Genomic DNA, 61,328 nt, shown 5'->3' on the forward strand with positions numbered 1-61,328 from the left:
GTTACGTAGTGAATATGAAAGCAATATTTCAAAGCGTTAGGTATTTATCATCCTCAAAACAAAACTAACAAATCAGATTAATTTAATATGGCATACGTAGATCACAGGTCAAGTGAACGCGAACAGTTCCTGTGTTAGACACTTGTTTATGATATATAACAGTTGAAGAACCGGCTTCCTTTAATACAAACACCCAGGTTACCCTTAATTTCCACGTTATTATTATTATTGTTTTTTTTGTTTTTTTTTTACTCTGACCCCATGACCCGCTTTCTCGAGTCAGTGACGACGTTGCACTCCCTCAAGCAGGGAGAGTTAGTTATCTTCTTGCCGAATTATCGAGTTCACTTGCAACGTACCAATCACAGAGTACATTTTTTTTGCCAACAACTTAATTCAAATTATGTTATGATTTTGGAACAGAGGGACCGGATTGTGCCAGTATGTCAATGCGACTGCGCAACAGTATACTAATGCTCATGCGCTGTATTGATTTGTATCCGCGAAGAACTGCATAGATCTTAAACCGGTGCATCGTGAATGTACACAGAGGACGGGTAAGTAATGGAAGAGCTGGAAAATGTATAACATTAAATTAAAAACACTAAGTTTGTAGTGGAATCGTTGTAAGCGATTGCTTCATTTGTATATTGTAAAACGCATGTTTTTACGTTTTATATGCGAGTAGTTCATTTCTAGCATTATCCAAGTACAGTGTTTATGACATTTACATACAGGCCCAAAAGACATCCCGTCTGCATAAACTGGGAAACAAAACACCATTGCCGTGGTGAGCTGGCTTAGCATCCCCCAGGACACCCATAAAGCCTTACTTTCGAAGATTTATAGACAAACTTCGTTTATAAAAGGTTTTAGGCAGAAATGTGTATATTGTAACGAAAACGTATAGTTCTGCGAAACTAATACTTGTATTGCACTATATAACTTTGTATTGCTGAGCTGAGTACCTTGTACCATAAGCACAGACGACAAGCGTAAGCTGTCAAAAGTAGTGTTTTTGTGATGGTTTTAAATATCTTGTCCTGTGGATGTAATTTAATCAGATATTTAAAATGTAGCACACGTTAGTGTTTGCCGTCCATCGTGGCTTGTGTATATTATTTGTATCATTGCATGTCTTATTTTTTATGTTGAAAATTAAAATGTGAGACGTTTTTTTCCGTTAACCCCTGCATTACTGAGCATGCTGTGCTTTTTGTACATTTCAGAAGGTTTTAGCACAACTTGAAACGTTATTTAGAAGAACCGGGGCCTGTCCATTATGGCTCAGTTTGGGGGACAGAAGAATCCACCGTGGGCTGCTCAGTTTGCAGCCTCTGCGGTCTCCCAGCAGGGTCAGTCTCTTGACATGAACAGCCTGCACTGTGAGTATACTGCTCTTTTTTTTTTTTTTTTTTTTTTTAAACAACATATAAAAGACAATGAAAAGCTTTGAACCAGAAATATTTATTTTACATTTTTAAGGTGGTTGTTGCCCTATTCGTCATGTTGATAACCAACTTTCTGTTGGTGCTCACTGTAAAATGTAATCTTACATTAATTTTGCTTGTGCAGTAACACTGGGTTGAAGGTGTTACTTCAATTACTACAGTAACTTGATTCTGCCTGTAACTGAAGTAGTGAGTCAGTTTTGCTTTTAAAAGTAAGTAAACTGGTAAATATGTTTTATTAGGAGTGTAACAATTCACCATGTATCGATTTAATAGTAATGCTTTCATTACATGACATATCGTATCATAATAGAGGTATGTGTAGTTTGTATCATGATCAATGACCAAACGCACAACATAGCTCACTGTAGTTCAACAGGTGATTATTGAATGAACAGTGAGTGTTTTATATATTGATACATAATCATACTAACTTGTTTAATGTTTGTCTTTTAATAAAATAGTACACCATTAAATGATTATTTGATGTTTTTCTGCAGCACACAAGTAGCTCGTCAGGACCATTGCATGTATCGTGATGTGCATCATATTGTGACATGTGTATCATTGCACCCCAAATAAATACCACGAAAAACTGTTAAATGCATTTCGGTAATGAATGTTTCATCTCCCAGTTTTAGTTTCGGTAATGATGAGCAAGAGAGCTGACAGTTTTTGTAGAGGGCAGATAGCAGGTGCTTGACTGAAGATATGCTGTGTTGAAAGCTGCATAAATACTGATGCTTCCCAAAGGAAAATGTCAAAAGCGGGGACTCTGTTTACCATTGCGTGACAGCAGATAGACTTTCCTTGAGGAATGTCCCTCCAGAACAAGTAATACTGTAGGCAGGCTCTCCACTTTGTGTCATTGCAGCCTGTGGTGGCTAATATGGGAGGTGTTTCTGTTTGTCAAACCCGTGTAGTGTATGTGTCTGCCTTTGATCTATTTACACTAGTAGATAATCATCTTTGTATAGATTTTGTAACTGGTGTTGTTTCCTGGTAGCATTAGGGGTTCAGCAGCCCTCTCTTCTTGGAGCTTCCCCGGCAATGTACTCCCAGCAGTCTGCCATGGCAGCAGCCAACCTCAATTCCCAGTCTGCTGCAGCAAACTACCAGCTGTCCCAACAAACTGCCGCCCTGCAACAACAAGCCGCCGCTGCAGCTGCTGCAGCCCTGCAACAGGTGAGTCATTCCAAGCAAAAAAATTATCTTCATATCTTTAGTCATATTTATTGGCTAATTAGAAATTTAGAAATGAAACAATGTTACCATGAACACAAAAAACAAAGCCTCAAATCTTTAGGTGTGCGTGGAGTATTGATGCAGTGGCTGCTGTTAAGTCTGTATAAACTTGAGATTTGTAGAGAATATATTGAAGTTTCAAGTTTTGACCAAAAATCTAATGGAACAGGCTGTTACTATGGACTGTTATAGGGAAAATTCAATAACTTTCTAATGTAACAATTAAAACAAGACAGAGTTGATCAAATTCTTGGCTGAGTACTGCAATAAAAGTAAAAAAATGTGGTTATCTCTATAGTGATAACCAGCCTTCCCTCTAAGGCTGAAATGCGTGATTTTTTTTGCAGTAACTGGCAACAAACTTCACACTCAGTTTACTAACTTTCGCAAGATATTATCATAAGTATCAACATCAATCGAGACTCCAGCCTATCGAGGTAAACCTATTGTTTTGAGTCGGTTCTTACGAAGCATTAACATAAGGATATTTCTGTCTGTCTTGCAGCAGATTCTCTGATTTCCCTCTAAAAATGCACGTCACATTAGTGCAGCGCTCGCTCGGGCACCAGCGAACCTACTGGAACAGGGTGGCAAAGCAGGCGTATGCCGATTTTGCCTCTATAGAGTGCTGCTCATGAACTTTACAGTTTTGAACTCGTTATAATGGAATACTGAAATCAGTGAAGCACAATATTTCTGCATTATTTAGAAGTATAAATACTCTGGTAAACATTATCTATATGAGGATGGTGCGATAGTATCATTTTCGTTATCATGTACGAGTCAATACATTAGATGTCATAATGCCATTCAAAAACACGTAGAGAATAAGAAAGCAAATATGACATCAACAATGGCAAAGCACTGCATTGTATGCTGAAAAACTAAGATCTAAGGTACTGCGCTCAGGCGCTTTCCCAAAGTAACTAAGCTAAATTAATTGCGTATTTCATTATTGTTTAGTTTATTTCTTTCCACTTTACCTGCCTCTAATGAAGCTATAATTAGCAACTTTAAACCATGGCCATTTCTTAATTGAATTATATTTTCTGACGACAAAGAAATTAGCTAAAAACTGTTTTTCTAGCTATGCAATCCTTGCAACATAATCTGTATGACCCCCTTCAATCTGGATTTAGATCACTGCACAGTACAGAAACAGCTCTTGTAAAGGTGGTAAATGATTTGTCCATTGCAACAGATTCTGGAGCCTTATCTGTCTTGGTACTCCTTGACCTTAGTGCCGCATTTGACATAGTCAACCATGATATTCTTATTATGCACCTAGAGCCCTCTGTTGGTATCTCTGGTACTGTACTGTGCTGGTTTAAGTCTTATCTGTCAGACAGGAAGCAGTCTGTCTTGATGGGAGCATACTCGTCCTTTTCCAGTCCGGTTTCCACAGGTGTCCCACAGGGCTCTATACTAGGGCCTCTGTTATTTAATATCTATATGCTGCCACTTGGCCAGATAATACGACGCCCTGGAGTTAGTTTTCATTCTGACACTCAGATTTATCTTCAAACTAAACCTAATACCTCAATAGCTGTTTCTGTACTCTCACACTGTTTGATGGAAATTAAATTATGGATGCGAGTTAAATTGCAATAAGACAGAGGTTATGCTGCTGGTTTCTCCGTCAGTTGAGTAATGTGGAGAACTTCAGCTTGGCTATTGATGAGCTTGAAATTAGAGCGAGTTCTGAAATGAGAAATCTCAGTGTTATTTTTGACCCTTGCCTAACTTTCAAAGCGCATGCTCGAAATGTTACAAAGGTGTCTTTTTTTCAATTTGCGTAACATAGCCCGCTTAAGACCTGTTCTCTCTCTACCTGATGCAGAGAGACTCGTGCATGCCTTCGTCTCCTCTCGACTATTGTAATCCATTGTTTGCTGGAGCCTCAACATGTTAGTAATAGGCTGCAATATGTTCAGAACTCGGCTGCTCGAGTGCTAACAAGGTATAAATCTTTTGTACGTATTACACCTGTTCTGGCATCTCTGCACTGGCTTCCTGTTAAGTTCAGGATTGAGTTTAAATTACTACTGTTAACATATAAGGCCTTGAATGGTTTGGCTCCTAGCTATATCTGATTTGTTAACTGTATATTCTCCTGTGCGAAACCTGAGATCTGCAGATGCTGGGCTCTTAACGGTGCCACAATCTAGGCTTCGGTCTATGCGAGATAGGACCTTCAGTTGCTATGCACCCAAGCTCTGGAATGCTGTCCCACAGAAAATGAAAGATTTGAATACTGTTGATATTTTTAAAAAGCAACTAAAAGCAGTTTTTTTTTTTAAAATGGCATTTGAGTCTGTGTAGGGCTGGCTGTTTATGTGTTGTACAGTACTGGTGCTGTGTGTTCTCTGTTTCTGGGCAAAACTTGTGTGTCCTTGTTTTAATGTGTAACCTGCTTCGTGTCAGTTTTTAATATCATTGTGTATTGTTTTAAACTGTAAAGTGCTTTGAGATGTGCTGTATGAATTGTGCTATAAAAATAAAGATTATTATTATTATTAAAGGAAATTGATCACTACACACCCTTGGTTTCATAAAGACATTCCGTCTGGAGACACACCTTTTTAAATCTTGCAAACAACACTGCAGAACTAGGAAAGAAACAATTCAGAGGATTAACTATGAGTTTACATTAAAAGGGGCGCTATTTAAATTACAATTGGGTAATAGGCTACTTCTCAGTGAACCTGTTTTAGAGCAACAAGTCTGTCAACACGGCTTATCCACGTTTCATATTTTGTCCTGGTTATTATTATAATGCCAGTCAAACGTTAAACTTCATTTGTGGAGAACTGTATATAGAATTACTCTCGCATGACACTGCTGGACTATTACTAAACTGTTTCATATTTTATTGTTATTGTAAATGCCAGCAATAAGCTAAACAGGTCTTTTCACAACGCCTTTGTTGACTGAACTATTGTGTTAGTGGAAAATTGTAAATATTATTCTCACAACTGTGCTGGACATTTGTTTTTTTGAACTGTTGTAATATAATTCTTATGTTTTCCTGCTTATTTTAATGCCAGCAATGACCCAAGTGATGTCTGTAAACATTATGACAGGTTTGAAGTGTCTTCAGGTGCTTTACTTACTATTACAGCAACAAGAGTATGATTAAAAAAAAAAAAAAAAAAAATAAATAATTATGGTAATATTTATTACATTTACTTATTTTAACTTATATTCATGTTCAATTGCCATATTTAATTATTAATACTTTGATAAAAAGTGGTAATAAATGGAATTGGCCATTTTTGAAAAACGGAATTTGGTATTCCCAAGAATGGAACAGTTAGTAGCCCTAAAGATGGTTAAGATTGAAGGCAGTGCAGATGCCACTGTTTTATGTAATATAAAGCAATTTTATAGAGGCCACCAGTTAAGCATGCAGTCTATATCTATGATAACAATCGACAGCACTGCATAGGATCAGAGGATGATTAAAAATCAAGGCAGAGTCACAATAAATGTCTTGTTTAAATTTAAAGTAAATTGTAAAATTGTTGAGATACTTGTGTTGGAATATTGTTTCAAAATTGTATGATGCAACAAAAATATATTAAAAGGGTTACTGCATGGCCGAAGGTTTCTCACTGATAATTTACACTTTCTCAGTCAAAAGGGCAAGTTTCTCGGTGTCTAAAAAGCATAGAGGGAACACTGGTGATAACTGCAAATACTTGACTGATAACAGCTTCTGGAGTAGAGCAACCACCATGACACTGACAACGGTCAAACCCCATGTCTCCTGGAGTTGTGTCAGCAGCTCATACTGATATCATTGTTCTTCTAGTATTTGCAAACCAAATGGGGAATGGTTGAGGAAAAATGTCAAGAGAACTATATGTATTGAGTTTGGTGAAGAAGTTTGCACCAGTTCTCCAGTTTATCACAGTATTACCACCTCATTCAATGTGGGCAAAGTAAAATCCATGCATTAGGTTTACCTGTTAATTTATCATCTATATACTGTTATGTTTTTGTTGGTTGTATACTTCCCAGCTCAAGTTTAAGTATTCATCAGTATCTTAGTGCTCTGATGAACACAGGATTTTCATGTTCAGATATTCGTTCTTTTTCAAAAGGTAATAAAAGCCATTATATTGCTCAGAACGCAGGCAGAGACAGTGTAGCAGCAAAGGCAGGATGGCGTCCCCCCTGTGTGTGCGCCTTTATTTTACAGCAAGACGTTACACTATGTAACACATTAAAGTGAAAAAAATAACCCTGGAGTAAAGAATGTTTTGTAGGCCTTGCTTTACCGCAGTGAATTAACTACAAAACAAAGGATGCCAAATAGCAGTTCAAGTTAAACATTGTTTTGTTTATTCCTGAAATAAATAGATCATAAAGTTGACAATGCATTTTATTTATTTTTTAAAATTTTTTTTCATTCCTTGCCATTTCTCCACATTAAACAGTGGCCATCGAAATGTTTTCATAGAGTAATAACATGGTTTACTTGTGTTTTTTGTAGCTGAACAAGCAAACGAAAAATGAAATTTTACTTTAAGCACTTCAAATAAAACAAAACGTGGAAATGGTGTTGTAAGGGGGGAAAAAATAATTGTTTTGGTTCTCATTTATTACGTTCCACATAGCAAAGTCGCAACAAAAATATATAATATATACAATCTTTACAAAAAAATCACTTCACAACATTTTCAGCAAGTTGGGCACTGTTTAAGCGATTCATTTCAGAATGATGTGCTTGTCTTTTCTGTCCCATGCACAATTCTTTTTTGACTATCCTTATGCGTGCGCACGCATAATCTGGTTTGTTCACTTTTTGCTGTCTAAAACTTAAACAGAGGCTCAAGCTGCTGTGTTGATCCTGTGGTGTTTGGAGCTGCTGTGTTGATCCTGTGGTGTTTCGAGCTGCTATGTTGATCCTGTGGTGTTTTTTTTTTTTTTTTTTTTTTTTTTTTAAATATACTGTATGTTAAAACTCACATCACATGGAGATCTTTTTCATTTACTATTTAAACTTGCATCACTTTTGGTGAGGCAGTAAATAAGTTCAAGGTATTTTAGTAATTTCTAGCGAATATGAACCTCTGATTTTTGGATCCGAATACATGTCAAAATGTATTTGTTTGGATATTTGTCTCAATACTACAATATATAGATTTTTGCCTAAACTATGCAGACAAACGGATATAATTTTTCATAACTCTGTTCTTGTTAATACAATTATACATGTACTGAATTTGAGAACATTTTGTTTGGAATAAGTGCTACAAATTATATTACAATATGATTATTAATGAATAAATATGCAGAACTGCAATTGTATTTTCCACTACAGTCAGAGCTGCTTTATCAGGATGCTGTGGGAGAAGGAAAAATATCCTGAATAAGCGGCTGTTCCAGTTAAACGAGAGGCAGCTGAGACGACCTTAGTCACACTTTTTGGATTCTTAGTGTAAAGAAAAAGAATGAAATCACACTGCATTATGACTGTGTTATATACATCATTTAAAATGAGTCAGTGTTGTTTTTTTTATTCTTAAACAAAATGAATCACTTATTTTAGATTTCTGCCAGAGAAACCACAGGAGACTCCTCCTTCAAGAGTTCAATGTGGTTTATGCAAGTCACAGCGTAATCACTTACTTGCTGCACTGTGCTACGCAACCTATTTTGCTCCTAAAAGCATTCTCCATTCATCATTTGAAAATACTGTATCCCAGTTAAAGTGACAATCAAATTAAACTGTCTCCCAGAGTTGTATCCCATTTAAGCAGAAATCCCGATTTCAGTATCCTGATGCGGCAACTGTACCTGGAAAATTTACCTACTGTAAAAATATATTGGGCAAAGTTAACAGATGCTAACATTACACTGATGCTTGCTGTTTTCACAGCTGAGTACATGTATCATTTTGTTTCTTGCAGCAGTATCAACAACAGCATCAGCAACAACAACAGCATCAGCAGCAACAACAACAACAACAACAACAACAACAACAACAACAACAACAACAACATCAACAGCAACAACAGCAACAGCAGCAGCCACAGCAGACCATGTACAGCGTCCAGCAGCAGGTATGTCTAACACCTTAAGGCCTGGTTTGTATAATGTTGCCTTGATGTGAATTGTAAATTATTTTATGCCTTTAAAAAACATATAATTCTTGACAAGTGTCAACCGTGATTACAGCTGCAACATCCTGTCCCCCAAATGTACCATGCCTCATTATACACCCTCCGCTTGCAGTTCTTTTTTTTTTTTACTGAGCAGCAATATGAAATACCCTGTGTTTTATGGAGTACTGCAGTGTTTAAGTCCATGTGTAAGAAAAAAAAAAAACCCTGTTTAGGGTAGCTTCAAATTATTTAAAATGTATTGTATATAAAATTGAAATGTTGTGATCACACGTTATTTTGTTGTATGGACTTGAAGTGAAATAACCCTTATACTCTATGCATGTACTGTGAACATGGCCTAACTGTGAAATAACTAAACATACTGTATAGCATTGACTTAAGTGTTTTTTAACGATTTGTATTTTTAATTTAGTTACAGCCGCCCCATCAAGCCTTGCTTTCTCAGGTAATGTTTTACTCTCAAGTTGTGTTTTTAATACATTATTGGTGTGATGATTTTTATTATGTTAGTATTAATGAAATGACCAAGTCCCAGGACTATTAGGAATCAGTCACGTGCTTTTGTATTAGGAGTTGTTCATCCCCGCTATAGAGGAGAAACCATCTATTAACAGGAGCCTGATTGCTCAAACTTCTGGCCCCTGATCATACAAAAATATACTTACTTGACTGTAATTTTAGGTTCAGGACTAGTAGGGATTTCTAGCCCTGAGTCAACATTTACAAGGTTGATATGATCAGAACATGTGTACTGTATGCTTCCATATTTCATCAATTAAATAAGACAGGATTTTCTTCTGTTCTGAAGTCATTCTTAATAAATTATGAATATCTTAATACATTAATTGCCCAGAAACACACTGAAAGTTATATTACATGAAACATTATCTGTGGTATTGTCTAAAGAAATGGTATAGTACTGTACATAAGCTACAATGTATAACAAATGTTTGTTTTGTTTTGAATAGCATAATTGAAATATTAAACCAAGAGCATACTTCTTGATTTAAGACCAGTGTTATGAAACATGTTGTTCTTGGATTGCTCTTTTTTCAATGCACCTACTGTGTATTCAGAAATGTCTAACTGGCTAGTTGAAAATTTTGCAGTCATCTGTCGCCTTGCCTACCAGCCTCAGCCTGACTAACCCCCAGCAAACGGCACAGATCACTGTCTCCTACCCAACACCAAGGTCAAGTCAGCAGCAAGCCCAGCCACAAAAACAGCGAGTGTTTACTGGGGTGGTTACTAAGCTGCACGACACATTTGGATTTGTAGATGAAGATGTCTTCTTCCAGATAAGGTTTGTTTAACCCATTTTGACCCAATGTGAAGACAAAAGGGTAATCGAAATTCACCATGGCTTTGCCCCAGAATGTAAAATTAGTAAATGTAATGTATTGTGTCTCAATGAATCCGAGAGCGTAACATTTTGGTACCTTTTAAAAACATTTGTTTTTCTTTAACTGGATGCAGAAGTATGATTTCTAGCTTATTTGCAAAAGACATTTTTAGGAAAAGGTTGTGCTTTGGGATAAAACTAATTGTTTACTTGTTGCATTCACATCAAAAATTTCAATTTATATAACTGATTCCCTTATTTTTTTCTAGTGCCGTTAAAGGCAAGACACCACAAGTAGGAGACCGGGTGCTGGTAGAAGCTGCATATAACCCAAATATGCCATTCAAATGGAATGCACAGAGGATACAGACCCTGCCTCATATGTCTCCACAAATGGCAAGTTTAATTTGTGGTGTCATCAACTATTTTCTTGTCTTTCGTAGTGTTGTAGATCAGGGGTCGGCAACGTCAGCGTAACCTGGAGCCGCTGTAGCGGCCCACAAAACTGCTTCTGGGCCGCCACCAACAAAACTGAACAATTTTTAACTCAACTGTCAGGTTGTAATACTTGCACAATACCAATGTACTTACAGAAGCACACTTGGGCAAAGCATAGAGTACAATTGTACTGTATTTATTTTTAAAAAATGGAAATCTTTGAACTAAGACATTACCGCTGTACCGCTGCTATCGTCTTTTCAGTCAACAATCTTAAACCACACAGAATTCACAATGTAAAACTACACGGAATTCAAAACGGTGCTTGTCTGTTCAACAGCAAAGATAAATAACTATTTAAATGGGTTTCATTTAGATTTACTAGCTGCCATTTACTTCTGTGTTTCTCAAAGAAAAAAACTCCAACAATAAATAAGTACGCAAATAGTATTTTGAAGATACGTGGATTCCCACCAAAAGCAGCCATAACACACAAATGCAGGTTTAATCTATTCCCATTTTACATTACATGTAGTTACTACATTCTACATTTTGCCCCCATCAAGGGAAAAAAAAACAACATATCTCTTAAGTGAAAACAAACAATTTATTTAATTTGGCCAACTTCATCTCTGTCGTTCCACTGGCTCAGCACTTTGCATACAGTTACTGCGTAAGCATCGATTACTTACTTCCACGGGGTGTTGGTTGCGTGCCTTGGAACTGTTGCCTAACAACCACTGACAGACTGCGTGCGGTGTGAGAAAATCACTCCAGCAACAACAACACAGAAGCTGGCTGCGCATGTGCCAAGGTGGCGGATCTAATTAATGTTTTTTTTTTTTTTTTTTTTTAAATGTAATACATTGATAAAGAAACTGAGGGGCCGCCACCAAACCTCAAATGGACCTCCATTGGCCCGCGGGCCGCCACTTGCCGACCCCTGTTGTAGATAATTGCTGTTTTTTGTTATTTTTCCGGTCATTGGAGTATATTCTTCTGTTTACAGAACCAGCCACAAGGGCCACCTCTGCTTAAGGCCAACCCTGCTATGATGCAGTCCCTTCCTCCACCTTCCTTCAGCCTCCAGGCCCAGGCTCCGCCCCCCTGTCTATTACAGGCTCAGTTATCGGCTGCATCCCTGGCCCCTCTGCTGCAGAACCCACCACAGCCCCTTCTGCCCCAGCCACCTCAGAAAGGTAAGGATCTCTTTACTTGATCTTGACCCAACATTGTTTCATTGTCACATTGTTTTAACCATCGGTTAAGTCTAGTGGTAAACCGAAATGTATCGATTTTCAAAAAATTACAAAAGACTAAGGGCAGAGTATTTATTTTCCGTTTAACCTTCCCAGTCAAAGCTCTTGTTCATTAAATACCTTAGTATTTCTGGAATACACTTTCCAGTTTGTTATTTATAAGCTGATAGTTATTGAGGACAACTGAAAAGTGTGATGCAACATTAGCAAACTTGCCAGTCACACTTTCAGAAACTTAGTTTTGTGTTCAACTGAAGAACAAACCTCCTACCCAGCCGTTCTGCATTGGTAGTAAATGTATAAAATAAGTACCACTGCACTTGAGAGAAGTCTTGCACATCAGTCTTCTGGCTATTTTTTTTTTAAGCGGTGATGATTATGTACTCCACAATAACTGCATTTTTGGTAAGCAAATGGGTTAGCAAATGTCCCATCCCCAGTATCCCAAAGTAGATGGGCCAGATATAAATACATACATGTGTTAGGATTGGAACAATAATCGATTGTATTGATAATGTTTTTGCATCAATAATTTTATTGTGTTGAAAAATTATCGATAATCATATTGTCCATCACCCAATATGACACACTTTTGTGTAACAGTAGCTATGTATTGAAGCAGTAAGCAGGACTGAACTGAGTGCGTGAGACTTAACGTAATCTTTGCGTGCTGCCTAGTGGAAAGTTGTAATGTGCAGTAAGGGTGACTGAGCTGGCGATGGCAGCTGCAGAAAACCCTGAACCAGCTGAAAAGATTTTAGAAGGTTTTTGTTTGTTTTGGAGGAAATACCATGCAAAGGGAAACACCACTAATCTCTTTACCTGTCTAAAGATCACCATCCAGATTCGTATTCACGTGTTTATGTGAGACCAAAATATAACACAGGCAGAGTAAAATCTAAATCTGAGCCGAGAAGTTCAAACATGACATTAACTGAATTTCTGGAACGTAAATCAAATTATAGCAAAGATCACCCGAAACAGTGAGTTTACAGCAGCCATTGCTTGTTTTGTTTGCAAGGATATGCAGCCATAAGTTCATACATGTAACTTCTATCTAGTTATTGATTTTAAACAGTATGCTTGCTTTAACTGTACATCGTGGTTTCCTTTGTATCCTAAATTTTGCACTGGCAAAGCAGGACTGGCTTTCTAACATAAAAACACAATTATTGGTACTTGTAAAATAAAAATAGTAGCTCAATGTAGAAAAGTGGACCTTTTGTCTATTTATCAGTTTGACTGTTTAATGTACATTAAATGTAATTGCTATTCTCAATGCAAAAAAACCCACAACCTTATGGCAAACATTTATTAGCCTAAACTTCCTTTCTGTTTATTTTAAACTAATTACTGTAGCGCTTTTTAAAAAAATATATAAATTACATTGCAACGTGGTTTAAACTTGTTTTTGTCTTCTAGTCGTGTATCTCAATTAGATAATTAACAAGGTAGGTCACTATTCGTGGAAAGCAAATGTCTGTCATTTTTCTTTACTTTTTTTATTTATTTTCTTTATTTTTTTTTTAAGAGTTCTCTTAAGAGTATACTAGTGTCTGTTGCTCTTGCAGAAGCATAACATATTTAACATGTGTGTAACTCCAGTGTGTTTTTTGTAGATTGTGTCTTTTCAGGGGGTCTGCTTCAGCCTCCTGTGCGAATGATGCCACAGCCCCAGCCAGCACGGAGGTTAGACCCAGTACCCAGGTTTCCAATACGAAATGACAGAGTCGATCTAATGGTCAACCGGAAGGATGACAGAAGGTGTGTTTTTCGCAATATAGTGTTCAGATGAAAACATTGTTGATGCTTATAAAATGGCACAAAGCCTGTCATATTCTTCTACTACTAATATCAAGGAAACCATTTTTGCAGACCAGACCTATCAGAATCTCTCCTAGTCATCATCCTCTATGTTGGAGGTCCTCATTATTACTTGACCACTCCCAGACAATGACTCCCGCTTCTTTGAAAATGTCTGCCTGTTTGTCATTTATGATTGAAAAGAAGGCAATAAAGTTTTGGTTCTTTTTTTTTTTTTTTTTTTTCCTGGGTAGTCAGTCAAGTTCCAGTTTGTTGTACAAGGGCAGTCACGTCTTTTGTTGGCAATTTTAATAATTTTAATACATGCATTACTATACTTGAATTTAAGATGCAGGCCAGTTAGAAATAAAAAGTTAGGTTCAAATGTCTCTCTTCCTATAACATGTCACACTCTTCATTGGCTTGATAACGCAAGTACAGAATTCAATACTAATGTCTACAGTTGTCTAGTAGGTAAGTATTTGTTTAAACTAGATGCAACCTTATTACTTAGACGTGTTTAGAATGTAACACAAGTCACATGGAATGACCCAGCAATCTATTGTGTAAGCAATCTTCATGCAGTGTTAGAATCAGTTGTTATTTTTTTCTCTGCTGTTAGCCGTGAGCGGGAGCGGGAGAGAAGGCGGTCCCGGGAGCGCTCTCCCCAGCGGAAACGCTCTCGAGACATGTCTCCCCGCAGAGAGAGGTCTCCCAGGAGAGCTCGCAGAGTTGTCCCTCGATACACCGTACAGTTCTCAAAATTCTCCCTGGACTGGTGAGCAGTGTTCGAATACTTCTTTTTTTAACATGTTTTTTATTTGGGGAGGGGGGGTGCAAATAGATATTATTATTAATAAGCCTGTTAATATGTCATGGGTGGGTATGTGTTAACAAAATCAACGTAGTATTTATTTGGTTACCTGTAAGTCATGTGGTTTAGCAGTGGTACTAATTGTGAACAGAGAATACAAACTCCCTGTCCCTTTTTTCACAATTATGAACATCTCTTGTACAGTGGACCATATTAGTCTTATTTTAACCATATATATACACACATATATACATACATATGTATGTATAAATTTCAAGGATGTTTCATCTACTTTTATTCTACAGCTTTAATTGTGACATGATGGAGCTAAGAAGGCGTTACCAGAATCTCTACATCCCTAGTGATTTCTTTGACGCTGAGTTCACTTGGGTAGATGCTTTCCCGGCATCTCGACCCTTTCAGTTTGGGAACTATTGCAATTTCCACATAATGCACAGAGAGGTAGATTCGTTGGTGAAGAACACCTCTATTCTGGACCCTCCGGATGCAAACCACTCGTATAGTGCAAAGGTAGGTAATCATGTGACTTGTGTAAATTCAACAAACGTATAGTTGACATCTTGTCCATGTTCTTATTAAATTTAAATTTTAAATGAACTATTTTAAAGATTAAAAGATTATTTCAATCTTTGTTCATATTTCATTGATAAAGTAGTGACTTAGAGGTCTATTCCTCATATCTGGGGTACAGCTCTGTCCCTTTGAGTAACTTCCAATTTAAACATATTAATTTATAAAAATAAACAAAATTCTGACACTGAAAAACTGAAGTGCACTGCGGCAACAAGAAATAGGAAAAACTGATAACTGTATGTTTAAATTTTACTGCAAGTCAGAATATGCGAGTGTTTGTCAGGGGAAGACAATTTCTCTTCTGAGGATCGCAGTGCATCTGGATCATGCAGCAGCACTGTTGCCGGTGGGAACATGATCTGGACATACAGCACTGCAGAGGGTTCTGTAACACTAATTAATCAACAAGCAAATTACTTGGAAGAGTGCTTTTATTGTTTGATACTTTTGAAACATTCACAGGTCCTGATTATCACTAATCTTGGAAGGTTGTACACAATTGGTCCTAGTCGGGGTCTGTGAAACCAGAAGATTAACTGTTTGAGTTTCATTTCTTTAAAACAATATTGCAGCCTGGTGAATCTGGCTCCTTGTGTTTTATGACTTCGGCCTGCCCTGTTGTATGGAGATAGCCTTCTGACTACAGTAGCATCTGTCTCCCATGTTGTCTCCCAGGTGATGCTTCTAGCAAACCCCAGTTTGGAAGAGCTCTGCCACAAGTCGTGTGCTCTTGCTGATGATCCTCAGGAGCTTCGCGAGGCATTCCAGCATCCTGCTAGACTAATCAAGGTACAGTACTTCAGTTATATAATGCTGAGAAACTAGCATTTTAGCTCTCTATGAAATGATCAAGACTTTAACCCTTAGCGGTCCATTTATTCAGCGCTTGTCAGGCGCGTCGGGTCCAATTTATTTTCACACACGCTGTTTATTTTACTTGCGCTGTTTAATTTTTTTTTTTTTTTTTTTTTTTTACAGTAAAACAGGTTTAAAAGGTAATGCGTATCAAAAGGACACTTGGTACTGCATCTCAAGCCAAGCCCCACCCCTTGTTCATTGTATTTTTCATATACCTCTTCATAGTCGTGCATACTGATAAATCTTCTCCTGATCACTCGCTTTATCACCAAACTCCTCAATAATGCGATCCAAATCATTGTTTTATTACTATAACAAAAAGTTCTGCAAATGCGCTTGATATTCTTTGAGCACTGTATGCGGAAGCAGCTATCTTCATTATTTATGTCAGTGTTATCTCTGTGGTGCAGGGGCTATGTGTTAGATCTTCCCCCTTTTTTTTTCCTGCTCCTATCAGTCTCATTCAGCCATTGAAAGGTTTTCTTGGCTTTTTCCTGAGAAAAAATGACTAGAAACATGTGTTTGACGTATTTTTGATGATGTTGGACAAGGTCCGACATCGGCCTGGAAAGGGAAAATTGTAATTGCTGGGACTGCTCTGGGGTGCACCGATAATCTGAAGCCTATCGGCAAGGCACTGATGTAAGGGAAAAAAGCACAATTGACTATCAGTAGTTTTTGTTATTTTAGCCGATAATGTACACCGATATTCATGCTTGAATTTCTTCCAGCACAGAATTTCATGTTTGGTTAGGTGCACTTACTAAAAATGCTGAATTGTATTATTCAGCATTTTGAAGATGGAATTTGTTACTGTGTCATCTTGTTTAGTAACAAATTGAAGTTTGACTGATTTTTGTAACCGGGTTAAAAGCAGTGTATGCTTACAATAAGAATTTAACTAATGTTGTTGTAGTTGACATTGCGTAAGCAAATTTTTTTTTTTTTTTTACTGTACCGTATAGGTCGAAGTTATAATACGCAGTGTTTGACAGCAAGTGGCTATAAAAGTTAATGTCATATTATATTTTTTCTACATTATTTTTTCTGTGTTTTTACTAGTACAAATGCTGTGTTATTTTTGTGGGACATATTGTAAAACAAATGTAGAAATTGCCGAGAAGCACACAATATAATACTACATTACTTTTTGCATTCATTTTCTGAACTAAATGCAACAAGTAAACAATACCTTGTTTTTGTCATAAATACACAAGTAAATGATATGTTCATTTAACAATTATAATTATAAAACAGTTTAAATATGGGCCCTATGTCTTGTTCTAGTAGTTTACCTGCACTGTCAATTTATTGTCGGTATCCTATCAGTATTGGCCGATATGGGTAGATCACCATCGGCTATCAGTACTGGCCAGAAAATCTTTATCGGTGCACCCCTAGTAATGACCACAATCATCCTATGCCTAAGCTTTTTATACTCTAAGAATGTTCACCTACAATCCAGCATTTCTAGACTTTTCTAGAATTAGGTTCTGCATTGTCATATTCAAATTTCAAGCACCTTGTAGACAATACAATCATAGCATCAGAGGGTCTGAATAAAAAGATTGCTGAAATAATTGTAGACATCTGTTTCTTGTAACTTTTTTCCCCTCATCCACAAAAGCAAAACTTTTGCAACAAAAGATTTTTCCTAAAATTCTTTTATTTTAATTTTTTTTTTTTGTATAGTTTCTAGAAAATAAAAATTTCATTTGGTGTATGTAAACTTTTGACTAAAACTGTGTGTATATAAAAATTATTGCTTTTTACACTATGGCATCTATCAAGTACATGAGCTATAATCAGGCATATGGAAGGATAACTGTGGATCTGAATCCTATTTGTTATGGCAAATAAGGACTTATGTTTTCCTGATAAATATTTCTAAATATGTAGTGGTGAAGAATTTCCTTTGTAGAGATATACATAATCTGTAATGCAAAACATTCAAATTTCTTTCCTTTAGTTCTTAGTGGGCATGAAAGGAAAGGATGAGGCCATGGCTATTGGTGGACACTGGTCCCCATCTCTTGATGGAGCCAACCCAGAGAAAGACCCTTCTGTGCTGATCAAGACTGCTATCCGTTCTTGTAAGGCTCTCACAGGCATTGATCTGAGTTTATGCACACAGTGGTAAGTACTTGCCATGAATGGCGTGTAAAATCCACTAGAATAAATGTGAAGTGTTTCATGAAAGATATTGCATGTTTTATATTTGTATTTGTATTTTCTGATTGTGTCTAAAATCTATTTGCTGGATACACTAAGCAGTAAAAAATTTGACTCTAATTTGAATATGGTGAATGCATTGTGTTGCTTGAAGAACTGTGCTGAAGAAGAAATCGTCCATGGCATCATCGTTGTTTCTTTTTATTTTGTTTGTATAACATTCATTTGCTACGTCTTTGATTCACACTGTCCTTTTTGAGAAATTTTTGCTTATGGATCTGTAAATCTTATCTTACTGAAGGGACTTTTAACACAAGGTTTTTGTTGTTAGCTTGGTTGTTTAATGTTGATGGTGAACTTGTTAGTATTTTGGTCTGGAAGCAATTCTTTTGGGATTTTTGTTTTTGGAGAGGTAGAAGTTGTCAAATGTTTAGAAGAAAAGGCTTAGTTATCTGTGAATATGTGGTAGGCTCTGTAAGATGTCTGATAGAATTTTTCTTTCCAATGCGCTTCTTCCCTTGCGACAGGTACCGTTTTGCAGAGATTCGCTATCACCGCCCCGAGGAGACCCACAAGGGGCGTACAGTTCCAGCTCATGTGGAGACAGTGGTTTTATTTCTCCCGGATGTTTGGCATTGTCTTCCTACCCGCTCAGAGTGGGAGGCCCTCTCCCGTGGATACAAGCAGCAGCTGTCCGAGAAGCTCCAGGCTGAACGAAAGGAGGCTGATGGAGAACAGGCACTGAACGCTAATCCCTTTTTCTTATTTCCGCTTCTCACAGGCACAGGAAACACAGGCACAAAAATGCATACCCACTCACTACACAGCAAAACTATATACATTGGGAGGAACACAGTTAACGTACTAAACTACAGCGACTGGTTAAACAGCTTCCAGCCTTCTGGTGCCAAAGCTTTTAATGCTGTTGCGTTTTTTTTTTTTTTCTTCTAAACATAAAAATGGCTTCTATACCTTTTCAGTTTAGGGCATTTAATCAAGGGTGGGGGGGGGATGTTGAATACTTTTAGCTGTTTTAAGAGACAATATGAGCCCAAAACTGCTGAAATCTGGGAACCAGTTGTTGAGTTTAGACAATCCTGTTTAGCCATTTACTATACAAACACCTGCCATCTTCCAGAATTCCTAAATTCTGTCTCTTGTCTGTCACTTTCACCCTAGTTATGGTACTCCTGAATACTGTATAGAACATTTTAAAGGATTTGATTTCCAGGCCAGTTGGTTGAGCGACAGTGTTGTGTTTTATTTATTTTATTTTGCGAATAGAGGCAAATAGCTTTTGGCACAGTGCATCTAGGAAAGGGGGAACACAGTTTTTTGGCTGATGGAGGCCAACAGTGCGTGTACCTGTCGTGCATCTCCTGGCGTTATTATCATTGATCACTCTCTTGTGTTCCACAGATATGACTTTGATTGGCTGATGAGTGGCATTTGATCAGTTTTTTTTTTTTTTTTTTTTTTTTTAAATGGATTAGAATTTCTATTTTACATAGCAGTGGATTGTCCCTAATCAATCTGAGACACAGTTGTGACCTTGCTACTTGCACGGATCCACTTTGTTTCTGATTACATAAATGATCTGACAGTCTGACATCTTTTGGTGTACGACTTAATGATTTTTGTTACTTTCTTTTATTTAGGAGGAGGAAGAAAAAGATGAAGGGGAATCGAAAGAGATCTCCACTCCTACACACTGGTCAAAACTTGATCCGAAGTCCATGAAGGTACATTTTCATCTTTCCTTACACACTGAATTTTGAAATAAACTTTATTTGACAAATGTATTATAAATAATATATTATATATTATATATATATATATATATATATATATATATATATATATATATATATATATATATATATATGTGTGTGTGTGTGTGTGTATATATATATATAAAGAAATTTATTTATACAAGTGTACAAAACAAAGGTTTACAGAATAACTAGGAAATTGAATCCTGTTCTTTTAATGCTGGTGATCAAGTGCATGTTGCCCCAGTTGTGTCTTCTCTATTTTGGCAGACTCTTTGCAAATGTTGTGTCTTTTTCTAGCTTGGGTGTTTTTATTTGCATCTCAAATCACAGTAGTGGCTTGTTGCATGCTTGATTGTATTTAGGAGATGTATACGTCCTTTGAAGATAAAATAAATGATGCAAGTAGGACTGGTAGTACCATCACAAAGATGAAAAATTGTGTCCTTTTATTAGGTAAATGACCTTCGTAAGGAACTGGAAAGTCGTAGCCTTAGTTCCAAGGGTTTGAAGTCACAACTGATAGCCAGGCTGACAAAGCAGCTGAAAGTGGAGGAACAAACGGATGAAATTAAAGAGCCTGAGAAACCAGTGAAGGTGGAGGAGGAAGAAGAGGAGCAGCTGAAGGTCGAAGAAGACAAAGAGGTAGGTTGTGTTCTACTAGAAACACATTGGTCACTGCATGGGCTTGCTAGAATAATACAAGTTTCTTCTTAACCCAGATGTGTTGAATTCTTAGGGATTACGTTGTGTGTTATTAAAAGATAAATTGAGGGTGGGGGGGCTTGGAGTGCATTACAGCAAAAAAAAAAAAAATAACACAATGTTGCACCAATATATGGAAAAAATGTCACAAATTCAAACATGTTTTGCAGGAGATTTATTTTAGCTGAAAAAATATCCTTACTCTTTTTCCAGTTTATTGATTTAATTCACGTAATATACTGAGCCTATGCCTGTGGATTTTTTAAACTAAAAGTTGAGTGCTGACTTTCTTGATTTTGCAGCAGCTTTCAGTTGATGTGTATATCAATATTTTCTCTTTTTCAGGAAGAGGAGAGGAAGCGGCAGGAGGAAGCAGAGCGTCAGCGCCGAGAGAGACGCTATATTCTTCCTGATGAACCCACCATCATCGTACACCCCAACTGGACAGCCAAGAATGGCAAGTTTGACTGTAGCATCATGTCATTAAGCGTCTTGCTGGACTACAGACTCGAAGACAACAAAGAACACTCTTTTGAAGTAAGCTTTAGCCATAACCGTTCATTCTTTTTTTACATGTCTTACCTAATGGTGATGAATCCTAATTACTTCTGTCCCATATTTACATACTACAACAATATTTTAAAGTTGTTGCAGTTAAATTGGTGGCCAATATCAAAGGTTTTCAAAAAGGGGATCAGTGTTGAGGTTACCTGCACTGAGAAGTAGTAAATGTTTTTAATGTTGTATATTGTCACTTGGTGAAACTTGCTTAAGCAGGTGCATTTCAGGTTATATTGGTAGTCTATATAATAATGCATTGTTCTTTGCAGGTCTCCCTGTTTGCAGAGTTGTTCAATGAAATGCTTCAAAGAGACTTTGGCTACAGGATATACAAAGCACTGGCTGCTATTCCTGTGAAGGATGAAAAGAAGGAGAAGAAGGAAAAGGCAAAAAAGGAAGCCGAGAAGAAAGATTGTGATAAGAAGGAAGCTACTAAGAAAGAGGAAGCCATAAAAGAAGGCAAGGAAGAAAAAGAGGAAGACAATGAAGAGCCAGCTGCAAAAAAAATAAAGATCCCCGATGAGAAGGAAGAAAAAAAGGTAGTGTGTGTGTATACAGGGCAATTCTTAGTTCACATAACATCTGTTTTCAATTTTACATTATTGAACAACACTCTGCTGGCCAAAAGGTGCTAAACAGTGTGTTTGTCACATTCCCTTTGCATATCATCCTCCACTACCCTCCAGATTTTTCAATGCTGTGACAATATTTTGCAAATTATGAATCACTCTGTCTTTTATGTATTTGCTAGAATGTGCTAGTGCATAATTTCCCCCCCTTCATTACCTTAGTATTTAGAATTTAAAGTCCTACTTATGATTAATTCAAATTTTAAAAGGGGGGAAGAAACTGATGTAGACTCTGCTGGAACTGTCCAGTACATTGGTTTACTTAATATATGTAACCCTGTTTCTGCCTGCCCAGAATTGGTTTGGTTTATTTACCTTCTCACTTCTGTCATGGTGATCAATTTTTTGTATTTTATTATTGGAATGGGTCAGACTGAACTGCAGGTTACAGTTGCGTTTGTTTTTTTTTTTAATAGAAGTGTATCAACTACATTTTGTGAAATTCTTCCAGAGAACCACCAGAGGGGGGGGGGGGGGGCACATTTTTCTTTAGAACTTATAAATAAATAGATAAATACCCTGAGTTGACACTGTACATTCATGGCAGGTAGTGACAGTTACCGTTTATTTATTTATTTAAAACCCTAATTCTAGTTTTACAGGCGACACAAGGAAGGTTTTGCAAATGGAGAAAACCGTCGCATGTAGAATAGCCTAGCTTGTTTTAAAAATAAAATGCTTTCATTGCCTTTAGGGTTCAGCTTTGACTCTGAGTAACAAGGTCTTTCACCAAATCTTCTTTCCAGGAGAAGGAAAAGGAGGAGAAAAGGGAGGAATCTAAAGAGGATGAGGAAAATGAAGAGGGGAGTAGTAATACTAATCCTGATGAGTATGACCCTATGGAGGCTGAGGAGGCAGAGGACGATGATGATGAAGACGGTATGGCATGTGTGTGAGGTTGTGATGAGTTGCACAGTTGTTTCAATTGAAAAGTTAAATTCTCTCTTTCGTCCGTCGAACTTATGCAAAAAAAGTTGCAAAGCTACATGTACTGGATTCAAGGCCCAGCTGATTGTACTTCCCTAACTAATATCAGCATCTTATTACAAACAGGATTTGGCCCATGCCTCACCCTGAACTGCAGGCGTTGGTTCTTTTAGTAGGTGAGCCACGGAAACCCCTCACTGAGCCAGTTTAGGTAGCCCAAGTATCAGAATATGCAGATATGTCTGGCTGTATGTATGTCACGCTTACAAATTTATTACAATTCAAATTAATTACATGCATTTTAAGGATGGTAGGAAGTGTCACCACAAATATGTTGGAGAATCTGGAATCTGCTTTCCTGTTCATTCTTCATTGACACAACTGTTTTTTTTTTTTTTAATAATTAATAAATGTTTTTGTATTTTTGCATGATTTATTTAAAATGGCTTTATTTAAACTTTTCATATTTAATTTATTTGTGCATGCTTCCATCTCAACCACTGTATGATAAAACTACATTTTTATTCCATGCGCACTGGGGGGGGATACTTTTGCAGGTGCAGGTTTTTCTGTTCCTGTGACAATCAGTCAGTTATTATGTTGGAACATTCAGCAGTAGAAGCCTAGTTGATATGAGTAAACTAAAAAAACATAACAGTTCCTCTTTCTTTTTGGCTTGAATTATTTGTTTACATTTTTGTATTTAGAAAAAGAAGAAGAAATGAGCGACAAGGATAAAAAGGATGAGAAAAAAGAAGAAAGGAAATCCAAAGAAAGGTCTTCGAAAGACAAGGTATGAAGTGTACTTCCATTTTAAAATAATGTAATCACTACATGATATGTGTTAACCAACCATGCTGCATTGTAATCAAACCTGGATTTGTGTAATTTTCAATGTTTGTGTAAAAGAGCATTGTTGTGTGTTGCAAGACATTTTGTTATAATGCTCCTCCCCCTCACTTGTAGTCTGGATCTTTGATACTATATCTTAAGTCAGGTTTTTCTGTTAATTAGGTTGTGCCTGTTTTGAAATTGCTTTTGTATATTTAAATTGTGCAATACCTTGAATTGGTTTCTACAAAGTTGATGTTTCTAATTTCGAATTAAAAATCAGTAAGCTTAATTGCATGTATGAAGTACAAACACATTTTATCTTTCTTTTTTCTATACAGGAGAAAGAAAAGAAGCAGATGACTACTTACAATAAAGAACTTCTGATGGCATTTGTTTATTTTGATCAAAGTCACTGTGGATATCTCCTTGAAAAAGACCTGGAAGAAATAATGTATACTCTTGGGCTGCATCTGTCCCGTGCCCAGGTAGAACATGGATTAGGAATGTGTTATGCATTTATGTCTGCTATACTGTGTTTAAATAAACTTGGTCTGTTTGAATGCTTAGAGATAATAGCAGGTAATTGGATGAGCTACAATAGAGGACACAAATGCAATCTGTTAGTTCAGAGTAGAAGATTGTCAGCAGTTAAATAAGTTAAAGTCCAGGGCTTGTAACCAGAAGGTTACTGGTTCAAATCCCACTGCTGCCACTGACTGACTCACTATGAGACCCTGAGCAAGTCACTTAACCTCCTTGTGCTCCATCCTGCAAATGAGATGTTAAATGTCCTATTGTAAGTGACTTTGCATGTAATGTACAGTTCACAGTCTACCTCTGTAAAGCGCTCTGTAACGGTGGTCCACTATGAAAGGCGCTATATAAAAATAAAGATGTTGTTATTATTATTATTATTATTATTATTATTATTATTATTATTATTATTATTATTATTATAACAATGGGATCAATAAAAAAAAAACAGTATTGTTAAATGTGCTTACAGTACAGCATAAATGTCGAATATAACTCTTGTTTGGTTTACATAATTTTTCAAGATGCTTAACATACAGGTTGGGGTTGCTACGAAGATATTTTGAAGTGCCAAGAGCTGGGATTTAAACCTTTTATTTTCTGTTCATCAGGTTAAGAAATTGCTAAATAAAACAGCTGTGCGGGAATCCTGCTTTTACCGGAAGCTGACTGATCGTGTGAAAGATGAAGCAATCCCAGAAATACCCGAAGCACCACAGGAGTTGCTTCTTGGTAAGTGTTCCTGTAATACGGTTTGATTGATCGAACATGCTGGTACAGACTACTTAAACAATTGTGTGTCAAAGAAAAGTATCTTCTGTATAAGAACCTTACATATTTTTCCTAGGTTGTGTGGCCTTCACCAGTTTTGTTCTTATTTCAATTGTCATCAGAATTATGCTTATTAATATATTCACAACTTTGTTTTAAATGGTTGTGGATTTCCTTATTAATTTTTCCCATGCTTTGAAAAGCCTGGCTTATTAATTGTTTCATTCCTCTTCACTCTCCTTTTTTAGTGCGTTTCAAAACCTTTTTGGGGTAGCTCAACATTTGTGAGGGAAGAGTAAAAAAATAAAAAATGACCTTCTATAAACTGTCACCCTCTGCAGACTGTTCCACACGTTATAATATTGTAGTCCTTTTATTTTAAACTGTATTGGAATACTTCATGTTCTGGTGTGTCTGTATGGATTACAAATATGTATACATTAAAACCCCTAGTTAGGAATATGATGTATCGTTCGTCTATACTATATGTTCCTCCTTCAATGAATAAAAAATAATGTGTGTGTGTCATTAGGCTTCCAAGCCGAAGGCTGGGGAAGTCTGTTGTTGTTATTTTTCCGCCAAAAGTTTGTCGCAGAGTTATGAAAACGCATTCGTAGGTAGATGACTATGGGCAGAGTACCAGACTGGTGGTCCTTTGGTGAAAGGTTGAGAGTTTGGCCACAAATATTGGACAATTTGGAGATCTGACAATGTTAGCAGATAGCGCACAAATGGCCTATAAAAAAAAAAAAAAAACATTGAAACTAAATCAGTTAGACGGTTGGTTTGCCCACAGTGTTGGATTTGCACAAAATATTCATTCGCACCAAAATTGTCACGTTTGCTCATGACAAGGTCCTTTCTAAGTTTTGTTCCCTGTTTTTTCCATTAAACATGGATGCAGCATGCAAAATAACAATTTCACAAGTGCTATATTTACATATATTAAAGTATAAATCCATACTGCAGTACACTAGAGACATGAAACTGGGTACGATAGTAGAGGGTAATGTGAAGTACTGTCACTTTCAAAATGGCGTGGTTTGGTGGCCATATTGTTAGTTGAAAAACTGCTTTTATGACCCATAACGTGCAACACTGTTCTTGTGTGCTCTTCGATGTTGCTACAGTTATGCAGCCCATAATAAAGTAATAAGCACTATGATCGAAAGCAGATTGGTCACATGGTTTGGGGGCCGTATTGGAATTAATGTTTACATTTTAAATCCTAGGGTGTGCCCATAGGGTCATAGTTATAATGGAACAGATATAGGAAGTCATAGGTGCTCTATAAATAATGTCATTACCCATGACCTTTGCTAAGGGTAAAAAATGATCAGCATTTCAATTGGCTACTAACCCACAATTCCAAGGTTTTTACCAAAATTGACAGTCTGCTGTATCTAACACAGATCTGTGCACTTAAACGTCAGCATAAGATTGTGCTTTGTACACGATACAACATAAGTAGCCCATTAATGAATTATAGGCAATGTAGCGAGCTGTATCGGCGATTATTTGTGATGATTGAACCATGTTTTCTTTGGAAGCCTTTATAGTTGCTAGCAACTCTAGTTTTAATTGTGCTGCTGAAATCATGCATTGATCAATAACTCGTTTCAGGAAACCAAGCTCTACTGCCCTGCCGTAATGTAAAACAGGAACAAAATGAGTCGCAAGAAGCAGGCAGTCTCATAGTTTACAATGGTGCTATGGTGGATGTGGGGAGCCTGATTCAGAAACTGGAGAAGAGTGAGAAGGACCGGGAAAGGATTGAGCAGAAGCTTCAATCTCAGGAGGCAAAGATAGGTATGCAAGCAGTAAGCAGCTGAAGCAGTGCATGCCTATTGTAATAAAATGAAACTTGACTGACAAAATAGCAAATAACTTGATTCATAGATGTAGTGACTCTTGTTAGTAGTTTAAATGTTAAGGGAATGGCTAAACAAGTGTAGTGCTCCCCTTTATAACACTGTAGTCTGGAGCTATAGTTAATAGATTGTACTATTTGTGTTCTGCCTTTATAATGAGAATGAAAGTGCCAGTGGAATAGCCTTAATGGGGGAGACAACCATACTGCCTTGCAACTGGTTCTGTGGGTTAAAGGACAGCCTTCTGAAGTGGGAGAGCTGTACTGAAAGTGTGTGTGTGTATATATGTATAAGTGATTTTATATATATATATATATATATATATATATACACTTAATATATAGATATAGATATATATATATATAATATATATATATATATATATATATATATTTTTGTGACACTCCAAAATGTGTGTCACTCCACATGTTTTTATGTTTTTAATTTAATAAATTGGTTAAAAAAAAATTGTTATTGCAGAGGAAGATGCAAATAGCATATTGCAACTGGAGACTGCCAATAAGAGCTTCTCTACAGAGCTTGCAGATGTCAAGAATTGCCTTGGCCAAACAGAAGAAAATTTGAAAGATTCAGAAGAGAAGAGATCCTGTTTTGAAGAGCATCTGCATAAAACTGCCACAAGTTTGAGTATAGTTTTGAATGAACTGCAAAGTGTTTTAAAAAAGGTTAGTAACTTTTGAGTCTCTTATTCAGCAGCACTTTTTTTAACATTATCTAAAGAATCTTTCATAGCTTGACTTTTCATAGATTTTTGTGACTTCGTAGACCTACCCGCAATGTATTAAACTTAGTTTCATCCCTGCTGAGAGAGGTTGTTACGACTGTTCGTTTCAAACTCCTTTCGTATGCAAATGTACACATCTCATTATAATAACGAAGTTTCACACTTACCCTTGATGTATTTTAATCTTTTCCTGATTTATGACTTCGGTTTATGCTTATGCCAGGCGTAGATTCAACTAGCTGTTCATATGTGAAACTTCCTGTTTTCAATACTAGAACCACCGAGATTTCGCACTACATTCAACCGCAAAATGTCTCTCCATTTTAAAACGGATTTGATATAAAAATGAAAAACAAACAAGCGGATACAACTTAACATTTTTATTTGTGAACATCATACATAACATTTTCAGAGCAGAAACACTATTTACATTGAAAATTAAACTTTTTTCTTATTTTTTTTCAAAAAGCACATATACATAAGCATGAAAAACTACTAAAATAAACTTCTGTATAAACAGGTTTAGAAAGCTGTATGCACATATAAAAACATAAATAGTTATAAAAAGTAGCATACAACAAAAATATAACATAACTTATGCATCAAGTATTCTGGCTATATCCTGTTTGTTGAAGAACACAGTACAACCATAAAAAAAATAAAAAAATAAATAAAGCATCTCAAAAAGCTCTGCAGATGTCTGATATTCTTTGAGTTCTGGATGTGGAAGCAGCTACCTCCTTTGTTTATGTCTGCTTGTCTCTGTATGGTGCAGCTACTAGAGCTATTGCTCACATGCCCCAATTTTATTTATTTATTTTTTTTCGGTTTCATTTGGCTCTTATCAGTTTCACTCGGCCATTGAATGGTTTTCTCGTCTTTTTCCGGAGAAAAAAACGACTAGAAACCTGTACTTTACGTCTTTTCAATGATGTCGGACATGGTCCGACATTGGACCGCAAAGGGTTAATGACCAGTGGAGGGACTTGAAACCAAAAGTGTTTTGCAAAATTTGGAAGAGTTGTCCCTAAGGTTCTCACAGCAATACTAACATTTTAGGACCCGCATCCCCTACAGGGTAAAGGGTTGGGCAGAAGTTCGAATAAAACTCGTCACTTACCCCACGACTGGCAACTTGCCAAAAGTGAGTTAGGTGCTCCTGGTATTTTTTTCTTGAAAGCCCTATTCAGCCCTATCTGGTTAAGTTGGTATGGAATGACCCCAAAACCATTTTTTAAATTAATAGTCTGTATTAAATAACAGTGGCAATAAATGCATTTTTTTTGGTTTCTTTTATGTGTGAAGGTGCTGTATTAATGAAGGGAAGCATGGAGACAAATCATTATTGAGTTCTTTAATTAAACACAAACTGAAGTCTTGCATGAGGGCTCAATGAATCCTAGCGCTGGCACTGGCAATTTATTTTGTTAGTTTGCAGTATTTGCTAACACGCAAGTAATATTAATACATAGAGCCCTCCATCTGAAAGAACATGATGTATTCAGGGTTCATACTCTAGTCTGGAAAAAGTATGGGAAAAATGCCAAACTGATTTCCAGGTCTTGAAAATGCTTAAAGTCTATGAAAGTCTTGAGAAAGTCTGGAATTTTACTAGTATCACGGGAGAATGAAAATAATTCTGCAATTTATTTTTTATTATTAATAATAATTGATCTCAAAAGCTGGTCAGCAGCTCTAGCGGCAACACTCTAGGCAATTTACTAGTAGCAACTATATTGCTCACGACCAAATCCTGAGAGGTTTGCCCTGTGTAACACACTGACAACGTCCTGACAACTCAAGCAATCCTGTCCGGTCGGCACACTGGTATATGTCACATGACTGTGTCTGCTTCAGTGAAACGAAGGGTAAAATGGACACTGACAGCCAAAGTATATACATTTATATTGAAGACTGATTTTTCTTTAAACAAAGTTACAGAATGGAATTACAAGCTACTGTACTCTGCTCACCAAGGTTTGCATTTTGTTATCTTGCTGTATAAACGTGACCTGTTAACATCACTTTTTTCATATCTTTAATGTAATTAATAAAGTGGATCTGTAACTTTTTTTTCTATTTTAAGTGTATGGTGCTTGCTTGTAACTTAGTACTGAGTGCAGCAACAGTCTCGGGTCCAAAACGTCAGCCTGGTGTAGATATACTATTTACATTCTTGTGATATTGCCTTCATTATACAATTTAAATACTAATTTAAAAAAAAAAAAAAAAATATCAAACTGCTGCTGATGTTGGTTTGTACAGCTCTATACAACCTGCACGGCAAAGCAACGTTGTGTTTTTTTTTTTTATTTATTTTTTTAATAAGGAACCAAGATTTTAAATAACATTTGCAATTGAAACAAAACTGAAACTTTGCGCTTTGATTTTATTTTATTTTTATTTTTTTATGGTTGTACTGTGTTCTTCAACAAATAGGATATAGCCAAAATACTGGATGCAGCATGCCACAAATAGGTACAACATGGATGTCAAGTCTCAAGGTTTACCAGTGAAACTCAGTTTTTCACAATTTTGAGAGTTCCACGGCTGTGCAATGGATTATCACGTTTGTGCATTAGTTATAGTTTGTGAGGCTGCGAAACCCTTTATGCATGATAAGCGGTAATTCCAATACAACTGTCCAAGCATATTATTTCATTTTGGGGGGGTAGAGGGGTCACCATGAAGACGTGTACATTACCATTCTATATTCCTGTAGCTGCTACGCAAACTCCCCCATTACTCCAAATATAGAATTGCCTTGTCTCAAACTGACGGTTTGTCTGTGCAAGCCTTCTGTGTTTCTGTACACAACACGTCATTACTCAGACAGTCGAAGGAAAGGCTCTCAGACTGACACCGTGTCGTTCACGATCACAAATAAGAGAAATGGACATCAATTAGAATTTAATTATTAAAGTCAAAAAATATAATGTTGTTATGATGCCAGTGGTTATAAAAACAATACAAAGAAAGATGCCATATGGTAAGAAATAACAGAACAATTGGAAATTGATGGTATGCCTATCTCTCTTTATTTCACCTTAATTTTAGTCAAAGTGACGGGAGCGCCACACACTGGTTTCGTATTTCTGTAAAATGACTATTCTTTGCTTTAATAATGTTGACCAATAATAATAATCACATTCACACACTTTGCTAAAATCTGAAAATAAATAAAATATATGAAACGAATTGTCAGTATTTATAAAGAAATATATGTAGGTGTATAATTTTTTAATAATTTACATGTTAAACCAGATCACATTTAAACAGTGTGTGGTGTACCCAGACTATTTGTTTTTTTGTCTTATTTATTTTATTTCATCTCCACAAAAGGAGCAAAAGCAGTCAGTATTTTCTTTTCATGACTTGCTATAGTTGTGGTTTCTTTTTGTTTGTTTTTTTTTTAAATGTACTCGTTCTGTATTAGTGTCGTTTGCTTCGCGCCTGATGGACATAGCCCTTAAGTCTAGGTCAGTGGCATAGCTATGGCGTGCCATTTATGTCAAAACTATCCAGCCGTTAGTTTGTTAATTTGTTTATCAATTTGTTTGTCAGTTAGTGAATTTGTCAATTCATCCATAAATTTGTCAATTCATACAGTAATTCATAAACGTATTTGTTAATTAATCTAATCATTCATTAATTTGTCAATTCATTAATACGAAAGGTTATACGGACCCTCAAATTTCCAATCAACCAGACAAACTTATCAACAGCCAGAGAAATTTCCAACTGTCAATCTCGCACTGTGCCGAAAACACTGCAATCTTTCTAGCCAATGGGAGCACACACTAACATTTTAATCAATGAAAATCCAGCCTCACTTAAAACTGCTTCAGCCAGAAATATTTAGAAGGATGTTTCAAAAGCTACTGTATTTGACAAGATACTCAACTCTGCTGATTTTTCAGTGGAGACTTCCATCTCACTGCGCGCAAAGCGTTTACAGAGAGTTAGGCCAAAAAATTAGCATATAGAGAGTTAGGCAAAATAAAACTATGGAGAGTCAATGCAGTCGTACAAAGTGTTGCTGGTTTTCACCATTTTAAAAAAATGCATAAAACTTGAAGTAGATTTCACATTTGCCCAAGGCCTTTTGAAGAAAACTGCAAATTATGACAATACATAGTTATTATGAAAAATGCTATTTTCTGACCACTGTCCCATTCGTTGGCGTATGCGCAGAAACATCGCTCTAAAGAAGCGTATTGATTAAATCATTTTAACAGTCCGGTAACACCGGCTACTTTAGAAATACATATTACAACATAAAATATTATCAAGACACAGCAATATAGTACAGTAAACAAACTTCCGCATTTTTTATTGAATGTGAAAACCAGCAACATTTCAGACGCCTGCATTGACACTCCAAATCATTTTTTTTGCCTAACTCTATATACCACAATTCTTTGCCGGTCTCTTCATTGAACACCAGAACCCTTCACATAGCCCGCCGCTACAATATATTTTTTGCCAGTAAGCAGAAAATTAAGTGTTGTGCAGTATTGATATCAAAGTGCTTGTATATCAGGTTTTGCATACAACGACGTATTGTATTGCATTTAAGTCTTGCTGTGGTACTGTAACTCTCATACACAGGAATGCATAAAAGCATAAAGTAAATTCAAAAGTAGCACACATTTTTATTTTAATGCTTCGTTGCGTTACATTTATGCCTCGCTATGGTATTGGAATCCTCAAACACAAGAGCAAAGAATAACATTAAAACAAATCTAAAAAGAAGTCTAGCACACATTTTTATTAAGTTCTTGATTCCATTTTGTTCATTGTGTTTCATTTATGCAGTGCTTCATTGCATTATAACAAATTCAATGAGAACAACTGTACTTTCCTTTTGCAATCAGCTTTTAAACATCAGGTGTGAGTGTGACAGACCTGCAGAAATGTACGCGCCCCTCGTTATTTTGTTGAAATACCAAATCGCACAATATGTCACTCAAAACCACTTGACAAGTGTAGGGGGCACAGGCTGAACAGCTGACATTTTGACTTACAATTCACTTTCAACATATCAGAATGTTAAACTAATTTGACTCTTAATAGATGCAACACATTAGTGAAACAATTTAATCTGCTGTTTTTTTCCCCATAATGGAACAGATATCGATACATTGGGTCGTATATACAGGTAAAGATTATTGATGCAGCATTGCTGCCGGGAATGCAGTTAAAGCTCATGTAGTCCATGGCACATCTTCATGTATGCGCATCAAAAGTACGGCAGCAGCCATACATAGGTTATAAAAATGTGCTGGACTATGATATGAATGAGCGGCTACCAGCAGGTCATTTGGCCCACCATGACATTTAATTACTGACCCCTGGGGTAGGACCTTCCTTGCATGAGGGTATGGCATAGGTCATGTTATTGATGAAAGGAACAATCACCCACCAGAGCCAGAACATAGATGGGCTGCATTTTGATTCTACATTTTCTTATGTTAATGTTATTATATAAAATGTGATTTTGGTTTTGTTTTCCCAGGATAACCCTAAACCTGAAGAGCATGACCAGAAATCAAAAGAGAATGGATCTGACGAATGATGTTGCTGCCTTTTCCATTAGAAAGATTGTGCTAGATAATGCTGTAAATAGGAAAACTGAAGATCTGAAAGTGAATCAACATGCCACACTTTTTATTTGTAGTGCTTTCTTTTGCCGCTGTGTACAGTTTTAGACTAGTGTTAACACAGAAAACTGCTTGAAATTCATGCCAATTGAATTGCTAATACCATTTAAGATAATGTTTTCGTTGCAGAAGGTTTTAGGTTCAACTGTAATATTTTAATGTTATTAAAACTCAGAATCTAAGTTTATTGCTGAGATGTAATTCCATAGTTTTGTCTAATTTGAAACCTGTTTAATTAATTTTGTGTGCCAACAGTAATATCACTGAATATCTGAAACTAAATCTCCAGTTTTCACCAAACAATAAAAATCAGTTCAGTGATGGATCTCCTTCAAAACTGTTTCTTTGTGGCAACAAAATTGATTTATTACAATTTCTTGTGTGAAATTGGGAAGGCAAAGTATACACTTACACGTTTGTATTGCATAACCAAATCTGTTTTTAATGTGTTGGTTTCATAGAAAATATAAAATCTGTTTTTAATGAACTGTATAATTCTTTTTTTTTTTTCTTACCTCATTTCATTGAGGTTTTTGAAATTCAGAATTCACATCAAAGTTTTTTATATATATATATATATATATATATATATATATATATATATATATATATATATATATATATATATATATATATATATATATATATATATTATTTAGCTGGGGAGGGGGTTAGTTTAGTAGCTGATTGATCCCAGAACTTTATCTAGTAGTACCCTAATGAACCATTCCATACACTCGCTACTCAGTGTCCTTTTTAGACTTCATTAAAACGTAGTGTCACCTATCCCTTTGTTTTTCTAGGCAGATTAGGTTCAGTTCCCTGACCTCATAGGTCATGCTGGACCTTTCTATCCCTTCAGTCTGATTTTGTGTTTCTTGTACCTCACTGATTATGGACAGACCCTTTATGATACGCCTTTGTATGAAGTTTATTTCAAATGACATTAAGTTGCATCCTCTGCACAATGGATTATGTGTCAGAATCTTGCAGGTATCCTTTATAAACGTTTAGCACTGTTAATTTGCATTTCTCATTCTTTTCCCATGGTTATAATATGCTTGTACTGTGCAGTTTGCCAAGTGCCATACCTATCGGTGCTTTATAATACTTGACTATTCTTTTACCCTGCTTTCACTCTTCTGTATTACACTTTGCTATGGTTTTACAGTGGTAAACTTTTATAAGAGAACCTTAAATACAAGAGGGATTGTTAGGCACTCAGTTGTTTTTACATTGCTTGCCTCAGGCTTCAATTAAGAGTTTGGGAACTCCAGCACTTTAGTAATTCAGCACTTGGATGCCACAAGGTGGCATAAGATGACACCAAATATTAGGCACAGAATCTTACAAAGAATACTTTATCTTGAGCTAGTTTCCCTTTATGTCCAGATAAATATTCATTTTATGTTTCTGTAATTATAAAAAATAGTTAACCTTTCATAATTCACAGTTACAAATTGCGCTTTTTCTCTGTTTAAAAAGCACTGGATTACAGATTCAGAGCCCGTTAGTTTGCCTACAGTTGTGCATTGTTATTGTTCACAAAAAAAATTATTTCTGTTTAAGTTGTGGTATCCTGCAATCATGGTAATTTTATACAAACATTGAATTAATGTGTGTCTTTACTACATTATTCTATAGTTAAGCATGTGCTCTACACTTATACAAGACTGTGCTAACAGTCATTTTTTTAGCGCTCCCAACAATTCAGCATTAGGGAACATGTTTTCTCCCTCCCTGAAACAGGCATGCCGCGAAGTCAAATTGGAACACTAACTACTTGAAGAAGAAATTATATCCTCACATTCATACCAAGTGATCTTAGTATTTTAAGATTAACATGGACATCTGTACACATGATATTATGTACTGAAATTCTTAACCATTGTTTTATAATACTAGAAATGACCACTAAATTTTAAATTGTAAAAAATGTTCCATGATGTTTTACTGTGTTTGAAGTGAACCATACACAATGCTGCAGTCAAGCTACCAAATCAATTTTATAGTGAATGTAATTGAACTTGTTTTAAATGTATGTTGATGCATACCTCAATTCAAAGGCAAAGTTGATGTTTTATGTCTGTTACCCAGCTGTCTTTAATTATGGTTACTTGTAGGGTAGTGACTGCTGTTTGGTCTGTTCAGCTTTGCTGTGTCAGATTTGCAGCTGCCCACATTAGAACTATTTTGCCCAATGGTAAACAAACAAACAACAAAATGTATTCCAGACTGTATGAATGATTGTACCAGTATCTGCCTGCAGAGTTGGTTCATAATACCATACTATACCATATAAAAAAAAAAAAAAAAAAAAATCCTGCGATTCAAGCAAACAACTCATCACAGCAAATAACCTGGCTTTGTAAGGTTGACAAAACTAAGAAACTATGTAAAACAGGTGAACATTTAAGCGGATTCCTTTAGTGTAATGATATCTGTTTCATCTCTTTCAGTAATAATTGGTGTCATTGACACCAGGTCACCATGGGGACCACAGTCTCAGTCCCTTTTAATTATCCCTTTATGTAAATTATCTCGATTAGGACCAAATCTATTTAAATACATTTTTACTCGGTTGATGGCCTTAAAAGAGTCAAGTGCTTGTCCAGTTGACTTGATGGCTTATGTCTCTGCATTCGTGAGAATTCCATAGTTGAGGGGCCTTGACAGGAAGCCCAACTCTTCCTTACTTATGCTTTACCTGCACAGATGCTGCACTCAGTTGCTGTTTTAATTTTTGAAAGGCCTTAGTTTTTTTTTTGGCTTCCCTTAAAGTTCAAAAACAAGACAACAGGATTTCTGGTTGTGACGTTTTAATGGCTCTAGCTACACAAATACTGCAGGATGGGTGCTGATCATTGTATTCTTCACAGGGAATGGCTTTGGGTCATTCTGCATTCTGCCCGTAAAACACAGCAAACTTGGGTTCTCTCAGAAGCTACACATGCTTTGACCGGGTCAGTACTTGGATAAGCCTTTTGCACGTGGTGTGTTGTAAGTGGTGCTTGCAGCTCAGCAGAGAGACACATCCCAATGCCCATTAACTCGACCAATGCCACGAGCACGAAGTTAGGAGGTGCCTGTGTTTGAATGTTTAATCAAGGTCCCATCCACCTCATCAATATTACAAGTATACCAGGGCAGACTTTCAAATGTCCTGGATTTCCAGATCATATGAACACAAGACAATTTATGAACAAGAGTAGGCCATTCAGCATATCAGTGCTTGTCTGGTTCCCAGTAGCTGATTAAGACACAACTTGACAAAGTTCTGAGATCAAAGGATCTATGTGATTCTGCCTCAACACTACGACTAGGTAGCCCATTCTATACCCTCACCACTCTATGTGAAGGTGTCTCCTTCCTTCTGCCCTGTCTATCCAATTAATTTCCTACTGTCCTCTGGTAACGGTTTCTGTACTGCACTTAAAAGTATTGGTTATTTTTTTAAAGACTTCAGTCATGTCCCCCACTAATTCTTCTTTGTTCCAGGCTAAATAAATTCAGTTATCCCAGCTTAATATGCTCTCCTAGCTAAATTCAAATAAGCCACTTTCTTCCCCTACTCCCCTGTAAATGACATGTTGCATCTCAGTGGATCTAGACCTTGAAATAATAACTGAATTGTGATCCAGAGATTTAGCAAAACTAATATGCAGTATACCCACAAATTACAACCTACTTTACCTGTACAGGTTTCAATATTATATATATATATATATATATATATATATATATATATATAGTACTGTGCAGAATGTTTTAGGCAGGTGTGAAAAAATGCTCTAAAGTAAGAATGCTTTCAAAAATAGACATGTTAATAGTTTATATTTATCAATTAACAAAATGCAAAGTGAGTGAACAGAAAAAAAATCTACATCAAATCCATATTTGGTGTGACCACCCTTTGCCTTCAAAACAGCATCAATTCTTCTAGGTACACTTGCACAAAGTCAGGGATTTTGTAGGCATATAGTCAGGTGTATGATTAAACAATTATACCAAACAGGTGCTAATGATCATCAATTCAATATGTAGGTCGAAACACAATCATTAACTGAAACAGAAACAGCTGTGTAGGAGGAATAAAACTGGGTGAGGAACAGCCAAACTCAGCTAACAAGGTGAGGTTGCTGAAGACAGTTTACTGTCAAAAGGCAGGCAGAAATTTCAAGGCAGACAGAGGTTTCCAGATGTGCTGTCCAAGCTTTTTTGAAGAAGCACGAAGAAATGGGCAACGTTGAGGACTGTAAACGCAGTGGTCGGCCAAGGAAACTTACTGCAGCAGATGAAAAACACATCATGCTTACTTCCCTTCGCAATCTGAAGATGTCCAGCAATGCCATCAGCTCAGAATTGGCAGAAAACAGTGGGACCCTGGTACACCCATCTACTGTCCGGAGAAGTCTGGTCAGAAGTGATCTTCATGGAGGAATGCCATACCTCCGACATGGAAACAAGTCCAAGTGACTCAACTATGCACGAAAACACAGGAACTGGGGTGCAGAAAAATGGCAGCAGGTGCTTTGGACTAATGAGTGTCTGCAGGCAACAATGAAGCATGGTGGAGGTTCCTTGCAAATTTGGGGCTGCATTTCTGCAAATGGAGTTGGGGATTTGGTCAGAATTAACGGTCTCCTCAATGCTGAGAAGTACAGGCAGACATTTATCCATCATGCAATACCATCAGGGAGGCATCTGATTCGCCCCAAATTTATTCTGCAGCATCACTTTGCATTTTGTTAATTGATAAATATAAACTATTAACATGTCTATTTTTGAAAGCATTCTTACTTTACAGCATTTTTTACACCTGCCTAAAACTTCTGCACAATATATATATACTATATATATATATATATATATATATATATATAGTGAAAGATTTCACTTGTCGAAAGGTTTGTTTGCCCCTTGGATGCAGACCCAGACACAAGACTGAGGCGTTTTAAAGCACTATCGTGCATTTAATTAATTACAGAAATAAAAGCCAATCCAAAACAAAACAAAGCAAAACCCTAACTCCCACCTGGAGTTATCTAAACCTTTAAAAAAAAAACTAAACTATAAAACCTGGCAGCTAAGCCATTTAACGGTTGCAAAACATACAGTTTTTTTATAAATATAGACAAAGGTTGAAACCCTACCCTTTTTTTTTTTTTTTCCTAACCCACACGTTTCTTCTCCGTGACAGCCTCTCTCACACAGACTAGAGACTGTCCAAACCAAACAGTTCTGCCCTGTTATATACCTGCCTGCAAATTACAGGCAGGTGACACAAATTAAATCATAAAACAATTAAACAGGTCATCAAATTAAATAAACTTATTACACTTGTGCCTGTGCGAGCTCAGCCACACCCACACACATTTATCTGGGACAGAAATTAACTCTATCCCTCCCAGCTACCAACACATTTATCTGCCACTATATATATATATATATATATATATATATATATATATAGATAGATAGATAGATAGATAGATAGATAGATAGATAGATAGATAGATATTATTACTTTTCACTAGTTTGTTTAATAGTTATGGATAATTGTTTAATTGGTTTAGCAGATTGTCATCAACTAGTTACTTGGAACTGGCTGTCTAACTTTTTTATATGTTGTTACCACCTAATAACTTAGATCAGATTAAGAAAATGCCTGCATCGATCAAAGAAAAAAAAACGAGGAGCAGAGGAAGTATTCAGAGCTGCAAATACTCAACCAGCCGGCTCACTTATTATGGGAAAAGCAAAACAGTGACACAACGAAAACAAGCTCTGCAGGTAAACCTGATTCCCTCGTGAAACAGAAGGCCTTTGTTCCCCCTTTCAAGAAACTGGAGCAGAAAATGTAGTTTGAGTAATGTTAGCTATTCCCAGGACCATTAACCCAATTGATTGCAGATAATGAAGTGGCTATTGAGGGGAGTTGGGTTGCATTTCATATAATATACAGATAGAGTGACATTCACTTTCTTACTACCGGCAATGCTGTAGAGATCATCATTGTGTTTTTCTACTTTACAAATATTGTCTGGTGACTTAAATCAGTATGTATGTGGCTACAGGTAATGAAGTAACTTTTTCCCTTGTTTTCCATCTGTTTCATTTTATATCTTGAGACAGAACACAGACGACAGTCTTCAGGACTGTTAACGACCAACAGCCATCTAAACCTTTTAAATCATGTTTTTCTGCATTTATAGGGAAAGGATGGAAAATGTGTCCCCTGAAATAAGGTGCACCATTCTAGCTGTGTAGTCATTTTCTAAATCACTGAACTATATAACAGTGCTTCATCTTTATATTCTATTAATCAAAAAAACATGATATACTGAAAACTGTGAATTACTGAAATGAATTAGCCCTTACAAAATATATGATGCAAGCAGACACTGCTCTCGCATTTGTTTCCTATGTCACCCAGATGTTTTGTTATATAACTCAGTAAAGGAAAAGATGAGTAATTACTGTCACCTGCTCTAAAACCACGGCTTACTATTGAACCACTTAACTCATTAACTGTATATTAATCATTTTTTTACCAAGCTTTTCTATAGTTACCTGTATATCACCCTGCCTCCAGTAGGTTTTGACCATGTGTGATTACACTTTACTACCTTTTACCCCAGAATAAAGCTGGAAACCTTTATAAGCCCATGTCGGTATAATCAATTACCTGCCGCAGGTGTATCTGTATGACAAAGACCCTATTTAGAAAAGGAGATCTCTTTTGTCCTTTCGTTTACATTTTCGTTTTGCTCCCCTGACTGACAAACAGTTTCCAGGAGGAAAGAACTATATTGGAAAGCCAGCAGTGGCATAATGCAATCAACGGTCAACCAGGAATAAAAAACTGAACATGAATACAGCTTTAATACAGAAATAATACAAGTGCAAAATATACCATGAGGATATCATTAAAACCACAGATTACCATGAAATTAGCAGACTAACAGTAACACAATAGGCCTGGAAGAAATACAAGCACAATAGTTACTGATCTGGAAGCCTGGGACTCATACAGTACCATGTTACTAGAGGACCATGTTACTAAACTAGATTCTAAGTTTTTAGTTTCTAATTATTATTTTTTTAATTGCTAGGAAAAATCCAGTGATCATGTGTTTGTAAATATTTCAGTACGAATACACAGTAGGATCTCTCTCTTTGTAATTTTGTACAGTACAGCTATGTTATGTTAACATATTAAATTATATACCACTTTGTAGTTTTCCATATACAAAAAACTGACACAAATTGAAAAATGAAACATTTCGAAATCTTAAATACTGTACTATTATTATTGTTTATGGTAGATTTTTGCGATATGATTTTGTAGTTTATTACATGATGTTAAATTAAAGGTCTAAATTATGTTAATTAGTTTGGTTTTATTTTACATTATGTATCAATCCTAAACTTCTAGGTAATAAAAAAAAAAAAACTTTGGGCTACATATATACATATATATACACACACACACACTTAACACAAAATAATTCCATAAAGCTTTCCCAGTTTATGTAAAAGAAAATTCCCAGTTTGCTTGCCTTGCCTTACAGGAAGTCTGTAATTGCTGTATGTCCTGGGTCATTTCACCTCAGTAGTGGCTTCTGGATCAATGCATGTTACTGGCTAGGAGCATGTCAGTCAATATAGGAAATAAATGGGTTGTTGACAGGAAAGAGCCAGGAACAATTTCATCCTCCAGGTGAAATAACCCACGAAGTGTAAGACAGTTGGAATGGTTTTGAAACAGAGATTTCTTTAAGCTAGTATATTTACCAGATTTCCTGTTTTAAAATCAAAACACGTTTGATAAAATATGTTTCTTTCAAAACTGCACATTGAAACCTACATAGTAAATGGATGTTCTTGGTGGAGAAAATGTGTGTAATTGTTTTTTTGTTTTTTTTAGCTACAGCCTCTTTAAAGTGAATTGCATACATGGAGTAGACTGTTTACTCCTAGTATAATGTTCAGAGAGAAATGAAATAGAAAGCCTTAAAAGCTTCAGGGTTTTGACTTTTACGTACACACTGACTTGACTTTCACAAGAATTTGCTGATTTACTTTAAGCCAGCACTCCCCTAATTAACCCATTGTACGATTTTATTATTTTAATTAACCTGTTTCTATTCTCATTTTTTTGTTAAACATTGTTTTTGTTCTAGGGATCCCCCAGGTCTGTAAGTGGGTATGCATTTCAACTGGGAGGTGTTAATCCCTTTCCATTTCTGAGGCCTGTCCTTTGTCTATGTTTATCAGCAGCCTGGGCCTCCCATCAGATCCTCTTTCAGCGTAATCCATCCTTTTATGCTCCCCCTTTCTCCCCTTATTTGTTAATCTAATCAACCCCTGTCTGTGGCCAGCCCTCCAAACTCAACCCTGCTAACCATTTTGTTTCTTTACAGCTCTAACAGTTCAGTTTACGAATTTCCATAACAAAGCATTATTACAGCAAGATAAGTATGATCTAAAACTCCAGAGTTTAAAGCTATCTGGAACATTGGGCCAATTTGTTATGGTTTTGTATTGAGTCTCTTTTCTGACTAGTACAAGTATTTGAAGTTAAAACCTTAATTGTGTGATGTGAGTTCTGTATAATTAATAAATCTGCATTATTTTGTATTATTACTTTCTTGTGTAGTGTTTTCATTACAAATATATTTTACATTATACACTATTAGCCTGTGTCTGCTGTATAGGTGTTACCTGTAAAATAATATTTACACCATTTGACAAATGGAGATGACTTTTGGCGTTGTTTAATTATTTGTTTGAGGCCTTTGCTGGTCACATTTATAACCAACTGCTGTTAGCTGCATACCTGCTTAGTTATGACAGAGTCAAGAACAAACAAACTGGGAAGCTAACAAGATCTGGTTTCTTAAAGAGTGCGCAGAAGGAAAGGAAGAATAATATGAACTCATCCCCAGTGAAGGGGTGCTTATATGGATTGCTCATGTCTTCATGTCAGCTACAGCTAAATTAATTGCTTATATCTCTGGGACCACATCATTACCACCAAAAGCAACACAATGGATTTGGAATATAGTGGATACAAATGCTACATACATCTTCACTTTTGCATATCTTGCATATCTAGAGAATCGCTTGCTCAACTGTAATAAAACTCGCTAAGGACTTCCTAAGACCACTATAAAAGATTACCACAGTAAATGTACACTTAAATGTTGCAGTTTTTCATTCACTAGCTATACTACACTTTGATTAAATATATCAAAATCTGCTAGTAAAACTTATTTTATGTCTAGAGTGTCTGCTTACGTAGTTGTGATGAAACTATATTTGGCCATTCTTTAGCACAAGTTATTGAGAGTTTCTGAATGTGGGGTTTATTGAAAGCACCTGTCTGTGTCACTTTCATTATGGCATCCTCATTCAGTGGCTATATGCCAAGGTGATCTGCTGTTCTTATTGGCAGGTGATGAAGGGCACAACCATACTTGTTTTCTAGGGCTTGTGCTCTGCAGTAGTTTGGAGTTGTATTTGTAAAACTCCTTGAGATACTTGTACATAAAAGGGACAATAGAATTGTATTGTATTGTACTGTATTGTACTGAGGCACTGCCTTGGATCATATATAAGAACATAAGAAAATTTACAAAAAAGAGGAGTCTATTTGGCCCATCTGAGCTCATCCAGTTACTAGTAGCTGATTGACCTCAGAACTTTATCAAGTTGGGTTTTAAATCAACAACATGATTATGTAGCCCATTGCATCCCCTCTCCCCTCTCTGTCTCTTCACTTAATTTCCAGCTGTATCCTGTGGTGCTGGTTCTGTTGCAATTAAAGTAACTGTATCAACTCTTTTTACAATTTTCAAGACTTCAATCATGTCCCTCCTAATTGTTTTTTGGTCCAGGCAATAGCTATAATATTTCAGCCTGTCTTTGCAGCTCAGTCCTTTTATATGAAAAACTGAACAAGTTAATGTCTTAAGCTAGTCAGTCCCAGAGAATCCACCAGAAAACATATTAAAGTCACTACCGGGAAATGCTGTGGCTGTTGCTGCAGCATAGTAAGTACTGTAGACACCAAATACAGGTTTTAAGAAACAACTCCAATAAAACAGACTGCAAAGATAAGGTAAGAATATATTGTGAGTGGGTTATATAAAGTAGCAATGTTCTGTATTATTTAAATTCACCTGGAATGCATTTAGCACTCTATTGTTCTCAAATGCAATGTGTCTATTGTGGTTGTCTTACTTCAAGTAAAATAGCTTATAAAAGTAGTTAAAACATAGCAGAGGGCAGATGCTGAAAGAATGTCCATGGCTGATTTGTTTTAAACACAATAAACCAGCGTGCTAATCTTTAAGAATGTGTTAATTATTAAAATGTTACTGCTTCCATTAGTCTTGTAACACTGAAATCACTGTTTGCCCCAATTAGCAGTGTTTTCCAGATGTCTCCACGTTCACTTACTTTAGCAGATAAAACACACAGTATCAAAAAGTAATGGGAGTGGTGTACATGTGTACCCTTTTTGCAAATGTGTATGAACAGTGCGTTAGAAAATGAAGAAAGTGTGTTCAGACATTTTAAAAGTGCCCTTTATTTCTTTGATGTTTCAACTGCTGGTGTCATTAAACGGGCTGCTGAAACATTTTTTGGAAACTTTGCTACTCACTGCATTTGAAACTCTGCTCCACATATACTTCTACAAAAATGCAAAGGCAAAGGGTGACTTAGGTGAGAGTAAAGGTCAGTTTTATTTTCTCTAATAACATTTGTTCATTTAATTACAAACTTGCTTGTATCGAACTTGCTTGTATCGAACTTGAGTTCACTGGTCGTCTGCTGTAGTGACGTTTTTTCCTTCCTACTGCGGGAATGCAACATTCCCTATGGAATCCCCAGTGAAGACGAACAAATTCTCTCAGCCAGAACACAAACCTGCGCTCCTCTGACTATATGACTGGCCCTGCTCATCACACAGTCATCCCTTTGCCAGGAGAGCCACTCTGGTACCCCATTCTCATCAATTTAAATACATTTCACAGGCGAGATAAAGCTGAATATACAAGTATTTCCACCTTTAAGAATGTATTTTAAAAAGAAAGAGTCAAGTATTGTGGTAAGTATTTCATATTTGCTTAAATAAATACACCTGTATGACCTTGAGGTACCTCATAGGTCAATGTCATTCAAGCTTGCGAAGGTAAAGTTAAAATAACTCTGGAGCTGAATAACTTTCATTTGATTTGGTACCACAAATTACTTCCAGATTTCTACACAAAGAAGCATATTGTTTTGAGAGAATTGCCAACTAAAATGATTAGAAAGAAACCAAAATGATACTTTCAACTTGTAGTTACTGATTAAGTACCAGGAAGCAGCAATATAAAGTTGTATCTGTAGCTTTGTAAATTTAAGAAATAGTTCAATTTAAAACAAGTCTAGAACCCAAATATCTTTAGCACAATATAATTCCACATGAACATGTCTTTCATGCTGAATTAATATTATATTTATTAATTCATAATAAATAACAGACCTAATTATATAACACACATTGTATTCCCATCCTTATTTATATGTGTTACCATGTACACTGTGCCCAATGCTTAATCTACAGAAGACCCCAGCAAAAGGGCTGATATTTTTGTAAAGATGTCAGTGTTTGCCCCAGAAGCCTGGAAAAGCAATTCAGACTTTGTACTTGAGGCCTTGTCAAGCTCAGTCATGTAGAGTGTCTGGACCTCATTTGTTTAAGGGAAGTGGGCACTCTCCTTGGTGATGCCTCAAGGCAAACCTCCTGGACGGTAGGTTTTGCTGTCCGGCGATGGGGAGATTGGGGGGGAACCCCCCCTAACTCCCCCTAATTGGGAGGGGAACCCCCACCCTCCCACCGGATTTTTGTTTGCACTGATAGGCAATAACAACGGGGAGCTTTCGTACTGAACTGAATGAAAAACACAGAATGTATTTAACATTTTCTTTTAATAAATGAACACTAATTAATGTAGTTTTATTTGAAAAAAGTGCTCCATGGTGTACCAACACAATTTTTAGGCCTGTTGAGAGATTTAATTGCTGTCTTCAATTATAGAACTGTTGGATGGTTGAAAACGGTCATTTGTAAAGAAAAGCTAGGGGGAGGTTAGTCTCCGTGGCCATTCTTGATATCCCAGACTTAGGCTTGCCTGGAAAGGTGCTCCTTTGTACTAAAGGTGATGGCTGTATTTCATGTAGGAATGTATACTATTGCGATACTATTGTTACTGATATGTACAAATATAAAAATGTTCTAAATGGTAGCATTAACCAATCACTCATACCATTGTACGTTGCAGTCACTCTTGTTTTTCCACTATCCCTGAGTGCAGAACCGTCACTTTTTTTTGGCAGTTTTCCCGTGCTTCTGCCATGGCTATACTGTACATTTACCTTAATTCTCTACTCTGTACCTTACCATGCTTTCACTATGCTTTACTACACTTTGCTATGTTTCTATAAGGGCTGCAAGACTATTTGACATATTGAGTTTAGCGACTGGCTGCTGATTGTAGTAGAACAGGTGAAGCTCTTGTCTAACTCCAGCTTACAACATTTCTGTTGCTCTCTTTAAACCCAAGTTTAATATGTAGCCAGATTCATTTACCAGACTGCTGGGAAAGTCATTGCCATTCTGTGAAGAGTCTGTTCAACTGAAACATATGAGCGCAGGAGAACGGTGAATTAACCATGAGTGTTTTGTTTGTCGAGTCTAATTGTACTGTTTGTTACTATTAGACGGCTACCATGATATGGAGCTGTCGCTAAAGGCCAGCACTAAACCAGGACAATACTTCACAACTGTGCTTGAATAAAATGTATTTCACCACAAGCACGTTAACACTTACTCTGGACTTGTGATCATGTGTGTGTTCTACTGTGTTTATTCGAACTGTATATTCATTCGGGACTGTAACCCATTGTTTTGGATCAGTTCAATACACATTGCTATGTTTTGACTGGGATTACTCTTTGCAGTTGCCAGACCGGGATTATAAATACACTTATTGTTTGGACCATGAACTTGTCTGTCATCTGTTTCGTAATCACATCGCCACTACACCATGCTATCTGAAAAAAAGTATATTTGGCAGGAGAAGCCTCAATCAGAGAAATATTATCTCAACACTGAGCTAGGTTTCAAATAAGAATACAAAATGCTTTCTACAATAAAATCACTAATTAAATAAGCTTTATTTGATAGGGGACCTAATATTGAATAAATCTACACGTAAATTAACACAATCATCTGAAAAAGGTTGAAGAGTGTTGATGGGAATATTTATAAGACTGTTAAAGTAGACCTGTGACAGAGATCGAATGATTCTTGGTGTTAGATCTCCCCCCGACCTGTCAGGGTGCTGTGTAAAATGAATAGAGTACCTGGACTAGTTGGCCGTACAATTTATTCCTAGGGTTGGGTGGAATACAGCCATCTAGAAAGGGGGCGGAGCTATCTTACACTAAACCATTGACCCGGAAGGTTAACGGTGTGGCATCCGGTATTTAACCAAGGGGTCAAGGACGACGGTATAAATAGGGGTGTAGCTATGCAATCTGTTCCTTGCAAATTGGTTACAATATTGACTGAAAGGACCAGAGAGAAAAAGTAACTGTGAGTGTTTTTTGTTTGTTTGTCAGCATTATCTGTAGTCTACTGTTTGTCTTGTTTGTTAGACTAGATGGGTAACAAGATTCGGAGCTGTCGTCCACGGCCAGCACAAACCCAGACAAAAAAAAACACTAACAGCTTGTAATGATTTATTGTACCTTCACCACCCACACTCACTGGGAGAGGCGACCATGTTTGTGTGTGGTGTTCTGGACTGTATTATTATTTACGGGACTGCAACCCTCCATATTCCCAAGCAATATACGTTGTACTTTGTTGTTTGTCTCTTCATTACTGGATTACCGCACTGCACCTGTACATACCACTTACCACTTTGCCACAAGACCCCAAGAGGTTTACTACCTTGCGTTAGAAAAGATTTGATTCAGTAACTTCTATGTTTTTCATAAACAAGCTAGTCGAGACCTTATTATTCCCTCCCTCCCCCACTTCAAGTTAAATTATTTACTAGATGATTTGCAATATGTTCTGCAAGCTTACTTGCCTCCGGCTTATTTAGGTGCAGCCTGTCTTTTAATTAAACCTTAGGCTACTTATCATAACCCTGGTTCCTTGAAAGAGAAAATGACCACCATTGATATTACATATGGGATATGCCTGCCCGTTGGGTAGGTATCGCTGAGCTCTCTATACCAGAGCTGTCATTAAGCCCCTTCCTCAGTCCCACCCACCGAGGGAATAAAACTGTCATCCCATGGAAGCCGTTTCTCTTTTTCCATTGAACCCGTGAGGGCAACTGATGTGACCTAGTAGTTGGTGGTCGTCTTCTCTTTCAGGGAACCAGGGTTACGGTAAGTAACCTAACATTCCCTTTCAATTTAAAGATGACCACCAACAACATTACATATGGGATAATGTATACTAGAACCGTCGCGGGGTAGAAGGAACGGCAGCACCAATTACCTACCCAATGGGCAGGCGTATCCCATACGTAACATCATTGGTGGTCTTCAAATTGAAAGGGAACCAGGTTTTCACAAAACACATCCTTATCATTTATAAAGTCAAGGCCTTCTTGCACACATCAGCCAGCTAACCACTTGTTTATGGCTGTTATTCTGCTGAAGGTTTCATCCCCTCTGCTAATAACATGTAGTAACTTTACAGACACACCAGGGAGACAGGTAACTGCCCTGTTAAGAGGGTCTAAGCAGCAAAAACCTCTGTCTACTAAGCGCACAATGGAGTAGCCTACAAAATGCAACTTTTGTTTACTTCTAATTCATTATTGTCATTATTTAAAAGATTAAATCTATTTGATAAACTAATTTCTGAAGTACCCTTTTGATTTGTTCTTGCCTTTGTATTGCTCCTAGCATTTATCTGGTTCCCTTGCACCTTTTTGCTATCAATTTCTTCATCTCCCCTGGGTGAACAAGGCCAGACTCTTCTTTCTGCGTAATATGACTTTGAGTGGATGTATTTGAAACTTAAACTCATTCGTACTAGTAGTTTCCCTGACTGAATCCACAACTAACCATAAATTATTACATTGACTGAAACTATTATCATTAACCTGCTTATTTTTATTTATGCTTCTAAGTGTGTCAAATTGTTTTTCAAGAGAGGAAATGTTTTTCCTGTTAAAGTCTAAATAGAAATACAGATAAATTAATTCTTAAAGAAGCAAGCATTAACTAATGAAAATATTTCACAGGAATAGCAGGCCATAGCGAGCATTTCATATTCCATTTTTTTTTTACAGGGCAAAAAAGCTATTTACTAAAATAAAAACAAACAGATGGTACTTTGATGTCCTGGAATGTCAGGTAATCCAGTTGCAGGCCTCTGCCTGGAGTAGAGCTGCTGTAGATTTAGGTGAGTGAAGGATTGCAGGACTAACCCATACTTTAAGTGCAGTACAGAAACCAGGACCAGAGAACACAGCTGGAAATTAAGTGGAGATTAAGTGGGCTTAGGAAAGAGGGAAGAAGATATTTCTTCACACAGAGAGTTGTGAGAGTATAAAATGGGGTCAGCTAATCATGTTGTTAAGGCTGAATCACTTGCATCCTTTAAGACCCAACTTGACAAAGATTTGAGATCAGCTACTAGGAACCAGACACACATAAATGGGCTGAATGGCCTCTTCTTGTTCATAAATGTTCTTATATTCTTATATCACAATAGTGTTCTCAAACTCCATTCTGATGGAAGTTGGATTTACTGTAAAATATAAGAAAACACAGATGAAAAATTCAACCTCCCTTTCTTCCCTGAAATTTAATCTAGGAAATCTTAAAATGAGTTAAAAAAAACAAAAAAAACCATTTAAAATAAATGGCATTCCATAGCTGTTTGGTCACAGTGTTGCATTGAGCTGTGCTTTCAAACATGGCATGTGCAATATGCCTAATTCATTTATCTTTTTTCGTTGTTTGACAGTACTGAATGAACCATGATGAAGGAGGCTTCAACAACAGCACTATATGTTACCTCTGTGCCTTTAAAATTACAATAATACTGCAATCATCTTTGATTGTTCTTGCAGCATTCTTCTGAATTTTAACTTAATTGTATTAGTTTTGAACTGATTGGATGTGATGTTGTGTTTGCAGTTGGTTATTATTGCTAAAAATACCAGTACTCATTTAAACAATTAGACTCAACTATGTGGGAGGCTTAAACATACAATATATGTACAAAATGTATTGACAGATTGAAAAATGAGTAATGGCAGAATGGCTGGGGGGTGGGGGTGGGGGTGGGGTAGATGGATGTGGATGGAGGTGTTGTTCAAGTCTTGGGAGCCATCATTGTAGAAACAAATTGCTGGGGATAGAACGAAGAACAAATGTCACATCCTGTCCTATATATATGCAAGACAGGAGTAATATGATAACATTTTGAACAAGTATGAAGTCTATTCATTAAAATCTTTGGTCTGTATTTGAACTATATCGTAACTTAAAATGTGTGCCCTAGTTATGAAAAATGGACAAGTGTCCCAATACTGTCCCTATATTTTAAAATAAGCCAAAGACGACCACATGCCAGTCACTTTTGGTTACATTATCTACAAAATCTATTCTATACACATTTACATCTCTGTACGCAATTTCAAATAAATTCATGTAGCCTTTTTGGAGCTATAAAGGTGTGTGGCAAAGTGGCTGAGTGGAAACCGGTGCAGTAGTGATGCAGTGTGGTAATTAAACAGACAGAGTCTTGTAATCCGGTTTGGAAAGTGTTTCTGTTATTTACATTCCAGGTCTGGCGACCAAACAATAATCCCCCAGCAATACACACCAATGTGTACTGCACGGGGTAAAAAACAGGGGAAATGCAGTCCCAAATAATAAACAATATCCGCCCCACAATAACACAGACATGGTCACCAGTCCTGGGTGCGTGCAGTAGTGCTCCTGGTGGGTGATACAAGTTTATATTTGTGAAGTGCTGTCCCTTGGCGACAGCTCCGGAACTGTGTTAGCTATCTAATAATGTACAAGACAAGACAATTATAAACAAACAAAACGCAACACTCGCGATACATTTTTTGTGTTTACGGGTCTCTCACAGTCCTTCTCGATTCTAGCAATTCAAACCAATGTGAAGGAACAGATTGCAATTCTCTATCCCCTTTTATGTTGTCACATATCACCCCTTGGTAAATGAGTGTAACCACCTCTCCAATCTACGGCTGCCACATCGTTTCTCTTCCAGGTCAATGCATTATTGCAATGGAGTCTCACCCCCTTTTTAGATGGCCGACCAAGTTCCATGGCAATTGGATAAGTGGTTCTTCATATATATGTAAACATGTAAATGTGACATACAGTTGGACAAATGTACGGACAGACAGACATCCCCATATACCCCCAGTATATGCTATTCTCAATAACGTATGATAATGTTAATACCTAGTTTCATTTCAATTGGATAAGCGGTTGTCTAGATATATGGAAAAATGTATGAACGTGTGAGACATATGCACATACAACCTGTTTAACAGTGCAAATGGAAACATGGCATTATATGCTGTGGCTAAAATAGTTTCTTGGAGTGTAAAGCTATGTTAAAGTAAGGCTACATAAGTCAGAAATAGGAGCAATTAACCTTTAATGGACCACACAAACATTAAGAGCCCAGCTTTTAAAAGCCCTTATATATGCTTTTCAAAATGAGTGGCAATGAATTCTATGTAATTGATTCCACATACGGTATTGATTTTTGGAATAACAAGACGTTTTTGTTTGACGTTTCTAAAATCACAAACCCATGTGTTTCTAAGGTTGATTATACTAGAGCACTAGGTAAATGGTAACAGTATCCATTGATCCCTTAAAATATAAAATAAATATAAATCCTTTTATATCAGATTTAAAAAAAAAAATGTCATTGATCCAACCATGTGAGCTATAGTACTTGTTTGTCATCTGCCACAACAAAATAAATAATTTGTTGGAGTATGCAATATGCTTTTACAGATTTTTAGTCCAGACAGCTTTGCCTTGTCACTATTACATACAGTTCCAGCAGTGTAGTACAGTAAAGGCCACAGTTAGGGTTAGGGTTAGGGTTAGAGCTACCATGGCATCACTCACAAAAATGGCTTGACATAATATACCCATGGATGTCATAAATGGCTTGTTGGAAAGCAGTATGACTTTGTCATTTAAGCAAATGACTAAGGGGAAAAAAAGTCATTACCAGTCCAGTAATGCTGTATTGCCACATCATTTAGTTAAAGTTGACTTTTTGCTGAGGCACCATCTGATTCTGACCCCTGTCGGAGAGACAAGATTTAAAAAGCTATAAAACCACTACAGCAGGTGAGCCCAGCTCTAGTGGTAAAACACATGTGCTGTGTGTGTTGCAGGATAGCACCCAGCCTCCCTTATAAAAGTTTCCCATTGTAAAAGCATGGCAGAGTGTAACAAAGCATAGTGAAAGCATAGTAAAAACATTTAGATTTGATATTGCAGGGTTTTAGGGTTGAGAATATTAAATTATAATACAAGGATGGAAGGCTTTGTCTAGTGCACTGTCTCCTTTTGATGTCACTAATAATCTGTAGGCATGTTAGAGTGGAGACTGGGCTCCAAATGGTGACCATGCACACTCCAGCCTTTACCAATGTGCAAAAGAGCCAGACTCTGCAAGTGTAGGCATGGAGTTTTTAACCTAGTCTAATCAACAGGGGTCCGTGACTGCAGTGCATCATACAACACTGTCTGCATGTTTTGAGATCTGTTTTGACAATAGCCAAGTTCATATTCTACTACATTTACATGTACAGTACGCTTGTGTGGAGTAGGTCCTAATTGATATAGTGGGCATTCATTGTATTCAATAGTTTGTTTGCAAGTTCAAATTAAACTTTTGCAAAATCCTTGAACAATGCTAATTTGATTTACCAAAAACATAGCATGTGATGTTTCCATAGTCCAGGTCCATTATTGTCTCACTAAAACACAGGGATTAAGGTTGTTTTGCATTTGGGGGGTACGGTTTAGCATGCTAAGTGAGTAGACCCGTCTCAAGCTATCTCTTACAAAATAATTTCTTAATTAATGCAAACCTGCTGTATTAGTTAGTTATTTCAGATTTACTACATTACAAAAGTTATTAGCACTTTTTACGATGTCAAAAATCAAGACCAAGAGATCTCAAGCTGCAGAGACCTCAGAAACGATGAGTCGGCACGGCTGAACACAGGCCAGACCACGCAGCTGAAGATGGCGATGATTCGTCCCTGGCCTCGCTGGCAGCCTTGATGTCTAGTATTCACGGCCTGATTGAATCTTTCCGAATCGAGACCCGGTCCTCCATCTCCACCCTACAAACCACCATTGAAGGCTACGGCAGCCGACTGCAAGAAATGGAGAAATTTCTCGGTGATGTTGACAGCAGGGGTGCTGCCTTGGAAAAAGTATGTTCTACCCTCACCACAGAAAATACAGCCATAAAATCTAAATTGGATGATTTGGAATGCAGGAACTGTAGACAGAATCTACATGTGATTGGGATACCGAAGGGCAGTGAAGGGCAACAACCGACAGTTTTTATGACTAACTTTTTTGTAGAACTTTTTGGAAAAGAGAAGTTTGATACTCCTCCGACACTGGATAGAGCACACCGGTCCCTTGCTCCGAAACCGCAACCTGGAGAGAGACCTCGAGCCATTATTGCCAGAATCCATCACTATTATGCAAAAGAGTGAATTTTGATCACCTTTAACAGATCTTGATTCACATTCAACACTCCTGAGGAGGCTGTTTCTTTTTACAACGACCGCATTGCTCCAAGCCTGGAGTCCGCAGGTGCCGCTACTCCACAGGTTGCTAGAAGAGTACCCAACTTCATTGTGCTTCATGACATTTACTGTTTATTAGATTCATAACCCTTAATGGTATTTTTTGTTACCCAAGCTTTGTGTGGACATTCTACCAAAGTGTGGTGCTGAAACTTTGCTGACTTCTGGACTTTCAATGATAATATTGTTTTCCTTTTTATTATTATTATTATTATTATTATTATTATTATTATTATTATTATTATTATTATTATTATTATTGTGTATGTTTACAGCATAGAGTACAACTGTTATGGATAAAATATCAGCTTGTAGTTTTATTTGTACTGGACCTTGGGTCTGATTTATTTCATTAAAGTGGTTTAATTTTATTTTCTCTATTATGATTGTTGTTAAATCTCTAGCTATACGGCATCTGCCAATAGACCTTTAACCACCATGTTTGTTTATTTATTTATTTTTTCTCTGGATTTTGGATCTCTGTATGAAAAGTACAATTAACCTAATTATTGTCTCTCCAACTACTATAGCACTCAACTGTTAGACTTGGTGTTGGTAATAATGGTACTATTATCACCTATATTTATTTATCCAATATTTATTTATTTTTCACCCTTATTAGTGAATGATAAATAGAAGGGTTCCCGCGGGCGGGCGCCCTATTACTTTATCACCTGGAATGCTAAAGGGCTCAACCACCCAGTTAAAAGAAATAAAGTACTAAGCCATCTTTTACATCTAAAGGTGGGCATGGCTTTCCTCCAGGAAACTTATTTTCTCACCACTGATCAATTTCGTATTTGTAGGGGATGGGTGGGGCAGCTGTTCCACTCTAAATTTCATTCCAAATCCAGAAGGGCAGCTTTATAAATTCATAAAGATATCCCTTAAGTAATCGTTGACTCTATCAGAAGGTATGTGTCCTTGACAGGTAATCTCTGTAATACCCCAGTGATTCTGGCGAACATTTAAGCTCCCAACTGGGATGATAGCCAGTTTATTTCTAAATTACTTTCATCTATGCCAGACATTCACACCCACCTTTTAATCCTTAGAGGTGATTTTAATTGTGTGCTTATCCCTTGTCTTGATTGCTCATCTGAAAAACCTGCCTCTCTTTCTAAATCAGTCTTAGCCTTACGTTCCTTCCTTGACCAGTATAGGGTATCGGACCCATGGAGATTTATGTTTCCTACCACTAGGGACTAATCTTTCTTTTCTCCTGACCACAAGTCTTTCTCCTGCATAGAGTATTTCCTGCTGGACAATAGGCTTCTTTCATTGGTTAAAACCTGCTCCTATCACAGCATTGTGATCTTTGAACATGCCTCTGTATCAGTAGAGCTATCCTTCCCTGACTGTTCTTTTTCTCGTAAGACCTGGGGGCTTAACCCCCTCTTGCTTTCCAATGGAGAATTTGTCCGGTTTATTTCATCTGAAATAATTTTTTTCGTTGAAACTAATTCGAGCCCAGAGATTTCCAATTCCACATTATGGGAAGCCCTCAAAGCCTATCTGCATGGGCAAATAATCTGTTATACCTCTAGAGTAAAAAAGCAAGAATCTGCCAGACTTACTGAACTTACTGACCTTATTTAACAACTCGATAAGTGTTACACTTCTTCCCCTACATCTGACTTATATAGGGAGCGTCTTCAGTTACAGACCGAGTTTGACCTGCTGTCCACTAAATATGCTGAGAAGCTGCTTCTCAAGTCCCATCACACTGCATATGAATTTGGAGACAAAGCCAGTAAAATCTTAGCCCATCGCCCTCAACGGTCAATCCACGAGACATAAATAATGAATTTGCAAAGTTATATACTGAACTTTATACATCTGAATCTGCTGATGATCCTTCTTTATTTAATTCTTTCTTTCATAACCTTAATATTCCTACTGTCGACCAACAGTCCAAAACTGCTCTGGAGGAACCAATCTCTCTCCCAGAGATAGAACAAGCCATCAGATCTATGCAAAACGGCAAATCCTCTGGTCCGGATGGATTTTCTGTGGAATTTTACAAGAAATTCTCTGCTTTTCTTTTCTAGCTGCTTTCTTCTGTTTTCAGAGATTCACTCACTTCAGGACTCCTCCCTCCCACACTTTCTCAAGCTTCTATGTTTCTTCTACTGAAGAAAGACAAGGATCCCCTACATTCTCTCATCGATTCCCTCAGCCGATCTCTCATCTCAATGCCAATTTTAAAATCATCTCTAAGGTCCTGGCCCATCGTTTTGAACAGCTTCTTCCCGCCTTAATCTCATTAGATCAAACTGGTTTTATACAGGGAAGAAACTCTTTCTTTAATTTACGCAGACTATTCAACATAATTTACTCCTCCTCATCCAATTTGCCCCCAGAAGTCCTTGTGTCTCTTGATGCTGAAAAAGCATTTGACCTCGTCAAATGGAATTACCTTTTTGCCACATTTGAAAATTTGGCTTTAGCCCTAATTTTATGGTATGGATTAAACTGCTATATGCATCCACGTCCGCATCTGTTTGTACTAATAAAACACAGTCAGGGTACTTCCCACTCCATAGGGGGACAAGACAAGGCTGCCCTCTTTCCCCACTATTGTTTGCAGTTGCTATTGAGCCTCTATCCATCTCTCTGCATCACTCTCAAGGATATGAAGGAATCATACGGGGAGATCAAGAGCACAAAGTATCTTACAAACCCAATCTCTTCCCTTCCACATGTTTTGTCAATTCTGGACCAATTTGGGACACTCTCTGATTATAAACTAAACTTACATAAAAGTGAACTATTCCCTTTTAATACATCCGCCTTGCACCTACCCTCTACACTTTGTCCCTTTAAGAAGGTGTCTGCTAGTTTCAAATACTTAGGCATATCAGTCACACCTACGTTTTCCTCCCTCTTTAAGGATAATTTCACACCACTGCTTGAACGTTGTCATCACGATCTTGCCCGCTGGTCTGCTCTGCCTCTGTCACTTGCTAGTCAAATCAACCTGATTAAAATGAGCGTGCTTCCCAGATTTCTGTATCTCTTCCAGAATATTTCTTCAAAGACTGAAACATTTCGGTGGTATGGCTTTACCAAATTTTCTTTTTTAGTATTGTTCAGACAATATTCATAAAATCATGTATTGGATAGAACACAACTTGAATAAATTAAGCCCAGTCTGAGTGGATCTGGAAGCCTCTTCCTGTCAATCATCCTCCTTATCTGCCTTGGCTTGCTCTTCCATCCCTGTATGTGCAAGTCAATCAAGCTCCAGTCCCATAGTCCAGCACACTCTTAAAATCTGGTCTCAATTTAGATGACACTTTGGCCTACAGAGAGTCTCCATACTTACTCCAACCATGCTAAACCACTTATTCATACCTTCTCAAATGGATTCAGCTTTTCAAATTTGGGGTTCAAATGGGGCCAAAGCAATTAGAGACTTATAGTTCAATAATGTGTTTGCCTCATTTGAACAGCTCGCCCTGAAATTTAATTTACCTTGTTCACACTTTTTTTCGCTATTTACAAATTAGAAATTTTACCAAAAAATTATTTAGTCAATTTCCATCCTTGCCTCCTCTAACTCCTATTGAGAGCTGAACCCCAATGGTAAAGGTCTGATATCTAAAATCTACAATATTATTTCTGACTTCAGTCCTCAGTCATTAGCAACAGTGAAGACACTCTGGGAGCAGGATCTGAGCATCACTTTTTCGGATGACCAGTGGGAGTCTGTTCTAGCTCGCATACATTCTTCTTCCCCTTGTCTTAGACATGGGCTTATCCAATTTAAAATTCTACATCGTACTCATCTGACTAAAGAAAAGCTAGCTAAAATATATCCCGATACTGACCCAGCCTGTAATAGATGCAGACAGACTCCTGTCCCTTTAATCCACATGTTCTGGTCCTGTCCTGGGTTGGCTACATTTTTTAAAGATTCTCCCTAATTTTTCATTTAAGTATTGATCCCGACCCACTTATTGCAATCTTTGGAGTTCTACCAGCAGACATAGCCCTACAAAAAACATAGTCTGATGCCATAGATTTTTCGTCCCTACTGGCGAGGCGCCTGATACTTTTGAATTGGAAGCACACTGCCCCACCCTCTCACACGCAGTGATTCAGAGAGGATACGCAACATCTGAAATTGGAGAAAATTAAGTTTATATTAAGAGGTTCCAAAGACAAGTTTCACAAGGTGTGGTTGCCCTTCATGGAATACATTGAGAACTTACATATCCAAACTTGGACATAGGTCGACATATCTCTTGTGTGTATATGCCCCCCTTTTTTAATCTATTTATTTTAATTCTTATTTACTCTTTTTTTTCCTCGTGAGTCAAGGAGTATTGTTGTATCATCTTGTTATGATTTATTGAATGTAATTATATATGTATGATCCTTACCTAGGTACTATCCTTACCATACTTACATATGTTTAACATTATTTTCTTTACTGTTCTAAACTAAAAGCTGACAACAAAAAGATATTTCATATTCAGCCTCCTTTCTCCGTGTACCTGGGAAACTGCTTGAAATGAACATGATGATACCCTTTTCAAGACAGCAGTTAGAAAACACAAAGTTTTGCACACGTATGGCTTTTGGACACAGTACTTAGTAGGTTGTTAAGGGATATTCAGGTTACTATTGTATATTTCTCACCACCTTTAACAGGTGAGGCTTAAACATTCTTCCTGTCAAATAAACAAACCTATCTTGTTCATTTTGTTCAATAAATATGTGGTTAAGTTAGTTATTTTAGGTAATAAAGTACAGTTTAAGAAATCCATTACAGCACATCATATTATTTTAGGTATACTTGGTATCTCTCATTCGTTAAACAGAGTTAAAGAAAGCTATGTGAACCAAAAGTATGAATTACAATAAAACAAAACTAGAAGAATGTTTCATGCCTCTATACAGCACAGTCTAGTGATTTACTGTTACATATATATATATATATATATATATATATATATATATTATATATATATATATATATATATATATATATAATTACATCAGTGTGTTTTGCATGCGCAGACATAAAGTAATTTATATAACTTGGATTCTGAATGGATAAACATTCCAGTGTGTTCCAGCATTTAATCTAAACTTTAAGCATATATGAAATGTAATGGAATTCAACACTTCTACCACAAAAAGAGCAATTCCATTGCAATTAGAGCAGTGCTCCTCAGCATATTTAAACCACAGGGGCATGTGTGTATTGCTCATAATGACAAGGGCATGTTCATTTTACTCTCCTGACATTTAACTACAGTGACTTCCAAAATTAAATGAGTTAAAATACAAATTTAACAAATAGCTTTACCTCTGGGGTTTAAAGGAATGAGCTATGAAAGGAGACTCAAAGAACTGCATCTATTTAGCCAGGAACAAAGAAGAATTAGGGGGGACATGACTGAAGTCTTTAAAATCTTGAGTTGACATAGTTATCGCTAACCAATACTTTAAGTGCAGTACAGGAACCAGGACCAGAGGACACAGTTGAACATTAAGTGGAGATAGACTTAGAACAAAGGGAAGGGACTCTTCTTCACAGAGAGAGTGGTGAGGGAATGGAATGGGTTACCTAGTCATGTTGCTGAAGGAGACACATCTTCACAGAAAAAGTGGTGAGGGTATGGAATGGGCTACCTAGTCATGTTGCTGAGACTCTTCTTCACAGAAAGAGTGGTGAGGGTGTGGAATGGGTTACCTAGTCATGTTGCTGAGGCAAAATCACTTGGCTCCTTTAAGACCTAACTTGACAAAGTTCTGAGATCAAGCAGCTGTTTAAAGACGACACTCACCTTAAAAAATGGATACAAAGTAGAAAAATTATAGACAACGGTAACTGACTTTTAAACCAGCAAAAGCAGTTCTTAAACAGCATCTACTATCTCTTAAACAAGTGTGGCCTGCTTAAGCTTGAATTTCCAACAGGGTGAAAGACCACAAAGCTGCTTTGGCAGCTGTCCCCTCCTGTCCGCAGCTCTGTCTGCATGTTGTTTTTAGCCTGGTCAGAAGCTGTGGCATTCATTCTGAGATCACTGTGTCCCGCAGAGTCATTGTCCATGAAAGGTTGTTATCTGATGGAACCCTCTTTTCGTAGCAGTTATTTGTATCCCTTACAGGGAGATACCTTGGAAACACCCAGAAATGGTCAGTATGGCTTATATTTCCAGTATGAGGAATAACATCTTTATGGAATTTCCATGGAAAAGTACATCAGATTTAGACAAGTGTTTAAAAGATGTCTGTATTCTCAGCAAACTTCAATAAAAACTAATTCAATAGATTGCAATAGGTAAGAACAGAATCCTTTAAATATCTGCTCATGGGGATATAGTAGAGGCAGCCATACTGTCACTTTCACATTTTTACCTAGATCTTAAAAGCTGTTTTTCCCATTGATATTCTTTAACACAAGTTCTTGAGGTGGAATCTAAGATTTGGAAACTTCTCTCCTCCTTATTCACTGGGCAAATATAAGAAAACTATAAGACATGACAAAATGTTTCAATAAGGTCCAGTATCCAAATTGTTCATGATGAGGCAAAGCCAAGGACCATATTTGAACAACCTAGAGTGTGCTATTGCATTTATAAAGTCCCCCCCACACACACACACACACACACACACACACACACACACACATACACACATGTTATCTCTAGGTTGGAAGATCTGTAAGCCAATGAGATTGCTCACTCTTGTCTCATTTTATAATTGTATTTATTTGAGAAAAGTATCAATATTAGTTTAATTTGTGAAAAATTAGTCCAGTCAGGCTTTTTTGGTTATACCTTGAAAGAAGCCATTTACAGCAAGATTTTTAATGTAATTGCTTAAAATATTATTTCCTATTGAATTCCAATGAAGTTATCATCAATTCATGATACATTCCTTGCAACCTCATTCCACAATAATTGCAAGAGTTGCCGCAATTACACCCCCCTTGTTGTCTTTCAAGTCTGCCTTTATTTATACTTAACTGATGTTGCCAGTAACACACATGCAGTTGAGCTGTATTAGTTAATAACACAGTATAATTACAAGGGGCTGCATGGTGCGATTGTGTGTGATTGCGTTCAGAGAATTGTCTTAGAATTACATGGGTGGGCTAGGAGGAGACGTCTTTTTGTGTAATATGCCAATGTCCATTGGTTAAAACAATCTTTACCATTTATAATTGTGTGTAATCCTATACAGTTGACCCCTATTTATCAAAGCTATTTGTGAAATGAAAACAAACCAGAAATGTTACCGAACTAATTCTGAGATAGACTTCAGTAGGTTGATAGAGAATTGCAGGATGGGTAAGTTACCAGAGGGTTTTTGTGGTGTTAAAATCTACATTAGACTACTTGTGTATGAGTAACCAATCTGTTGAATCCTTGTGCAGTGGTTGAACAAACAGCTTGCAAGGTCATATTATTCTGGAGAGATATGTGGCCATTCCTCATTGAATGCCATTGTCAGGAAATTTGGGAATGGAAAAATGCAGCAAAATATGTTCCTCAGTACACATAAGTGACTACTGTCCTCTGTTCATTATTGTTTGTTCAAACCCTGTATATTTATCATGTAAAACAACCATTTTTTACTGATCCCTTTAGTGATTGTTATAAGCAGGTCTGATTGCTAGTTGTTTTTAAAATGAGTCCATAGTAAGCAGTCTGGAGAAGGGAATCTCTTTATCAAATAATCTACAGTGGTAGTACAACAATGATAACATTTACATATCTGACATGGTAACATGGCAAAGTGCTACTATAACAGTGCCTACTGTGCAGTTTTGGTGCCATTGCTGGTAATGCTGTGGTCTGCTAATAAACTGGTATTGTAATGGTATCTAGTAGTATTTGGCATTTTTCTAGAAGGGTAAAATAATCTACTAGTACACAAAGGTGCCTCTGCGTTAACCGCGTCTGTTGTAGGCCTATGCTGCACTACAGATTGCCTTGTAGTGGTAGACCTCTTGCCCCTGTGGTTATACGATTTCCTCCATTAAGCATCCTTTCATATGTATCACAGAGCTGGCATCAAAGTGTCAGATTTCGCACGTAGCACACTCTTAAACTCAAGGGAGACGTTTAAGGAGGACAGAGAAGTTTTGGACTCCTGTAGTGAATTGTTCGTGCACTGGGCTTGCAACGTATTCAGATAACTTTTAATAATCAAGAAAATCACACATACTCATTTAATTAGAAGTTTTAATGAATCAGAGTAGTAATAGTGCTCCTTCTGTTTATTAAATGTTTTATAATGTATTAAGTGCTTG

General features: G+C 36.9%; 1 protein-coding gene across 3 annotated transcripts; it reads left to right on the top strand.

Moving 5' to 3' along the window:
• Window positions 1-334: 334 nt before the first annotated feature.
• Window positions 335-33,575, top strand: ccar1 (cell division cycle and apoptosis regulator 1). 3 transcript variants are annotated; one of them, XM_041268607.1, is made up of 25 exons: window positions 335-557; window positions 1,230-1,385; window positions 2,464-2,636; window positions 8,615-8,767; window positions 9,243-9,275; window positions 9,940-10,133; window positions 10,442-10,568; window positions 11,620-11,809; window positions 13,489-13,633; window positions 14,295-14,450; window positions 14,792-15,017; window positions 15,756-15,869; window positions 17,908-18,074; window positions 18,638-18,848; window positions 19,769-19,852; window positions 20,339-20,527; window positions 20,933-21,124; window positions 21,418-21,687; window positions 22,524-22,656; window positions 23,412-23,497; window positions 23,877-24,023; window positions 24,684-24,804; window positions 26,467-26,652; window positions 27,195-27,400; window positions 32,978-33,575. In XM_041268607.1, the coding sequence occupies exons 2-25, from the start codon at window positions 1,283-1,285 to the stop codon at window positions 33,035-33,037; spliced, it is 3,666 nt and encodes a 1,221-aa protein (XP_041124541.1). In that variant the 5' UTR covers window positions 335-557; window positions 1,230-1,282; the 3' UTR covers window positions 33,038-33,575. The 3 variants fall into 3 exon arrangements, with proteins under 3 accessions (XP_041124541.1, XP_041124540.1, XP_041124539.1); XM_041268606.1 differs by having other exon boundaries at window positions 336-557; window positions 2,458-2,636; window positions 8,618-8,767; XM_041268605.1 differs by having other exon boundaries at window positions 336-557; window positions 2,458-2,636; window positions 32,978-33,574.
• Window positions 33,576-61,328: the final 27,753 nt, after the last annotated feature.

The sequence above is a fragment of the Polyodon spathula genome, chromosome 13, assembly GCF_017654505.1.
Source record: "Polyodon spathula isolate WHYD16114869_AA chromosome 13, ASM1765450v1, whole genome shotgun sequence".
NCBI lineage: Eukaryota > Metazoa > Chordata > Actinopteri > Acipenseriformes > Polyodontidae > Polyodon > Polyodon spathula.

What these genes read in the sequence shown, in the direction of transcription:
- ccar1 (XM_041268605.1), top strand. Translation starts at nt 1,283, where the DNA reads ATGGCTCAGTTTGGGGGACAGAAGAATCCACCGTGGGCTGCTCAGTTT. An exon ending in TGACATGAACAGCCTGCACT is followed by an intron (nt 1,386 to 2,457) that starts GTGAGTATACTG and finishes GTTTCCTGGTAG; the next exon opens with CATTAGGGGTTCAGCAGCCC. An exon ending in GCCCCAGCCACCTCAGAAAG is followed by an intron (nt 11,810 to 13,488) that starts GTAAGGATCTCT and finishes TGTTTTTTGTAG; the next exon opens with ATTGTGTCTTTTCAGGGGGT.